We start from the raw sequence: 70,837 nt of genomic DNA on the forward strand, positions 1-70,837 counted from the left end.
TAATCCTTCGAAAATCTGCTCGCAGAGACGCTTTTCGCTTGCGAAAAGCACCCGAACGCAAAGCTTGGCAGCGCGAATCCACTTCCCGATCTTGGCATTCAACGCCTCCCATTCCATCCGTTGGATATCACCGATGCTTAACTTCTCGATACCTAATTTTTTAAAACTCGCGTCCACCGTAGACTTCCGTACACCGCCGTACACCTGAACACACTCACGGAAGTAACCGTTAGCAATCATACGCTCAGCGATTGAGCGTAGATCCGATATGCTGTCTGACGTCATCAGATCTATTTCACGAATACTGCTCATAGATCTGTAGCTAGATATCGCTCTACTGCTCTCACCGGAAACTGTAACATCACCGTCACCGTCTTCGGAGACTGAGAACTCGGAGAACGAGTTGCTGTTACGCGGAGTCAACTGGATGGACTCAGTGAGTGAGTCGGTGTCGATTGAGTTCGAGATAAGGATGTGACGGAACTCGTCTTCGAGCCTGGACATGGCAATCCGAATGGCTTCGGTGTTGACTTTGTTTGACTCGGAGTCTGATGATAGGGTGGTTGACTGTAACGAGAGGTGGATTCGATCGACGGCTTGTAGGTATAGATCGATCTCGTGACGGTCGGAATCGAAGATCATACGAGTCCTGGCGTCTTCGGAAGCTGTGGTGTCCCACCGGAGAATGGTTTGTTCGGCGGCTTCGTAATCGTACTCCGGCAGCTCCATGTAAATTAATTAAGGGTTTGAATTGAATATGAATATGAATATGAATATGAATATGAATATGAATAATATGAAGGATGAAGAGATGATGGAAGAAGGTAATAAACTAATAACAAACAGGTTTGATTGATTTGTAATTGTATGAACAAGTTTAGTTTGATAGCCCAATCAACTTTCTTCAATCATTTTATTACTATTTATGACATCAAAATACAACGACTTTTGTATTTTCAAACTTGCTTATTTTAATACTTAAGATTATGTTTTTTACTAAACATAAAATTTTGGTATAATTAACAACTTTACAACATTTTCATCCCTTCGTTCATTCTCATCTCCGTAATCATACTAATAAACAAGATGTAAAAATAAACCAAATAATTTTTTTTTTGTGTGAAATCAACGATACAGTTATTGAGTGAAATGTCATCTATGTTCAAGAAATGGTTGTGTCAATTGAGGTGTAACTATTAACTTTTTGAATATATCATAAAATTACTTATTGTTCAATTATTATGAGAGGTATAAATACAATACAGTTACTAATATCTAGTGTTACTATTAAATACAAATTATATATAAGCTAACTGTGTGGGGACAATAACTCCAACATACTGACCAAACGTGATTTGCTCTTTCATAATCAATTGATTTGATCACAATCCTTGATAGTAACCGTTGCATTACACCAGTAAGACCATCAGTAGCAACTGCTACCTAACTACCTAAGTGCAGAGTTGCTACCGTATTTAAAAGTTGCTCTCGTCATTCAAGGTTTGTTACCACTACACAAACCTATTACTTCTGTATAAGTTTACCATTTTTGTACATGTTTGCTACGTACTTATGCACACGTTTGCTACTTGTGTATAATAACTTTGAAGATCATTTGTTTGTGTATCATCCACATACGTCTTTTTCTTAATAATAAGTTTATAACCTAAAGGTTTACATTTGAGAGGTAAATCCATCAATTTCCAAGTATCATTGTGAATAATAGAATCCATCGATCTCATCACCTATGGCTTTTTTCTAGAAACCAGCATCACAAGATGACCAATGAGCAAGACATGTATAAGTTAGCTGGAGAGCTTTGAATAATGCATTTTTTTTTTCCTTACAAATTGACTGGAAAGATACTTGGAGTTGGACATTGATGGCTTTGAATGACTTAGAAATAGTTGAAAGTCAAAGAGATGGAAGTAGTGATGGTCCCAAAAAAATGTTATGTTTGTTGTTTTGGCATGACAATTTAGTTGCAGCCACAATGAGGTAGCCTAAACCTTTTAAAACTTTCTTTGATTGAATTACAATTTACGTCCGCCGCAACTCAAAGGATCTTAATACTAGTTGGTAGTTAGCTTTAAAATTGCATGTTTTACTAGTTTCCTTAGTTCTTTTATTAATGCTTAGTTTTATCATATATGTTAGGCTCTTTAACCATTGTTGTAGCTCCCCATATGTATGCTATGCCCCTTATTCATATCTAGCTACTGACTATGGTACGCAATTGTCATTGTTCACACATCATATGTAGATTGGTGGATTTCTCATAGTTGATGTTGTTGCGCATGCAACCATTTTTATGGTAAGAGACTATGATCCAAGTACTCGATATAATGATCTATTAGATCATGTTCTTAGGCATCGCGATGCAGTCTTATCACATCTCAACTGGGTGTGTATATTTCTAGGTTTTCACAGTTTTTGTTTGTATATTCATAATGATACCATGAGCGTTGTAGGGCGCCATCAAGATATGTTTTTAGATATCGCTATCCAGTTACAACCCATCTTTGCTTAATGTATACAAAACACCCACGCTTTAGCACCTAGTGCAACAACAAGCACCAATTTAACTTGGGGGGGGGGGGGGGGGGTTCACGATTTTATCAACAAAATTAGCATTAATATGAAATATAATAGAATTTTTAAACAATGTTATTTAAATAATTATGGTGGTCCTAATTAGGTTAAGTGTGGTGGAGGAAAAATTAATTTATATATATATATATATATTAGTTCATTTTTTTATCATTGTACCTTTGTGTATTTTTATTAATGGTCATTCATAAAGTTTACTAATATGTAATTTTTTTAGTTTTAATTTTTTCCAGCTCGTATCAACATGATGAAAATTCATGAATCAAAGAATTACTAATGGAATCATGACAAGAGAACACAGACAATGGATTGAAGACAAAAGTACATTATGTCCCGATAATTTCAACATATTGTTTATCACCGACAACCACTTCTTTATGCTTATATTATATTACAATAAAGTGGTTTAATTATCGAATACATAAATGTCACATATATCTAGACCCATCTTAGGATAAAACAACAAAACGATGATGCCTGCAACAAACTTAACTAGCCGTTTACCCGTCCTGTGGACGGGAATATCAGCGCGGTAATGTGATACTAACATTAAGCCAATAACACATGTGACGGTTTCAACATTAAGCCAATAACACATGTTTCAGATTAAGAGATTCATTTAAATACTCATAAATATATTTTACATTAATATATGACACGAAATTAACATAGTCATTTAACTACTCGTAAATATCACTTCTGGCAAGATTCATCCCCTATATATATATATATATATATATCAAAACAATTGTAACACTCATTTAGATAAAAACTTGAAATAACAAACTTAAAAACCGTAACATAGACTTGGAATACCAAACTCAAAAAGCATAACATAGACTTAATCAAAACATGCATGCGTTCTACGAATCTTATTATAAAAACCAGTCAAAATCGAACAGCCCGGTTGCGGCTCAGGATCCTAATTCTTCGAATCTTAGAATTTGGCGGAGAACTTGAATATGAGTCTCCAGTATCACCTTTTCATTCTCCTCTTCATCGCTAGAAACTTCAATTACCTCATGTCGGTTTTCATCCTCGGAACTCGAAACATCAATTACCTCATCTCATTTCCAATGAATAAGTGCTCTTCCCTTTTTGCTTTGTTTTTCAAGTTCGTGATCCTATTAAAAATTAAGTTAGTCTATGAAGAGCATTAAATTTAAGACAAAAATACGAACGTACCTCTTCATTGAATTCACGTTGAAGTTGAGATTTGTACGGACTAAAGTGTGAACTGAAGTCAATAATCTGAACACTATCACTATTACTATTACATGATATTAACAAATGTAATAGGATTAATGTATTTTAAATTAATAAACAATTAATTTGATTGAAATTGACTTAAATTATAAATACCTTGGTGTCATTAGGAGAAGGTGGTGTTTTCTCATACTCAACTTCATCATGTTTGGTATTTAAGTTCATCATTTAAGTTGTAAGTACGAAATTTATAATCTTAGCTATGATTTATTAGAATTACAAATAAAAGTTTGTAGTAAGTAGTTGGCATAATGTAATAGATGAAAAACCCTATGTTTTATTAGTAGTTGGCATAATTTTCGGCACAATATGTCATATAATTAAAAATATTGATCTCTCTTAATAAGAATGGTAGTATAGAAAATATAAGGAAAAATGAAACATTCATACATTTACATTGACATGCAGAAAATCTCTTGAGATTAAGCTATCTTTCATGATTTTCTGTTTGTGTGTGAAAGTATGTTTAATTGAATAGTTTACCATATAATATATACGTATAATATAAATGAAAATATAGCAGTTATAAAGTGATATACATTTTTAAAAATGTTGTTTAAAAACATGTTCCCTCTCATAAACTACAACCCTCATTCTGTGAGAGATCATGGGTTATATATAAAATGGGGTTAGTGGGTGTTAGGATAATAGAAAGATTTATTACTTTGAATGTTGAGTATATATATTTATAACCGTCACTTGGTATGCATGCTTACATAAATATCAATGCAAATAATAACTTGTGATTAGTGAATTACTTTAAAATCCAGAAAAGTTAACTGCTACATATAACAGTGTTAGTTAGCATAATTAATAGGACAATGGAGTTAATTGGCGTTTCATATATTGTTAACCAAATTCCTAGCAAATTGGAAGTTTATCAATTTGTGTGTGTTGAGTGTGTATAAGTAAACGAAAAACTAAGTTAGAAAATGGGCCGAATGTATCTAAATAATAATAACCTAAAATATCTAGTAACTCTCCACTAACACAACCACTATTCAATTCGGTTACATTACAAATTACAAAAACATGTGATTAAAACTTGCATTGAGAAACAAAACCAAATTCTAGCAACTCGACTATCACAAATCTATTTATATAGCACTAATAATTACACCCGTTAAACTGCTGATTTCGACAATGTCATTCCATTTCCATTCTAGCAAGGCTTCGGTTCCTTTTCTTTTCTTCTCTATACCACAGATTTAGTCTCCGCCGTGTAGCTCAGTTGGTTAAGGGGGCGTAAGACTTGGAACTATATACCACGGATCTATAAAACATAAATAATTTGTTTGTTGGAAGTTCATAAACTCAATAAGACATAAATACATTAAAAGTCGAATAGAAGAACTTCATGCAAACTACCTCGTCGTTGAACTCACGAGAAAGTTATGATTTGTACGGACTGTAGGGTCCAAATGACACAATTTCAACACCCTCACATCGTGTCTATAAATAAGCAAGACTACAAAGCAACAAAAGAAAACATTAAGTGTACATTATCATTACAACCTATTATATTAATTGCATACCTAGGAATGAGAACGTTATGTTTCTTTTCATTTTGGTAAAAATCGATAAATAGCTTCTAGGTTCTAGGGTTGTAAATTAATTGAAAATATATATTCAACAAAATATTGAAAAAACGTGTTTATAAAGCTCGTGTATTTGTTAAAAGAGGTGAACACTAACATAACTTTTTTGTCTGTTTAGAGAAAAAATAAAGACATATCACATTCTTTCATTTAGTGTGTTCATTTAATTAATTACTTCTGTTATGGCTAGAATGGTCTCTCGGTTTAGAGACTTTCTTGCGAACCGTTTCTTCATTTTGTGCTTGATTTCATTTAGAGTGTTTGTAGTATAAAAATATATAAATATGGTAGAAATATAAGAGAATAAATTGTATGTTTGGAGTAAAAATTTAGAGAAAAACGGGTTAATTTATGGTGTTTAAAAATTAATTTATTAATTTTTTTTAGTATATTGGATTTTAATAATCATAACTAAAGGCTATTGGTCGATAATAATCTCAACCGAGTTTATCCCCACTAGTGGTCCTATATTTTATATAAATTTATTCTCAGTGGTCCTCCGTTATCAAAAAAAAAAAAAAAAAACTTAACGACGTTAAGATTTTTCGAATTTCAAGCTGATTCTTTAGGGCTTTTGATCGGAAGTAAATACGAGTCAATTGGTGTAAAATTTAGTTCTAATTAACGATGTCTCTTGGCTTCGCAAACACAAAATTCCAATTGAACCATCGGTGATGGTTTTCCCAATGAACCCAAGGTACCCGATGCTCCAACCCGAGAACGCCCTGGACACCCTTAGCTAGAACTTAGAACACTATCTACAAATGCTAATAGATTTTGTTGTTGGTTGAGAACATTTACATTGTTTCCATTATTTATTACTATATGTCTTTGAATGTTGCGTAACATTAAACTAGTTTCTGTCTTTATGACTAATGTTAAACATAATATAAATAAAAATATATAAAGTTTAAGGAACAAAAACCAAAAATTTATTAACTCCTAACTCATTGTTGTTTTATTAACTCATATATTTTTAGAAAAACTAATATTCTACTCTAAATCCACCTAACTAGTCTACCCGATAGCTGTCTTGGGTCGACTGCTAGTCTTGGTGTCTCGTAAGACCATGCATACCGTTTGGGATGTTCGGGATTCATTTGTTGGATCATCACATTTGCTTCTTCGGTTCTTCGCTTATCACCTTCGATCCGAATTCCCTTGAAAATTCGTTGTTTGCGTCCGCACTTAGCTATTGATCCATCTAAACATTAATCTCTTCTATTCTTCTAATCGCCTCACTAATGTCTATCCGAATATCTGGATCACTCTCCGTGCATTCTGCACCGATTTGCAACATCTTCCGCATTTCACCTAACGAATGCGTGCTCCCTGTGATCTCCGGATCCAACAATTCCATCTCGTGTTGCTCCAACATAGCCGATTTTACCCACTCGACAACATCCGCCTCGCCTTTGCCTTTATTATGGTACTGAGATGGAAACTTCCCGGTTACAATCTCTAGTATCATGATTCCTAGACTATAGACGTCACATTTGGGCGATATCGACTGATTCTGTACTGCTTCGGGCGCTTTGAAGCCTGTTAACACGCTTGCTGCATGATTTGCATCCATGATACTAATTAAACCGTAATCTACTACTAATGGATCGTTATTAGGACCAAGAAGCACATTGCTCGATTTCAAGTTTCCGTGAGGTAACGCTAGTGTAGCGAGTTCTCTATGAATGTAACCCATTCCTAGCGCGACACCCTTTATTATTTTTAATCGTGTCGGCCAGTTAAGCTCAGCGTGACTCTCCCCGCGGTCACCTAAAAGATTTGCATCCTCCTAAATCAATTAAAGTTTTAAAATGTAACATTTAAGTTAACATAAGGTATAACTTTAGAACTTACCATGTAACAAATAAAGTAAACTGCCTTTAGGAATGTATTCGTATATCGCGAGTTTTTCTTTTTTCTGAAAATGACACGCGAGTGGTGCCAAGACGTTTGGGTGCTCGAGTCTTCCTAGTCGACTCATCTCGACTTGAAACTCGTCTTTACTAATCTTATTCATTTCCTTTAACCTTTTAACCACCAAAACCAAACCGTTTGACAATTTAGCTTTATACGAAGACCCTAACGAGCCGTTCCCAAGGACCTCTGCACCGGATTTCATCAAATCCGACAACCCAAACGCAACGCTACCTTTGTTCAAAAGCATTAGATCACCACCTCCCTTAGTCTTTTTAGAAGACCCCTTTTCCAAGTTTCCTCGGGTTGAACCATTTTCCTTCGGGCTAGCATTATCTATACCAAGCCCGAAAGAATCATCATCATCTCTCGTCTCAACACGCATTTGATCCGCTTCTTCTTTCTTCCTCTTTTGAACCAACACATAGATTCCAATTAGCATTGCCACAAGGATGAATCCGGAGAGGCCCATGAGCATATAAGCCATTTTTAACGACTCGGGAGGTGGCTTTGATGGTTGTTTCGGTCCTTTAGGAGTCTGTCTCACGTTTAAACATAACTTACGAAGTTTCGGCCCACAAAGCCCCGGGTTTCCATCAAATAAGGCCACATCAAATCTTGATAAGCTAGAAGGAATGTCTCCTATTAGATGATTATTTGAAAGGTTAAGTGACTCCAAAGTTTGTTGTCCTAGTAACGGAATTAAACCCGAAAACTTGTTATCATTAAGATGCAATTCCAATAGCCGGGGAAGTTGCGCTAACGAAGAAGGAATATGACCCGAAAAATTGTTATTGTCAAACCAAATTTTCTTCAAGGACACCATTTTCGTGAAGTAATCCGACAGGATCTCACCCGAAAATTGATTCATTGACAAATAAATAGCTTTCAAAGCCCCAAGTTTATTGAATTCAGGAATTGGGCCAGAAAATGAATTGTTTACAAGGTTAATGACTCGTAAACCTTGCATTTGCGAAAGGGCAAACATGTCGATTTCACCGGATAGATTGAGTGACCTTAAATGAAGCGTGGTAACGATCCCATTGCCGCAAATAAGGCCGACCCATTGTATGACTTCATCACAAGGATTTGTTCCTGGCTTCCAGGAATCGAGAGAAACGGGGTTGTTTAAAGATTGCTTCATTTGTAACAAGGCTTCGGCGTCGTTCATGGCGGATTTGGACATCATTGGTATTGTAATCAAGATCATGGACAATAGAAAAGGAGGTCCAAGGTGACCAAGAAAGGCCATTTTAATTTACATTTGAAATGGAGAGAAATAGAAGAGCAAAAAATGGGGAAAAAAGAAACTCAATGAATGGTGATTGTTTGGGTTTATCATAGCCGGTAGCAACTATTATTTAAAATTGTGGTTTAGAATAAAAGAAAGTAAGAGTTCATGCAGAAGAAATTGGATCAATGAACTTATGATCAATTAACTAACAATTTGTTATTTAGCTTGTTATTCATATACTACATGCCCTTGAAAGTATAACATATAGTGAATAGACCCTCCATTTATTAGACCATAATAATAATAGTAATAATACATTCTCCAATTCTTGGCTTCCATATCAAAAGTTGGAAAACATAGTTGAAGACTTGAAGTTCTTCCATGTACCAAATTCGAGTGTTCTTTGTGACCGATATCTATTTGCGTATCGTCTCATGTGGTTTGCATTCGATTCGAAATTTGATTGCTAAATTAAAATTTGAATATCAAAGAAACCGAAATAGAATCTTGAGTTAGAATTCAAATTGAATTTCCAAGTCTTTCAACTACGATTCAAATATTGAACACATGTACGTGTCCCATACGCCATCATTAGCTAATTCTCCACCCTTTTATGCTCCTTTGGAAATGGTGTCTTGACTCTTGAGTGTACTCCACTGTTTTCAGTATGATCGGTTTTGTCATTCAAAATGGGGTGGCGGCCAAGTAATAATGAAGTTCAATCACTTTTAACTAAAAAAATATAAGATTTTTTTTTTTGAATTACCCCTAACTGTTGCAAGTAAAGTTCTAATGAGATACCATGAGCCAATATATCAAAGAAAGAAAAATACTAAAACACCCTTAACTAGAGGTGCATAATTCGGGTTTTTTCTAATACCGGGTTCGGGTATGGAACCGGTTTCGGGTATGATCGGGTATAGAAAAATCGGGTATTGAGAGAAATCAGGTAGGGTTCGGGTAGGGTATTGAGGAGAAAAACTCAACCCTATGTACCCGGGTAGGGTATGATAGGGTTCGGGTATTGGAACCGGGTACGACCGGGTATTAATACCCGTTTTTGAATTTGTAATTTTTTTATACATTTTTTAATTTGTTTAAAATTTAAATTTGCTTTGTAATTTATAAAAATAATTAAACTATATTACAAAAACCATATCTCCACTTAATTACAAAGTATTTACTTAATAATATGCATTTTACAAAAACTTAAACATAAAAGTTGTGAAATAAATATAAAAATATACTATAAAAACTCAAGTATTATTTGGGTATTAGAAAATTGGTATCGGGTATGACCGGGTCCGGGTATTTACGGGTATAAATCGTGTACGGTTCCGGGTACGGGTATTGACCTCAAAATGCATACCCTATCCATACCCTACGGGTAGGGTCGGTTCCGGTTTCAGGTATAGAATACCCGTGTATAAAAAAAACCGGTTCTGTGTATTTTTTCAGGTCAGGTTCTGGGTACGGGTTTTTTTTCACCTCTACCCTTAACATGTTTTAAATGTATGGTCCATTAAGGAATGAATCATAGCAGGGCATTAGTGAGCCCAAATGCATAATTGGAAATGACTTTCATGAATTTAAAAGGTTATTTCATGTACATCTTTAAAATGTAATCCAATTGGATGGTACCCTGATCTAAGATCCAATTGTAAAAAAGAATATATGAAAACACATCTTGGCTTTTCTAAGAGTCACCTATTGGTGGAATAGGAAGGTTATTTTAAATTGTCACTACATGTAGCTAGTTTGTTGATCTCAAGTAACTCATCCTTATGAAATCCTTTTTGACTGCTTGGTAGCGGTAAGGTGTTTGGTTTATCGTCATATTTCCATTCTTTAACAATATCTTATAATCATACTCACAGCAGGTGGTAGTGTTTTGGGTGTCTAAAAGATGGCTTCGAATTCTTATAATATTTAAGTCGTATCATTCATCTAAAATAACCTCTAGCATATGTGTAAATATATTTATTTCCGGTATAAATTTGTGTACGTCTAAAATAACCTTTTTTTATCAGAATAACTAAAACATTCTTAGAAAATACTAGTAATTTCCTAGATTTTGTCACATGATAAATATGCATTAAGGCTCTTTGTTGTGGTTGTATAAAACAAGTGTTATAAGCTTAGTCCGCATCAAATGGTGCCTTTCAAACAAGCGTTATAAGCTTAGTCCGCATCAAAGGCTCTTCGTCTTGATGTCGTTTTTCGGTTAGGTACCACAAAGGGTGGTTGGGAACCTTTGTATACGAATGACCTCGTGTCCGCTAGTAATTTTAGCCAAAAACAATACTAACACAAGCACATGTGAAGTGTTAGAGATTTATGTGTGTGTTAAATGAAATAAATAATATATAAAATAAAATAAAAATTAAGATTGCACAATTATTAACTAATTTTTGATGAAGTTGTTAAAAAGGTGTTTGTTTTAATACTAGATTGACAATTATGTTTTGTAACAGACAAATTTTATATCACTTTGTTATTTCACCTTAAATATTATCAACATATTTAGACGCGTTGACTCTTGATAAAACGTTATGTTGTTACGGTTAATTGTGTTTGGATGAGAGCAACATCAGAAGATGTAACCTTATAGGAGGTTTTCAACCCGAAAAGAAAAAAAAATGTCTGTAATATTTTCAAGAACAAGCAAACAATATGTAAAAATAAAGAGAGATTTAAAATAAAAAAATTTGGTAGTAGCAGAAAGAAAATGTTACCGACTAGAAAGTAGAAAGCAAGGAAGGATATTCACGTGAAGAAAAACGTGAAATGTGCCGAATGCCAAACCCTATCCACTTGTGTCGGCAATCAAAAGCGAATATTAATTTCTTTTCCACACTCAACCTTTTACTTTCTTTGTTTCTTTATATTAATCACTAAAGTGAGATTTTCTTTCTTTATTTAAATAAATCTTTTGATTGGTTCATCATATCAAAATACATTTATCTTTTTGATCTAAAAAAAACCCTCACTTAAGGCCAATACATGTGAACAATCGTCCAAAGGCACAACCGTGCGGTAAGATGAAACTTATTGTGTTTAAGGATCCATCATTTACTCGATTTATCCCTTATCATCATCCTGGTCACGAGTGAAATGAACACAAATAATCATTTATAACATTTATTATTATTATTATGTGTTTCCTACTTTTCTTTTATTTAGTTTTCAAAGAAAGAAGCGCTTTTAGATATTTTCTCTCATTAATGTGTAGATTATCTTCCGCACATTAGTTTGAAACGAAGGGCGTCAAATCAAACATATCATAGGCCTTGGTCAAGACTATTTTCACCTTAAGCCTCGTTCTTTTCAGGATCTTTGTTATAATTTATGCTACGAATTTAAAAAATCATGATTTGTCTAATATGAATTTGTTTCGGTTATTAAAATACATGGTCATTGCTTGATTACTAGTTTGTCTTTTAAAAGTCCTGACCGGTGTTAAATATGTTGTATGAGTTGAGCTACATCTTTGATACTATAAAAAAACTAGGTTCTTCGTATGTTTTTGTATTATATTTGATCGATTTTATAAAGAGGCTAGCAAAGAAATCCTTATATATAGATCGAGATGACTAAAAGATATTAAAGGATAACAAAGAGCAATAACAAAATAACTAGGAATTTATAATAGACATGAAACAGTGAGTGAAGTGATGAATGGTGAATCTGAAGTCTATTGCAACGTAAACCAAAGTTAAGTATATAAAGCCATTAACAAGAATCTTAAAGGGTAGAAAAAAAGAAACCATTAGAATAACAAAAACAAATGTTGCATTATAAACTTCCAGTACGTACCTGTCCTTGTCCTTTGTTCATACTGCAACTAATGCTTTCATGTCTTTTGCTTGTTAAAGTTTACTTGATAGGTTTTTTTTAATCCAAATGACCGAACCTATCGTTTAAATTTAAGATTTAAGAATTATGTTTTCATAGTGGCCCACGAATACCGAAGGGTTTTGTCCTGGTGTTATTGATGATGGCCCATGCATCTAGTATAAAGACGAGGGTTTGATTCTATAAAAATGAGATATTAAATGGATTTAATAGATGTAGTTTATGAGACATCACTTTATAACTAGTCTTTTCAAATAGAAAATTGTGACCCGCTATCAAAATTCAACCTCGTATTATTTACAAAACTTCTTAGTTCAATTTTGATTTTTTATTAATAGTTACTAAGTTTTTTCAATCCTGATTATCGTTGAATTATTATTAATTTATCTTGCTCTTAAAATAATCTAAAATAATAAGGCTTGCGTGTCAATCTCACTTTCATTCTAACATAATTTTCTATCATAATATTCTAATCTCTTATCACATTCATTCTAGTCCTCGATTGATCATAAAAACCATTTTGCTAATTTAATTATAAAATAGTTAATTTTGCCTCCTAATTTTTTAATATCTCATTTCATTCATCCAAATTATTCATGGGTTATGGGTGAAAACCATTTTAGCAATTGGATTATAAAATAGTTAAGAATTTAAAAGTAAAATATTGATTGAAGATCAAATACGTAGAAATATGAAAGTTAAACAAGTAGAAAATAGCCAAGAGCAATATTTTTCTAAGGGTGGTTTGTTCCTTTGATGTCCGGTTTTTTCCCGTGAACACTATATGCTGCATTATCAGGATAATTAGAATATGCGATATAAAGTTATTAATATTGGATGGCGATGAGAGTTTTTGTGATAAAACAACAAAAGGTTATATATAAAGAAACTATATCAAATTTGTAAATTTGAGATTATATACTTTTTATTGTTTGTACTATATATTTCATTGTTTTTTACCTTTAATTTTGTTTTTTTTATTTCAATACACGGGCTCAAAAACTAGTTTAATATGTATTATCTAATTTATAATTGTTGTTCTTAACTTCTTTTATGTATGATTAAACATGTTTTTTTTCAGAATGAATTCAATAAAGCAATCTAAACATATGAAGTTCATCAAATTCGTTAAATGCAAAAGAAAAAAAAAGGTCGGGAAGAAGTTGATTATTGGAAGAAAGTGTTGGTGACTCGCCCTTATATAAACAAGTTTTTAATTATTCAGTTAGTATTCAAAAGGAAGTAATGAGACGATAAAAGACCTTTCTCAACCGAATTGTCAGATTTTTTACCAAAAGATAAATATGTTTATGTTGTAAGTGTTGTGGTTATGGTTACCAACTTCTAGTAACAAAAAAGTAACTGATGTACATTCACGAATTGCGAGTTCAAAATAATACTATTACAACTCCCTACTAAAAGTTTATGGTCCCGTCATTACATATCAAATTATAAATTGCGAAGCGTATGGTCATAACACCTTGATGAATAATTTTGAGTCAATAACTATTATAACTTACGATCATGTCATCTTTGTCAAGAAATTTGTGGCCTCTTAAAAATAAAGGCGGTCCTCATATTTTCCTTACTTTTAGGAAAATAGTTTCGTAACACAATATATCTCTCTTTTTCATCGGAAAACAAGGGGGCCAAGACCCCTCACCGCCGTTGTTTGTAAAATGCTCATATTTTAGTTAACTTAATTTATTATAAAAAGACAAATCTAACGTGAAAAAGATGTAAAACGTTCGGAGCAGTAAAAATGAAATAGCCTACCATTGATGACTTTTTTTCTTATAAGTTTCTTTATTTTTTAAACATTGTTAATTTTTTTATACGATATTACTTTCTAAAAAAATTTAAACCGTAAAATTTGGCATTTTTAAACGACTTTGTTTTAAAAAAAACACATATGTTATACGTTTAATTACGTAACTACCATATAAGTTGGGCCATTATTTATAAGCGTAATTATATATATAACTCGAGTACTTATCATATAAGTTGTGTAATTATTATGGTGCAAACAATTATCTGGTTCTTTCTTATCCTTCGTTTAATAACTATTTTGTACAGTACCACTCTTGTACCCGTAAATAATATAATAGCACAATACTTTTGATAATAAAAAACATATCAAGACATAAGATATGACACAACAACATTATGTAAATAAACTATGATAACATCACTAGCTCATCACGTAAAAATGTATAATACATTCGAGTTTGTTTATCTATATCGGGACATATAGTATTTGATTTAAAAAAGTGTTTATATATTAAATTTGCTAAAGTAATAGTTTTGTGCATAAAGCTAGCTTGTTGCCGAAGTCTATGAATAACTACGGTATAAAACTATTATTATACCAACAATGACAATGAGATGATATCATCAATTATCTTATATTCTGGCACATCCTTTTAGTAAAGTTAAATATATTATGCCTGTAAAAACAAATATGAAGAAGTATTATTTTATAGGGAAAACAATAAACACGTGCTGGTGAATTAAAATACAAGGATGTCGTCCCTACCTTTGACAGTTGTTTCCAAACAAACCACTTTTAATAATATTATTATTATTATTTTATTTATAAAAGTAAAACGCAAACCATTCCTTTGTTTTCAATTTCATATATACCACTATAATATAGATAATAATAATATTCCACCACGCGGTAGGCAGTTTTAATTACACACACTACACATGTCGCCACACAACCATCATCTCTCCGCCACCGGCAAGCCACCGCCTGAGAAGTCAAAGTCAAGGTTTTTGCATACTTGTAATCGCTTGAGTCTCTTTCTCAAAGAAAAAGGCAATATCCGAGATCTTAATCTCGAAATTCATGCAAAATTTGATGATATTGCTAAAGGTATATTATTTATATTAATTGTTACATCCTTTAATTGTTTTAGTTAGATTTATGAAATTACTAATTGACGTAGTAGGGTGTGCATCAGTCGGTTCGGTTCTGGATTAAAACCGAACCAAAAACAATTTAGTTGTGAGTTTTTTAAAACTGTTCTGTTTCGGTTTTGAATGAAAATTTTGAGTCCAAAACATAATGAATTTGCATCTAAATTTTTTTGTTAGCTAATAATTAAATCAATTATTATATAACTAAAATATTTGGGTTATATTAATATATTAAACTACTACAAATTACTTAGAATTAAAAATAAAAATCTATTTGTTCATCCTTTGGTTCGGTTTTTACATGCAAAACTGAATCTGAACCGAAAGTTTAGTTTTTACGAAAAACATAAACCAAACCGGCGGTTTTTGTTCTGGTTTTGCTATTTGGGTTCGTTTTTTTTGTTTTGTTTTGTTTTTCTTTTTGGGTTTTAAGGCTTTGAATCAGTTTTTTCGGTTTTATGCACACTCTAATCCGATGATGTATCAATTCGATACAGGTGTACCAGAGGCTTCTCCAGCGAAAGCTACGACTGTTGATTTGTTAAGCAACATAGATGAAAAAACACCGCAAGTGGAGAAACCAGCTAGTATTGATCTTCCTCAGTATGTTATATTAGATTCCTCCTGTGAACCGGTTACGAATGCTAAAACCGAACAGATGACTTTCTTCTACGAAGGCCAAGTATTGGTTTTAGATGATGTGTCGGCAGATAGAGCGAGAGATCTGATGTTAATGGCGAAGAACGGTGGGAAAATCGAGAACCCAATTGAATCGGAAGCTCGTGTTGATGTTTCCGGATCAAAAGAGGCGAGTAAAGCAGTGGTCCAGGGGAAGGATTCGGATTTGCCAATTGCGAGAAGAGCATCTTTGCATAAGTTTTTGGCGAAAAGGAAAGATAGGGCGACTGCAAGGGCACCTGCGCCCTTTCAGGAGCACGACCAGTCTCCTGGAGGTTCGTCCTCCGGGAACGAACATAGTCTTGACTTAAATATGTAAGTCATAACTATGAGTTTACTTTTTAATGGTTGAATCTAGTCAAGTGAGAGATTTTGAATACACAAGCATACCATGTTCACATGACTTTGATAGTTTGATGTATATGTTAGTTTGTACTTGGTAGTAGGGTGTGTAAGAGACAGTTTAGTACGGTTTTAAAGCTCCATTTGGAACCGAAATATTTGATCATTGGACAACCTTGTGTTTTTTGCATAGTTTATGTCCCAGTTAATTCATTATGATGAATTTGGACTTTAAATATTTTGGCTTGACTAAAGGGACCAAAATGTCATTTGGGGCTTCTATTTTTGTGCTTTAGTTGCCACATGATAGTTGATATTATGTTGGAGTTGATATTTTAACATTAATTATTTATATTGGAGTTGGGAAAAAAAAGGTGTAATTGGAAACAAAATTACACACGTGCTACATGTAATCATAAGAATATATATTTTTTTATTTTTAACGGTAATGATCATTCAAGTCGTTTACATAAGAAAAGTTTGAATCTAAAACCTTTTGGATATAATTTAGGAGTCTTACCAGTAAGTCTTCTTGTAACGATTGTAATCATACGAATATTGAATTACAAATTAGTGAAGTTCCTACAACCGTGGGGGCATAGGGAGCAGAGTTAGATGGATGACCATCATGATGGTCATGAAATTTGTAGGATCGAGATCTGTGAAGAGCAGTATGCGAATTAGGATAGACGGAGACACCACCCTCACCTCCTGATTGGGTTTTTCAAACGCACTTTGTCCTCCCTTGTCCTCTCTAAAACTATACAAGTACCAAATTACAAGACAAAAAAAACTTAAGTTTATCAAACATATATTAATCAAAATAGTTAGCACACAAAAACTTAAGTTGTATGGTTTCAAACTTCACATCACAAGAGTATTGAACCCTTACAAAACATGTGGTTATGAGCTAGGAGTCATTGTCAACTATGGTGGCTCATCCGTGATTCGTCATAGGATCAACATAGACCAAAAAAATTGGTTGTAGCTTTTAGTATACACTACTTATGTTAATAAAGATAAGATCGAAAACATTAATCTCTCATACATGTATCTTTCATTTTTCTAGTATACATCTCTTGATACTTCAGCATGATCGCTATTTAATTAATTAATTAAATTATTATTATTATTACTGTCTCTGTTTTAATTATTTCTTGTGAGGTTATCACGTCTAGAAATCTCTTCAACGATTGAAAGATGATGTTAAACCAATAATATCGAAACTTTTTTTGTTTTTTGTTTAAATGAATCTATTAATAAGAATTAATATAAAAAAGTAGTGCTTACATTGAAATGTATGACATGCTCATGTTTTAACAGAAACGTAAACGATTTGATTAGGCATGTAAATGAATCGGACGAACACAAACAAGAGCATGTTCGTATACGTTCATTTACCTTAAACGGACACGAACACATAATTTGTGTTCGTGTTAGCTGAATGTTTGGTTCGTTTACAGGCCTGCCTAGATTTGATTAAATTAAGGGATGAAATATTAGTATAATGAAAGTACAAGGGTTGATTCTATATTTAGTCCGTGGTCATATTTATTAGTCAGGCTTTCAATTAGTCGTTCTCTTTTTCTCCCACGAGGAGCGGGTATTTGAAAGAAACCCTAGATTACTCTCATTTCATTACACGATCCACTCCACTCCACTCCACTCCACTCCACCTGAGAATATGCAACACCAGCAGAGACTGAAGCAGCAGCAGCAGCAGCAGCAGCAACAAGCTCTCCTTCAACAGCAGTCTCTCTATCACCCTGGCCTATTAGCTCCACCACCGGTTCGTACCTCATTTCTCTTATTATCATGTTTTTTTTTTTTTTTTTTAATTCATCGGTCATTTGTGGTTTAGGATATTGATTTCGTTTGTGTAATTTGATTGAATTACTATTGTTTTCTTACGCTGTTAGCTATGAATTCATCCTTTAGTTCCTTAATTAATAATGCTGTCATTTGGACCTCTATGAATAAAGTCATTATTTGCTTATTTGATTGCTTAAGGATCTATCTTAGCTGTTACTGGAGCTTATCACGGTTTTCATTTTGTTTTTAACCAAATTATTATGCTCCTTTTCTCTATGCTGCCTAGTCAAATATATATAACATTTTGTGTTTAACCAAATTATTAATCATCAATGTTAAAGTGTATACGATGATTGGAAATTGGAAAACTAGAAAATGAACTTCACTTGACCTTGAAATTCGCCAATATGATAGCCTTAAATAGAGAATGAGCTTCACATACGGATAGAATGAACTTCACATAACCTTAACTTTGCTCCAGCCATGTCTTCTTTCTGTCTATCTCTTCTCAGGTTTATTTGTTATGGTAGAAGTTTTTAGACTCTGATTCCATGGAGTCATATAACATTTAGAATATATAGGGTTAGTCGGTTAGTTTCCATATAATTGTTGACATGTATCTAGTTTTGTTTACTATTATAACAACAAGACTTATCTTGTTAAATTACCTTATATATGTAAGTGAACATATTATTTTGCTACGCTTCTTTAGTTCATAAATCATAATTATATATTCTAGGCTTCTAGTATTCTACTAATGTGATTTTTACATACCGGATTTCAATGCACATAAAAGAATCAGAACGAACAATGCTTTCTGGTATCAGTGTATCACTACCATTTTGTATGAGTTAATACTGATTAATACATACTGCGACATACCTTTGGCTACTTTAGGAATATATATTTATTAGGCACAAGGGAGGCTAACATGTGATTCCTTTATCTCAGATATGTTTTGTTAGTATGTTTAAAAGGAAAAAAAAATATACGTTACTTATTTGAATGTGATTGGGGAATTATGGAAATTATATTCTTATATTTGTGATTGGTTATTGTATTTTCCCCTTCTAGCCATTTTTTTGGGTCTTAATTAGTGTATTTTGAAAATGCATTATTTTGGTATTAACTTATATGTGTTTGTGCATTTATTTGGTTTTGTTTTAAGTTCTCATTTTTTTTTTCATTTTGCAGATTGAGCCAATACCAAGTGGAAATTTGCCTCCTGGGTTTGATCCGAACACATGCCGTAGTGTGTAAGTGGTTACAGACGGCTTTTTATTTTAATTTGCATGTTTGAACACCATGATAGCTCTACTTTCTTAAACTGCCACTTATTGTTAGCAACCTCATTTATTTGATTAGAAACTGATTACTATATTAAGCATTCAGCGTTTCTATATATTAAGCAAAATCAATCAAACGATGTTGGCCATGTGGAAAAATGCAGGTATGTGGGGAATGTTCATACACAGGTGACTGAACCACTTCTTCAAGAGGTGTTCGCAAGCACTGGTCCTGTCGAAGGCTGCAAACTTATAAGAAAAGATAAGGTAAGCTTCTTGCGTATGGTTCAAGTAAATACACCTAGGATATATGTCAATACACTCAAGATTCCTGATTTTCTTTTGTATATACAGTCATCATATGGATTCATTCACTACTTTGATAGAAGATCTGCTGCACTTGCTATACTCTCTTTAAATGGAAGGCATCTGTAAGTAATGTTTGTGCGATTTTACTTCCAAGACATTTCTCTTATTGAATAATTTGCAGGTTTGGACAACCTATCAAAGTCAACTGGGCATATACCAGTGGACAGAGGGAGGACACATCAGGTAGACCTTGTCATTATTTTTGGAAAATAGTAGTAAGGCCATTGATATGCTGCCTGCTTTAAGATAAATGGTAACATGCTTCCCAGTGACATTTTTACTTTCTTACTTTGCAGGTCATTATAACATCTTTGTTGGTGATCTTAGCCCTGAGGTTACTGATGCTATGTTATACACATGCTTTTCTGTGTATAGTAGCTGCTCGTGAGTACTTTGTCTCTCTCTCTCTCTCTCTCTCTCTCTCTCTTACATACACATGTTACTGGATACTTTTTTCACATGATCTATGTGTTTGCTTTATTATAGAGATGCAAGGGTTATGTGGGACCAGAAAACTGGACGTTCGCGTGGTTTTGGGTTCGTTTCTTTTCGAAACCAGCAGGTTATATTTTCTTTGTGGAACTATGCAAGGAAATGGTTTACTCAGCTTCCATTTTATATTAGAATACAGGAGCAGATAGTTGCAGAGAATAGGTTTATTGCATCATCTGCCCTTGTAGATAGGGTTGGCGGGTTGGGTAATCGGTCAAGCTGGTACCTCTTTTGCAAGTCAAAATGGGTTAGGTTGACCAAACCATTTCTTATTCAATAGTCAAGTTCTTAAATAAATAGTTATAGTGTCAATATGATACAAAAGTAAAATGATTTAGGAGTTTAATGCATTAAATATACACTTTGGGTGACTTTTGATCCCTGTTTTAACTAGAAAACTTTACTTGTTGACCTCTCAAAGATAAAATATGACCCATATGAACTCATTTTGGGGGACTCTGCACCTGTTTTAGAAGAAAATATTTGGAAGGCTTTATTTGTCATTAATCTCTTCATGTCTAAAAGATATCTATATTTAGTTAGCATATGTCTTGTTCAGGATGCACAAAGTGCCATAAATGACCTAACTGGAAAGTGGCTTGGAAGTAGGCAGATACGCTGCAATTGGGCCACAAAAGGTGCTGGTATTGGTGATGAAAAACAGGCTTTGGATTCAAAAAGTGTTGTGGAGCTAACAAACGGGTCTTCAGGTGATTGATATTAGAATTTTAGCCTTTAGGCATAACAACCAACCATTAAAAGTTATCATCTAAGAGTATGGTAAAAATAGTAATCCATGTGATGTTCTTGATTTTACAGAGGACGGTAAAGAGCCAACCAATAGCAGCGATGCTCCTGAGAATAATCCACAGTACACAACCGTGTATGTTGGCAACCTTGCCCCAGAAGTAAGTAAAACTATCTATATGCGTGTATGTGTGTGTGTTGAGAAGCTAGTGTAAATGTTAAAAGTGGTTCTTAAATAATTTTCGTTTTTTAACCCTCTTACAAAATAAAGGGATTAAATTATATTTGTCACAAAATTGCAGGTCACACAGCTCGAGCTTCATCGTCACTTTCATTCCCTTGGTGCTGGGGTGATTGAGGAAGTTAGGGTGCAACGTGACAAAGGTTTTGGCTTCGTCAGATACAATAATCACACGGAGGCTGCTCTTGCTATTCAAATGGGCAACACTCAATCTATTCTTTATGGCAAACAAATTAAGGTGCTTATATTGTACCACCTTCTTTAAGTTGGTTATTTATTTTTACAAGCTAGCGATTACTGAATCATATTTAAATAATGATGTGGTTGTAGAGCTAAATCCTGTTTTGTATGTAATGTAGTGTTCATGGGGCAGCAAGCCCACGCCTCCTGGAATGAGCTCAAACCCACTACCTCCACCGGTGCCTGCACCAATGCTGTCAGCCGCTGATTTGTTGGCATATGAACGCCAACTAGCCATGAGCAAGATGGCTCTCATGCACCCTCAAGCTCAGCACCCTTTCAAACAACCCACAATGGATATGGCAGCAGCAGCTGGAGCCAGCCAAGCTATATATGACGGTGGTTTCCAGAGTGTTGCAGCTGCTCAACAACTCATGTACTATCAGTGAGCGTATGTGGGTTAACCCTGTTTTTTTGTTCTTTTCTTTTTTCGGTTGTTTTCTTCCTTGTTTCCTTTTCCTGTTGTAACTTGCATTTGCCTCCCAATTGGGAGATTGTTGTCATACTCCTATACATTGCCATGAGTATGGATATTTATGGTGTATGTTCAATGATATATGTTAATCGGTGATGGCATGTTGGCTTGTTTCTAGTGAACACTCATGTTTATTGCCTTCAGCTGAACTTTGACATATTATAGTAGTTTATTGTTTACAAAAGCCTGAATCTCTAGTTAGCATGACGTTAAAGGTGCAAAATCCTGCCACGACATTACTAGAAAAAAAAAAACTAAAACCGATTCCTGAGGCGTTAAAGAAAGAAGCCTATCAATCTGCTTGTAATCTAACAATGCATTGATCATAGAAAGTAGCTGCTTTCTCTAGATCACCAAGCTCAGTGTAGCAATCAGCTATTGCACCAAATGCTTCCGTGTTTCCTGAATCTTCGCCTTCTCTTTCTGAAATCGATAGAACCATTGAATGGTACCTAATGGTTTCTTTATGCTTGCCTTGCCTCTGCAATGATGCACCTGCATTGGATTGTATGGTGTGGAAAACGAGTCATATGATGAAACCTATTCACAATGAAATAAAAACCAAAGCAAACCTAGTCCTCTTGCTGCTTTCTTTTCTTCAATGGGATCTTTAAGGTTCTGTGCAAGCTCAAGTGCGGTCTTGAACTCGAAATACGCATTCTTGGGATTTTGATTTCTGAGAAAGGTTTTCCCATTTTTGGGACGAGATATCAACTCTTGCTTCCTCGGATCAACAACAACTGGAACTCTAGTAGCAACGGGAGCATAACTTAAAGCCGGTGCATATGATTCTATCTTCGCTTGCCGTTTAAGCGCGGCATTGATCTGGAGAAGTTGTTCGTTTAGCCGTTGCAGTTCCGCTTTTCTTTGTCCAGCAAGCAGTCCTGTAACATATGCAAACCTTTATTCAAGTTTGCAGATACAAACCGGTCGGGTAATAACTTAATAAGTCGAAAACGTTACCTCCGACTGTAAATTTGTAATTGTGGATAGACACTAGTGTCGTCTCGAAGTTGATGATCTGGGATTCTGGAAATCTAGACTTGTATGGTGAGTTTTGTTTTGTTATCCCTACAAAATGTGCTCATTTAAACTAATCGAACCGAACTGAATTAAACTGAAACGAACAAAGCCTTGCTTGAGTTTGTTTGACACTAGACACACGAACGCTTCATGAGCAGTAACTGAACGGAATATCTTTTTTGTGTTTGTTCGTTGAAAAATTGAACTTGTTCACGAACACAAACAAACATGTAATATTTAAGAAAAAAAAGAGCACAATAGACAAGTACAAAGTGAAACTCATTATGTATACAGACATTGATATTTGGATATATATATAAACTATGGTGACTTCAATAAATATTTATTACGTTACATTTTACTATGATTTCTGGATAGTTAGGAAATCAAAGTAACATTTGCTAAAAATTGTAGTAAATATACATTATAAAAATGAGGAAAATAAAGAAGGTAAAATATAACTAACATGGAATGGTGTATAAAAAACTATGATCCAACTGAAAAATGATTAAATAAACTAGAAAATGTAACACAAACCCTTATAGGTGTTTATAACTATGAAAAAAAAGTCCAAAAACCAACACCACGTTATGCCACGACTACGAGTAAGGCAAACAAAAATATATGTAAAGCTAATGCCTCAAGACAACAATTAAGCCAAATCTACACACCCCTTAAATAACGTTAATCCAACATCTCCAAAAACTCCATCTTAAATGATGTCTTTAGAGAGGTGCAAGTATCAAAATCCATGTCTAATTCAGTCATTCCATGTTAGTGACCACACTTTTTGTTGATGGACATTTATTGTATTTGATGAATAGTTTAGGGACTAGTTTAATAAATATTCATCTTAAAACTAGGACTGTTCACGCAGGGCCGGCTCCGAGAAGACAGAATTTTTTTGGACGAAATTTTTTTTGGGCCTTAAGTAAAAGAAACATTTTGTTGGGTTTAAACAATTTAATTTTAAGTGGGCTTACTTGGTTATGATTTGAGTTGTATAACAATACTTTTGTATAAAAATCAACTTACAATATGTTTCAAATAAGATTAGAACCAACAACCTCTTGGTTATTTGTCATACATATTTGCCACTAGACCAAGCTATTGTTTATGTAATTATGTTAAAACATTGATTATACATATTTTGTTTCATAAAAATACATATAACTTTAAAAAAAAAAAATTCGGGCCCAGCGGGGTGTCGGGCCTACGGCTGTCGACCACCCTGCCACACCCTTGGCCCGGGCCTGTGTTCACGAGTTGAGCCAGCATGGTTTCGAGCTCGAAATGAAACGAGGCAGCTCAGCTAGGCTTGAGCTTGATTTTAATGCTAAACGAGCCTAAGATCGAGATAACGAGTTGAACCATGACCTGAACCAAGCTTGGGACGAGTTTGGCTATGCTATTTTAAATTAGGGTTGTTCACGAGTCAAGTCAGTATGGTCATAAGCTCAAGCTCGAAATTAAACGATGCAGCTCAGCTAGGCTTGAGGCTAAGATCGAGTATATGACTCGTTTACAGATATGAGTCAATTTAGCACATGTTTAAATTCAAGCTTTTTAAGTTAATTTTATTCAAGCTTTTATTAAGCGAGCCATAGCTCTTTGAATAACCCTATTTCAAGTACATTTTTTAGCTAAATTTATTAAAGTTTGTTTTTTTTATCGAGCAGTAACGAGGCCGTGATTAAAACACCAGCAGCACAAATCTTTCTTTCTTTGTTTCCGCGCTCAAATAAAATCGGCGTTTCGTCTAGGGTTTAAAGCTCAACAAAAGCCTCACCGGAGAAGCTGTAGTGAGCATGAACACGGACATGGACATGGACATGGATATGGATACTTCTTCTCCCGGTTACTTCGATCCACTTGATTCAGCTCACAGAGAACGCTACCGCCGCTACGGGTATCTAATTATGCTTCCAATTCTCAATTCAATCATTCAAACTCTCTATTCATTATTAATATTATCAGTTAAGATTATTACATAACATACATACATACATTTAGGAAACGGTCTTCGCCTTCACCGCACCAAGAGACTTACCAATCCAAGTTCAGCAATGCTGCTTTATACCTCGACAATATTAAACGAGAAGTTGACCACTATGATGCTGCCGATCAGTTAGAAGCCACTCCTTTCAAACGTAGGTCACCTTCGCTCGATAGCCGTGGAGGAGTTTCCGATATCGATCGATCGAGAACACAGTCGTTAAAGGTTTTCAAGCACGAGGAAGATGCGTCAGCAGTGGATACTGCAGATGCTACGTTTTCTTTGTTTGCGTCTCTTTTTGATTCTGCTCTTCAAGGTGCATACATTGTGAAGAGTATAGACATTAGGTTTTAACTTTTAACGGAAGGATAGTTGGTTTAACTGTTTATGTAATGTGTTGCAGGATTGATGTCTATTCCTGATTTGATACTAAGACTTGAAGGAGCTTGCCGCAATGTTTCCGAGTCGATTAAGTATGTTGCATATCCCTAATTAGTTTCTGTTTAGTGTTACCTGCTTCGATTGTTTTTGTTTGATTAAATGCATGTTAGTGAAAATACATGATCTCCATCATCCATTAAGTAGAATAAAGTAGGAGAGAAACTTATCAAGCATACATGATCAAGTATCTCTGAAAGTCTAAACAAATACGAGTTTTATTTTCCTTTCACGCTTTGGAAACATTATCTTAAAATGATGTTCAAATATTTGTTAGGCTTTTAAAAGTGAAATTTGGGCACTTAGGGGAAGATGGAATCTTGTGATTCTATCTCTACGGAGTTGTAGTTGAAATCAAATTTGGGCTTACATTATTTAAGCAAAATCATGGTAAATGTAACCATAGTCTTTAGGTCATGCTGACAACTCATTTTTCTTGGTGGTCTACAGTAACAGTTGTAGTGAGAGACACAGAATCGTTGAGGACAAACTGATGAGACAAAAGGCTAGGGTGTTGCTTGATGAGGCTGCTTCTTGGTCCCTTTTGTGGTATTTATATGGGAAAGGCATGATTCACACACTTTATCTCCTTATCATTTTGTTATCATTGTTAATGTTAATAATTTTTTTGACTATTTAATTTATGTCTTCTTTATCTTTCCAATTTTGTGCAGGAAATGAAGAGGTTCCTGAGGATTGGATAGTGGTATGAAACTTTTATGTTTAATCACTAGTCCAGAATTTTGTATCGTTTACTTTTTCTATTGGAGCTAATGTATTTATTTTCCCTTTTACTAAAGTTACCGCCAACTTCACATCTGGAGGCTTGCCAATTTGCTGCTGAAGATCATACAGCACAGTTATGCCTTAGACTTCTTCAGTGGCTTGAAGGGTTAGCCTCGAAGGCCCTTGATTTGGAGAACAAGGTGAACCTTTTGTTTTGTAAGTACCATCATCTACAAGTGTGGAGGCTTTATTTAATTTTGTTTTTATTTTCCTTTTCAGATACGAGGGTCTCATGTCGGCACACATCTGCCTACCTCTGGAGTTTGGAATCATACACAAAGGTTTCTAAAGAAAGGCTCCATAAGTGAGAAGATTGTTCAGCATTTGGATTTTGATGCTCCAACCCGTGAACATGCTCAACCACTCCCTGATGACAAAGTATTCCTTTTCTGTTACTGATCTTTTAGCTAATTGGGTGATACTAGTAAAACCAGGCAGCCAGTGACTTGTTTTCTTGCTCTCTTAGATGTTAGTTTCAAATCAGCTGAATCTGTTACTAGCAATGTGACATTGGCTGTTAAGAGTTTTAGATGTAGCATGCCTTTTTTATCTTATTGGTCAGTTGTAAGCTTTACCTTTTCCATTCAAACAGAAACAAGATGAGTCTCTTTTGGAGGATGTCTGGATTCTATTAAAGGCTGGAAGGTTGGAAGAAGCATGCAATCTTTGTCGTGCTGCAGGACAGGTTTGTATCTCAGTTTGTAGGTGTAATTATTGTTTTCATCTTTCTTATTTTGTTAATTTTTACTGTTGTGTGGATAGTCATGGAGGGCTGCAACCTTGTGCCCTTTTGGAGGGTTGGACCATTCTCCTTCTGTTGAAGCCTTAATAAGAAATGGGAAGAACAGATCTCTGCAAGCCCTGGAACTGGAAAGTGGTAAAAATAATCAGAGGCGTCTGTGGAAATGGGCATCTTACTGTGCATCAGAGGTAGGCGAGAATAGTTGACTTTTTACTTTGTTATATTAGTGAAGAGGCGATATTACAGAAAACACCCAAGTTAGGCACAACATATCAACCAACTTACAGTTTATTACTAATTTTTGCGAGTAATCTCATATTTAACTGGTTTTACCTGTAAATATATGACGTGGCATCGGTTGATGACTTGATGCCGTGCCTGCTGCCGCAGCTGATGTCATGCATATTGAAAACATGCTCATGTATAAAAGTTATTCACATGTTTGAAAAAATTGTTCAATTTCTTTAAATTTAATTTTATATTTAAAAATATTTGTAAATGTTACATAAAGTGTCATCTTGCGTATGCATCATATACACTAAACTACTAAATTGCAAATAAGATGCCACGTCATCAGTTTTTGAAAAAAAAATCAGCAAAAAAATGGACTACCAGGTGAACATGTCAGTTGTTGCTAAAATAGGCAACAAAGCATAAACAGGTTTCTATTTTGCACCTAATTTAAAGTTGGTTGCTAAAATTGAGAAAAACGGTAAAGCGCGTTTGAGTTATGCAGTTTGCCCATAATTCATATTCGTGATCAGCATCCCAGATGCTTTGGTTCTTTTTCAGTATTTCATTTTTGTACTGTCGTTATTATTGTTAATTATTCTTCATGTACTAAAGAAAATTGCAGAGCAAGAGAGTGGTAAATATTAAGCAGCAATATATGCTGTTAATTGCAGTAATGTGAAGCGCATTCTACCCTTGTGTACTGACTGGGAGGTATTGTTTTTGGCAAGGAATGCCCCTCTTTTGGCTTTTCATTGCTTGCTACTTTTTTCTACAGTGCAGTAACCTTTGCTTTTTCATCATCTATTTGAAGTTATTTGGGTTAATACATACATAGGACATCGAAGTATTCAGATGTTTTTACGAAGACCAACTACATATTAAAGCAGCTATATATAGATGCCACTCAAGTATCAGTTTGGTTTCATTTACGCCAATTCTGGCAATAACAAAACGTTTCTAATGTTAAATCTGTTGTCAATACTAGGGCTGTAAAACGTAAAAAAATATCCCTGAATCAACTCAAATATGTTTTGACCACTCATCTGGAAGCTTTTTGTCACTTTTGTCATTTTTCACAACCTTTTAATGTGACAGAAGCTTTATACGTGAAAGGCTTTTTTGCTGGAATTGTATAATGGAAGTCAAGTTGATGCTTGGATGGTCTCTAAAAGTGTTTTAATAGTTAGGTGGTCTACATTTTATAGCAAGTTATTCTTATTAAGTCTTGAAAGCTGGTAATTGCAGTCTGCTTGCTGGGCTTTAACCAAGTCATGGCTTGATGTTCAAGTTGATGTGGAATTATCCGCCGGGCTCGATAAGCTCAATTCTGATGGTGCAACTGAAAGAAGCCCTGGACAGGATCTTAGCTCTCAATCTTTACATGTGTTGGGTTATGAAGGCCTTTGGGCCGGTTTTATTAGAAGGCCCGGTTTTGGCTCCTAATTATGTTTAACCCTAATCTTGTTTATTATATATATCCCATCATGTAATTGTAATCTTGGTTCTGAGCTAATAAGAAAACCTAGTTGCAGCCCGTGGACGTAGGTCCCCTCGCGGGGACCGAACCACGTTAAATTCTTGTGTCGTTTATATTTTCGTTTATGTGTGTTTATCGTTGTGCATGTGTGTGCTGTTTCGCTTCCGCGCGCCGCTTTGTTCCTAACAAGTGGCATCAGAGCTTTGGCTCGTTGTTTACACACGGTTTTGCACGGGTATCGATCGAAAAAAAAAAAAAAAAGTAGAAGAGGCTGGTTTGAGAAGGGCTGCTACAGTGCCGCCGCTACAGTGCCGCGGTGAACAGTATCCGGCATGAACAGTGTTTCCGCCGTGAACAGTGATTCCGGCGGTGAACAGTATTGTCAGAGATCTTCGTTTTTCTGGTTAACAGGGCTGTTCGGGGCTGTTTTTCAGGGCTGTTTGGGACGGTTTTCCGGGTGATTTTGCAATTAGAATTCCTGTTTTGGACTTCTTGGAGTTGCAGGTTTCACTCGGGCGTTGCAGGTGAAGCACCGGGTCGGGTGTTTCGGGTTTTAGGGTTTTTCTTTGGAGGTTGCTCGGCTTCAGGGAACCGGGTTTTGTGAAGACCATTTAGGTTCGGGTTCAGATTTGTTTGCAAGAGATTAGTCTGAGTACTGGTGATGGATAAACTTGGAGAAAATGGAACCAGCGGGTGTGCTGGTGACGGCATAAGTGAAAAAAAAAAACGAGGTTAGTGGCAAGTCATGTTAACTATTGCTCGTTTGGATGATCTTTCGGTTAGGGTTTGAGTTAACTGATCGTGTGTACGGTCATAGAACCCTTGGTACCGCTTGATTTCATGAAAGTTCTACTGTTGTTATAGCTGTTTGCGTGTTAGCTGGTTCGAAACTGTGATTATTACTTCTTGTTCGTTTGGAATTGTGAAGTTATATCTTGTTTGGTGGTGATCAGTGGTACACCATTTGAGAGGTTCATAATCTCGTGTTGGGTAAAGTTATTTGCCGGGATAGTACGAGTGGGGTTCATCTCATGGAGTGTTGGTGTGGCATGGTTTGGGATAACAGGAACAGTGGGAGCTGGGCATAGTCGACTTGGTAGGTTGCGTAGAGGTGAGACATTTTAAGAGTCGATGTCGAAAGGTTTGGAATTCTGCTTTTGAGAATGTATCTGGGGTTGATGCATTGAGACTCAGTGAAGGCGGTGAAGACTCTTGGGTTCAAGATTCTAGTTTGCTTTATTTCTTGTTACTCACTTCAATGAAGCATTTGTTGAATCTTTTAGTTAAAGACTTTTGGAAGATACGGTCTCTGTATCGTCGGAAGAAGTGAACCAACTTCCGAGTTATAAGGTCTTGGCTCGCTGAATCGGGTAGAGCTAAGGGGTTTCAGTTTGCAGACATGAAGCCTGGAGCCACAGTGATGTTAGCTTGAGCGTATTCGGAGGTCTGAACATGTTCGGGGTTTTGGTAACAGTGGGAGCACGCGGTGTGTTCTAGGTTTGTTTCCAAAGGGACGTTGAGTTCGGAAGACTGGGAAATCCGAATGTGAAAATCTCTCCTGGTATAGTCTGCTGATTTTTGGAGAGTGATTATCCTCTGGAAGTCTTTGGAGCCGGTAGTGTGAGTAAGTGAGGGCCGGTTAAGATTGAGGATGAGCCATTGGCGGGTTTTGTCATGGCTGGGTCTGTGATGACCGGATTGGAGCTCTCGGGAGCTTCAATGGGCCTTTCAGGTAACTGATGGGAAGGGGCGCTGCAACTGGTGTGGATTGGTAGAAATCTTAGTTTGTTCCTAGAGAACTGGAGGCTTGGAGAACTTCTTTTGTTGAAGTTTTAGCTTGTTCTTGGAACTGGAGGCTTGGTTGATTTCTATTACTGAAGATTACTAGAGTTACTGGATGAATGAGATTGTTATATTTACTTGGATGGCAGGCTGGAATTTATCGCAAGGCCTTCAAGTGGGAGATTGTTGGGTTATGAAGGCCTTTGGGCCGGTTTTATTAGAAGGCCCGGTTTTGGCTCCTAATTATGTTTAACCCTAATCTTGTTTATTATATATATCCCATCATGTAATTGTAATCTTGGTTCTGAGCTAATAAGAAAACCTAGTTGCAGCCCGTGGACGTAGGTCCCCTCGCGGGGACCGAACCACGTTAAATTCTTGTGTCGTTTATATTTTCGTTTATGTGTGTTTATCGTTGTGCATGTGTGTGCTGTTTCGCTTCCGCGCGCCGCTTTGTTCCTAACAAGTGGCATCAGAGCTTTGGCTCGTTGTTTACACACGGTTTTGCACGGGTATCGATCGAAAAAAAAAAAAAAAAGTAGAAGAGGCTGGTTTGAGAAGGGCTGCTACAGTGCCGCCGCTACAGTGCCGCGGTGAACAGTATCCGGCATGAACAGTGTTTCCGCCGTGAACAGTGATTCCGGCGGTGAACAGTATTGTCAGAGATCTTCGTTTTTCTGGTTAACAGGGCTGTTCGGGGCTGTTTTTCAGGGCTGTTTGGGACGGTTTTCCGGGTGATTTTGCAATTAGAATTCCTGTTTTGGACTTCTTGGAGTTGCAGGTTTCACTCGGGCGTTGCAGGTGAAGCACCGGGTCGGGTGTTTCGGGTTTTAGGGTTTTTCTTTGGAGGTTGCTCGGCTTCAGGGAACCGGGTTTTGTGAAGACCATTTAGGTTCGGGTTCAGATTTGTTTGCAAGAGATTAGTCTGAGTACTGGTGATGGATAAACTTGGAGAAAATGGAACCAGCGGGTGTGCTGGTGACGGCATAAGTGAAAAAAAAAAACGAGGTTAGTGGCAAGTCATGTTAACTATTGCTCGTTTGGATGATCTTTCGGTTAGGGTTTGAGTTAACTGATCGTGTGTACGGTCATAGAACCCTTGGTACCGCTTGATTTCATGAAAGTTCTACTGTTGTTATAGCTGTTTGCGTGTTAGCTGGTTCGAAACTGTGATTATTACTTCTTGTTCGTTTGGAATTGTGAAGTTATATCTTGTTTGGTGGTGATCAGTGGTACACCATTTGAGAGGTTCATAATCTCGTGTTGGGTAAAGTTATTTGCCGGGATAGTACGAGTGGGGTTCATCTCATGGAGTGTTGGTGTGGCATGGTTTGGGATAACAGGAACAGTGGGAGCTGGGCATAGTCGACTTGGTAGGTTGCGTAGAGGTGAGACATTTTAAGAGTCGATGTCGAAAGGTTTGGAATTCTGCTTTTGAGAATGTATCTGGGGTTGATGCATTGAGACTCAGTGAAGGCGGTGAAGACTCTTGGGTTCAAGATTCTAGTTTGCTTTATTTCTTGTTACTCACTTCAATGAAGCATTTGTTGAATCTTTTAGTTAAAGACTTTTGGAAGATACGGTCTCTGTATCGTCGGAAGAAGTGAACCAACTTCCGAGTTATAAGGTCTTGGCTCGCTGAATCGGGTAGAGCTAAGGGGTTTCAGTTTGCAGACATGAAGCCTGGAGCCACAGTGATGTTAGCTTGAGCGTATTCGGAGGTCTGAACATGTTCGGGGTTTTGGTAACAGTGGGAGCACGCGGTGTGTTCTAGGTTTGTTTCCAAAGGGACGTTGAGTTCGGAAGACTGGGAAATCCGAATGTGAAAATCTCTCCTGGTATAGTCTGCTGATTTTTGGAGAGTGATTATCCTCTGGAAGTCTTTGGAGCCGGTAGTGTGAGTAAGTGAGGGCCGGTTAAGATTGAGGATGAGCCATTGGCGGGTTTTGTCATGGCTGGGTCTGTGATGACCGGATTGGAGCTCTCGGGAGCTTCAATGGGCCTTTCAGGTAACTGATGGGAAGGGGCGCTGCAACTGGTGTGGATTGGTAGAAATCTTAGTTTGTTCCTAGAGAACTGGAGGCTTGGAGAACTTCTTTTGTTGAAGTTTTAGCTTGTTCTTGGAACTGGAGGCTTGGTTGATTTCTATTACTGAAGATTACTAGAGTTACTGGATGAATGAGATTGTTATATTTACTTGGATGGCAGGCTGGAATTTATCGCAAGGCCTTCAAGTGGGAGATTGTTGGGTTATGAAGGCCTTTGGGCCGGTTTTATTAGAAGGCCCGGTTTTGGCTCCTAATTATGTTTAACCCTAATCTTGTTTATTATATATATCCCATCATGTAATTGTAATCTTGGTTCTGAGCTAATAAGAAAACCTAGTTGCAGCCCGTGGACGTAGGTCCCCTCGCGGGGACCGAACCACGTTAAATTCTTGTGTCGTTTATATTTTCGTTTATGTGTGTTTATCGTTGTGCATGTGTGTGCTGTTTCGCTTCCGCGCGCCGCTTTGTTCCTAACAACATGGACCTGAAAATTGGCCACTTCAAGTCTTAAAACAACAACCACTTGACCTTTATGCCCTTCTTCAAAAGCTTCATTCAAGGTAGATGTGCTGAGATCTTGTTTTAGTATCAGATGTTTGGTGTTTTTATCTAGTTTTTAATCACCAGTAACTCTTATCTTTTTCTTGATGGTTTAGTGAGTCTGTACATGAAGCTGTAAGCCGGGGATGCAAGGAACAACACCGTCAAATTGAGGTCAGCACATTATCCACCTCTTTTATATATTTTATTTGAGAAAATTGCCAAGAAAAGTAACCTAAGATCCCAAATATGACAATGTAGCAAAATTTTCTTTCTTGTCACTAGGTGAGAGATGAGTTTCTGACTAGTTTAGGTGGCTTGTGGTTTGTATATGGGTATAGGTTTTAAAGAAAGGAGGAGAGAGATTGTATTATTATTTCAAAATAAAATAAAATTCTATGTATATGGATTAATGTTTAAATTATTATTCTAAGCCTATAAGGGGGGATAGAGGGGTCTACAGTTTTATTGTCTGTGGGTTTTATAGCCTTACTATAATACTAATACAACCAAACAATTTATACCACTTTCAATCCCATTCCATCATTCTATGATTCTATCCCAGTAAATAAACACACTCCTAAATTTGTTGTTTGTCAAAATATTGATTTTGGACTTTTCCAAATAAGTCAAACATCAAACTTTCATTCCTGTCGATGAGAGATATTTTGTTACTTGCATTTTGATGGGAATAACAATAGATCTCCTTTGTTATTGTGTGTTCATATATAGAATGATAATTGATAATTTAAGAAGTTGGATTATTTTCTAAGTATATCACCAACTTTAAGTTCATGCCTACTTATAAAGCACATATTGGGTTATGTGTATGAATTTATGTGAAATTGTGAATACTTTGTAAAACGTTTTGAATTTCGTTTTGAACAGATGAATCTAATGACGGGGGATGTTCCTGGTTTACTTGATCTTATCTGGTCATGGATATCTCCTTCTGGAGGCAATGAAGATATCTTCCGGTAACTTTACTACTTTCTTTTCTTTACTTTTTTTTTTTGTTAAAGAAGTGATATGGCTGGATTCAATATAGATACTTGGGGCAGTTTCAGATATATCCTTCTAAAAGTTCAAATTATTATGAGTAATATTCAGTTCTCATAAAATCATATTTACTCTTTTAAAACCCTCAAAGTATCATATTGATTCATATCAAAGAAACTAAATAAGATCAGTTACCTACACTAATTTGTTTCCCTGTTTAAAGGGTAGATCTAATGTGTGTTATTTTAAACTTTATAACGATATATGTGAAATCAATTCTATATTTTATGCCTGATTTCTGTACTACTTTTAAGGTTGATAAAATAAATTAAGCAGCTTTTTTTTTTCCAACTATAACAATTTTCAGTTTACATGACAAAATTGTTATTTCTGGCAGGCCTTATGGTGATCCTCAGATGATACGCTTTGGGGCACATTTAGTTCTCGTGCTTCGTCTATTACATGCTGATGAAATGAAGGACACTTTCAAGGAGAAGATAATGAATCTTGGTGACCTCATTCTTCACATGTGAGTATTTTTGCATAATGGCTGATGTTTGATTTATGTATCTAGAGCCTTTACATGTTTCATAGTTTAGTTCTTTACTTCTTTTATTTAGTAACAATTAATCGTTTTTATTTTGTGCTAATTTCAACACAAGAGCCTTGTTCTGAATCGTGGACCGGTTTTTCTTTTAATATGTGGTTTTACGTTTCTATAATTTCTGCAAATATCTGACTTGGACAGACCTTGGCAGGTACGTGATGTTTCTCTTTTCAAAACAACACGAGGAGTTGGTTGGAATCTATGCATCCCAGCTTGCACGCCACCGTTGCATTGATCTGTTTGTACATATGATGGAATTACGGTTGAATAGTAGGTAAATTATCTTCAGAATTCAAACTCTTCTTTGATCTCGATGTTTATTAGAAACTCTATGTAATCGCGTCATCGTAGAAATGAAGTGTTTTCTTTACTAATAACTGTAGTAAGATACTTTTCCAAGTTAACCTATTTTTCTCATTACAAATCATCAAAAAATGTTGATTTTGGTTCACTAGTTATACTTATTTCAGTTTTCTTCTGTTATGGGGCACTCGATTATCAGGCATAGGGGTTTAGTCATACCTTTCTCTGTTTTCCGTTGAGAGTATTATGTACCAGTAACTATTTTATATTAATTACAAATATCAAATAGGTCTACCGATAAATCATTTGTATTTTAACAATATATTTACTGGTTAGCTTGAAGCAGTAGGTTTACGTGCTATCTATGTCCATTGATACACCGTTTAATGCTTTTCTAATGTTTTATGTTGACAGTGTTCATGTCAGATATAAAATTTTTCTCTCTGCTATAGAATACCTACCGTTTTCTCCCGGGGATGATGTAGATAGCGGTTCTGAAAAGGGAAGCTTTGAGGAAATTGTTGAGAGGTTTTTAACTGTCATTCTCAAACTAATTCTGACATAGTGGCATGTGCATTGTTGACATTTTTTTTTTGCTATCAAGTCATTCTATTGCTGGTCTCAGTTTGATGTTTTCAACTACTTCAACAGGGTTTTATCAAGGTCACGAGAAGTTAAAGCTGGAAAAGCTGACGTGTCATCTGACGTGGCAGAGCAATGCAGGTTGAAAAGTCTTGAAAAAGCTATGGTCGTTCAGTGGCTTTGCTTTACACCCCCCTCCACCATTACTGACGCTACAAGAGTTAGCTCAGAACTTCTTCATCGAGCCTTGATGCACAGGTAATTATTTATATTCTGTAGCTGCTGTCAAGTAAAATCAAGCTTCATAAAATGTGTCCATGATTTATAGTTGCTGTATTTATGTTTTCCACTTTCAGCAATGTACTGTTCCGGGAATTTGCTTTAATTTCTATGTGGAGAGTTCCAGCAATGCCAATCGGGGCCCATACATTGCTTAGTTTACTTGCTGAGCCTTTAAAACATCCATCAGAAACATTGATTTCTGCTGAGGATCATGAAATTTCTGATAGTTTGAGAGAGTTCCATGACTGGGTATGCTTCTAAATAAACATCACTTTATATATCTACTTTCCATATCTATATATGTTTATGTTACTTTCACTTAGTACATAATATATAATGCGAAGAATTTATATTTGAAAACTCAGCGTATTAAAATTTAAAGTTACTTCTACTTAACAGAATGAGTACTATTCATGCGATGCAACCTACCGTAACTGGCTGCAAATAGAGATAGAAAATGCTGGAGATGATGTTTCAAAAGAAGAAAAAGTGAGAGCAAATATGGTAGCCGTGGAAACATTATCCTCATCATTGGCATTGCTACTGAGTGAGTTTATTCTGTTTTTATATTTATTATTCAATTTTTTTGTACCTTAGTAATTATTGATAACTTAACAGGAGAAGAAAACCCATGGTTGGTACCTACTGAGGATAACATCTATGATTTAATGGAACCTACAAACATTGAATTGCATGCCACTGCAATGCTTTCCTTACCTTCTGGTGAATGTATGTACCCGGACCCCACCTTGTGCACAGCTCTCACAAGTGCCTTTTATTCTTCAATAAGTGAAGTTGTATCAGACCGTCAGTTACAGGTATGTAAATTTCCATTTCTGAATACAGAAGATGCATAAATGTACATACATACATATGTATTATTATATCTTATGTTTCAGGTTAATGTATCTGTTTCTGCAAAGGACAGTTCCTCTGTTGAGATTGCACTTCGATGTTGTGCAACAGAAAATGATGGGTTTGGCCCAAATAAACTTGCTGATGGTGGTGTTCTTGCTGCAGTCATTGCAGCTGCTGTTAAAGGTAAACGTAAATCAACGAGTGTAGCCCTACTAGACATTATTGACAAGTTTGGTCTTGCATTGCAGGTGAACTAGCAGGATTTCAAGTTGGTGTAACAATGGAGATCTTGAGACTAGATGCTTGGTATTGTGGAATTGATGGTTCTCTCGGGAATCCTGCAACATATATTCTGCGTGGTTTGTGTCGCAGGTGCTGCATTCCAGAAATTATTCTTCGGTGCATGCAGGTACATACGTCTTTTCATTTGATGTGTGGTAGGTAGATAGGTAAAACTTGCTATCATTGTCTTTACTTCTCTTTGTTAAATTTGTAGGTTTCTGTTTCTCTTATGGAGTCTGGTAAGGCACATGAAAGACATGACGAGTTGATTGAATTAGTTGCTGGATCTGAAACTGGGATCCTTCACTTGTTTAGCCAGAATCAATTGCAGGTGATTTTTGCTTATTTTTGTATATTTTAGGCCTGTGATTGGGCATGACTTTTTACTTGATTTGATTTTATTTGATTTAGGAATTCTTGTTATTTGAGAGGGAATACTGTATAGCGAAGATGGAGATTTCTTGAGGGCTCGGCTGCTTGAGTTTTTTTTGTATTATTCTATGACTAATTGTAACAATATTTGATACTAAGGTAATGTAGTATCATGTTATAGTGCATTTTGCTAGCAACTCCTCACTAGATTGTAATGTGTTATTCCTTTTGTGCATTTTATAATTTGCATTTGTCGTTCTTTTTCTATCTCAGCTTTAGGATAAAACTGATAGATTCTTCTCCAAATTGATAATCATGTTTTGTGTTTGTTGACTGCAACATAGTAACTACTGGCGTATATAAGGAAATTTGTCTAAAAAGATACAATGAATCGACACAAAGTCTATCTTCCTAACACCTGGAATACAATGATAAATGTTCTCAAACCGAAAGTATGTATACAAAGTGCACACACGTTTATAGTTTATGGTTCTTGTAACCCAAGGGGTGTATGTTGAGATCCATATTTGATCTCTCAATGAATGCTGCTTCACTCTAAGCAAAAGCATTTGCTTCTGTTTCAGCACGAACAAGGTTAGCGTAAACACCATCATGATGGGAAGTCATGAGCCTGTCATGGCTTCCATACTCTGTCAGCTTTCCATCTTGGACCACCGCTATCACAGTGGCTTCTCTGATGGTTGAGAGGCGGTGAGCCACCACAATGGTGGTTGTGCGTTTTGTTATCTTCCTGAACGCTTCTTGAACATTCTTCTCTGATTCTAAATCGAGTGCGCTACTTGCTTCATCTAGCAGCAGCACTTTTGATCTCTTCACAATTGCTCTTGCTATTGCTATTCTTTGTTTTTGACCTCCAGATAGCTGAACTCCACTCTGACCTACCTGTATGTGGTGACAGATCGAAGGTTAAAATTTATACATTTTCAATGTATGTGACTTGTTGAATATGTTATACTTATACCTCAGTTTCATAGCCTTCTGGGAGACTACATATGAAGTTATGAATGTAAGCTTCTTTAGCAGCTTCTTCAATCTCTGCAAATGAAGCATTAGAATTTCCAAATCCTATGTTTTCTCGAATGGTACCGGCAAACAACGCGGGTTCTTGACCGACTAAAGCTGTTTGAGATCTCAACCATACCAAATCAAGCTCCCTCAAGTCAATTCCTCCCATTAAAACCTTACCTTTAACAGGATCATAAAACCTTTGTGTCAACCATATTAACGTCGATTTTCCGGACCCACTACCTCCGACCACTGCCACCATGGTCCCGCCTTTCACCTTTAAGCTGAAATCCTTCAACACTATCACATTAGGCCTAGAGGGATATGAAAAAGTAATCATCTTGAACTCCACATCAAACGGTTTAGAACCTTCAATCTTTCTTCCTTTTCCACGAATCAACTGAATCCGGTTAATAATATCAAAAACCGCAGGAATAGCGGTTGAAGCTGTGGAAGTATCAGGGGCAAGCCCCGCAAGTTGACCAACCGAAAACGAGCTCAAAACAAGAATCAAGAAGATCTTGTAAACATCACCGAAGGACGCATGGCCTTGTTTCACAAGGTAAGCCCCGAACAACAGAATTACAGTATACGCTGCATACATCGCACCTTGTGAAAATCCTAATGCAATCCCAGTGATCTGAGATCGTTTTACAGCCGTTGATTTCGGGCTCGATAAGGATTGTTCAAAAGATTTAACAATCTTTTCTTGAGTTGCGAAAGTCGCTACTGTTCGAATGTTTGAAACTGCACCCGAAGCTATTGTAGTTGCTTTATCATAAGCAGCATTATCTAACTTTGGTCCGATGTTGATTAGCAGATTAAAGTAGCTAGCCCCGAGTGTAAAAGGAGTTACTAGAGTTACCAAAATGGCTAACCGCCATTGGAGACAGAATGACACGCCTAAACCCACACCAGCCGAGCTCAAACCCATGAACAAAACCGAGTATCTATCTGCCAAAACTGATCTAAAACATATACAATCATTTGATAGCCTGGAAACAAGTATTCCAGTTGAGTTTTGATCACTATCGAACCACCCTGGCTCTTGTTTCATTATGGACCGAAAGAGTAAACTGCGAACCCGTTTGGTGAGGTTCGAACCAGCCCAACCACAGAACCCTTGTTGACCAGTCATGGCTAGAATAATCACAACACCAAGTCCAACCAAAACCAAACAAAGGTTCCTAATATCTCTTTTCAACGTACGAGTATCAGGAATAAAGTAGACTTTGAGTCCTTCACCTAAAACCAAGGGAAAGATTGAGAGAATAGCGCCTGCAACCATACCCAAAAGTATGCCTATAAACAGCATCCCCGCCTCGGGTTTCTGTAGTCTCCATACCTCTGAAATCATGTATGATCTTGGTTTGGTTACTTTTATTGTTTCCACTTGCTCATCCTCTTGAACTGATTTCATGTACTCTGATCTCGAAATCTCGTACACGTGGTTTGATTTTAAAAGATCTTGAGCACTAGATGCTTCAAGTTTAGACTGTCTTCTTTCCATTTCAGCATTCTCGGATTTAGAGTTTGATGATACCGCTTCGGATGCAAGCTTAATGAGGGAAAAATAAGCTCCTTTCATTTCCATAAGTTTTTGATGGGTCCCGCTTTCGATAACGGATCCTTGTTCCATAACAACGATCCGATCAGCATTCCTTACGGTTGCCAGCCTATGAGCAATGACCATGGTGGTTCTATTTCTTGAGATTTTATCAATAGCTTGTTGGACGAGAATCTCTGACTCGGGGTCTAGTGCACTTGTGGGCTCGTCTAGTAAAAGGATCTTAGGGTCTTGGATCATGGCTCGGGCCAATGCAATGCGTTGTTTTTGGCCTCCTGAGAGTTGGGTTCCTCTGTCTCCTACTTGTGTGTCATAACTTTGTGGTAAATTCGCTATGAATCTATGTGCATTCGCAGCAACACTAGCGGTAATAGCTTCTTTCTTGGTGGCATTCTCTTTGCCCATCATAATGTTTTCGAGAATAGTGTTTGCAAAGAGAACCGGCTCTTGACCCACCATGCTCATTTGACTTCTTAACCACTTCACTTGCAGAGTTCTTATGTCATGACCATCTAACCTTACAATACCTACATGCACATATATTCATGTTACTTTGGTTATTTAACATGTTAAGATAGTAAAAACTTACCCTGAAGAGGGTCGTAGAACCTCTCTAACAGAGTAAAAACAGTTGATTTGCCCGCACCGCTAGCACCAACTAGTGCTAAAGTTCGTTGCGATGGAACCACTAAATTGAGCATGTTGAGAATTGGAACAGTCGGACGAGATGGATACGCAAAACAAACATTCTCAAACTCGATTTTTCCTTTTCCATTCGAGAGCCTTCTCCCCATAGGAGAATAAGGATCAATGGATGGGATTCGCTCTATAACTTCAAACACTCGGCTAGCTGCCACGGTCCCTTGTGCAAATTGAGCAAAGTATGATAGAGATAGCGCCAAACCCCTGGAAAACCGACAATGTTTGTGCTTATTTTATTACTCGTAAATAGTTGGATAATCAGTTTTAGTGGTTAATTAGTTACCTGCCACCAACATTGACTCCAAAGAAGCAGGCTATGGCTGTACCACCAGATATTTCATTTTTTGAAATCAAGATGGATCCATACCAGAAAGCCAAAGCCCAAGTGGAATATGTAACCAAATATATAACACCAATCCCAATACCCTTTGCAAAACCAAGTTTCTTTCCCACAGGAACCGACTCTTGCAATAATGCGTCGTATTTATCAGCTAGTTTTTGCTCTGCTACAAACGAAAAAACAGTCCTGATTGAACTTATGGCTTGTTCTGCTATGCCACCAGCTTTCTTGTAAGAGTTCTGCAAGTAAGACGATACATATTTGAGTGATAAAAATGTATGCTTGTTTCTTGAATAGGAATGTTGTTTTGGAAATCGTTAAGTATAGTACCACTTCTTTTGTAGCTAGGCCGACGTAAATTGCCTTATACGCTATGCCACAGAACATTGTTACTGGAGTAACGGCAAGTACTGCCAAAGAGACCTTCCATGACTTTATGAACCCAACTATGTAGCCGCATATGAATGTACACAAGTGATGAACAAAGTGTGCCATCTGTATTGTACAAACACAAGCCAAAGTTTATTAATTATAAGCACATAATCAGTTGAAAAATTAATCTTTGTGAAACTTGAAAGTTGTACCTTCTCCCCTATAACTTCTTGGATTTGAGCAACATCACTTGAGATCCCATGCATGATATCACTGGTGCTGATTTCGGTGTCGAAGAATGTGACGTCCTGTCGTAAAATCGACCTTAGGTACGCAGTTCTGATTCTATGCGCTGATCTCTCTCCCACCAGTCGCCAACAAGAAATTTCTGTAAATAATAACGCGCACGTGTAGCATTTGTATGAAGTATACATTTATAGAATTGACGAGTATGATCTAGGCTTACGTAAGTATGCTCCAACAACGACTAGCGCGGACAACCCCACCATGTATAGACATATCTGAAGTTCATATCCCACATTCAGGAAGTGACTAAACATGAATATATTTTATAAACAGAATAATACAAGTAACACTTTATAGTTATTAGTTATTACCCTTTTGACATCTTTCATCATCTCATCATTGTTATCATCCAAAGCAATTTTGTTAACAAACAGTCCAAAAAGTAAAGAATACCAAGGTAGAGATCCTCCATTGATCAAAGCACCCACACTCCCTATCATAACAAGCAAAACATCCAACTTCGTTGCAAATTTAAACAAACCGAGAACCCCTATTTGTTTCGGTGGTGCAACTTCTTCTTCTTCGTCGTCATCAGCATCATCAAGCTCTTCGCCATCTCCATACTTTTGAGTATCATAAATGTATTTATGACTACCATCGTGTTTCGTTTTTGATTCATTCTTTAAATCATCATCAGTCACACTAACCTCATCATCAGTAGCCAAATGACCTTTTTTTCTATCGGTACTTGTAACCATGTCTGCGAAAGTAGCAGACTTGTTGAGGGTAGTTTTGGCAACATAACTTTGTAGCTCAATTCTACCCAATGAGACATGACTAAAGTTATTGGATTGGTCATAGGATTGATTAGTAAAGATGCTAAAGTTACCACCACCTACTCCGCCTGTAGCAGCGTTAGTACGTGACAAGTAATAGTCATTAGCTGACCGTTGAAACCCACGGCTGCCATGATTAGGTGAGGGTTCAGCCCACGGTGTTAAGGCGGCACCAAGGCTGCTGCCATGGGTGTCTCGAGAGGCTGTTGGTTCATACCGCCACGAGATCTCAGCCTGCCAAGACTGGTCAGTGTCTGAGGTGAAAGGAGTGGCAGGTGGGACACGCGTACCTCTAGTCCTACGTCGTGTAGTAGCGTGTGAGGATGCATGGGAGCTGGAGAACGAGAAGGCGGGAGACTGATGAGACAGTGTTGGAGATGTGTGGTGGGGCTTGCGTTGACAGCGGTTAGCGGCACAGGATGACTCTATCTCAAAGGAGGAATCAGCCATTGAATTAGAAAGTGGTGGTTGGCATGCATAATGTTTAGTTAGTTGGGCTGAAATTAAACTAATTAATCATGTTTGGAGAAGACACCTATGTTTCTCCGAAGTCCCAACACTAAACTCAAATGTGCATAGTATTTACCTAAACAACTTTTTTGTTTTTATGTTTGATTTATCCTTATGCTTATTAAATATTTTAACTGCCAATGTTGTGTACAAGCTGGTGTTTGTTTCTATGTTTTATATATATGTACGTTTGTTTACATTATTACTATTGGTATCGTCTTATAGTTGTTTGGATGCTTTTTAATCTGCCCTATATTAACTATAACAGCTTGTTATTAACAATGATGATTATATTTTTTTGTTTGATACCATACCAAGGGTAATAATATGTTAAACTGTGTAGTACATAAATAGCCATAAATTCCAAACTGCATGAACTAAATCATCTTAACTATAATTCATATCTTTTAGGAGTTAACTTGATTACATATATACTCATGTTAAAAGTTTCAGTTATGGATTTAAATACAATGATTTTAAGTATACATATAAAAAGAATAGATAAAAGAATTGAAGTTGTAGTTGATGTTTTGATCCTAGAATAAGTACCAAGTCAAACCGCATATGCAGGCTTCACTTCTCAATTATAACGCAAAGTTGAAAGGAATTTAAGGATATACATATATTTGATGTTCAGATCTTAGAATAAGTACCAAGTCAAACAGCATATGCAGGCTTCGCCTCAGTAATAACGCAAAGTTGAAAGGAATTTAAGAATATACATATAGGATGCATCGAAGAATTATCTTACACGCCTACATAAGTTAACAACATTACACCAACTGGAGATCTTTTCATCCAAATAATTGTTTGAGTCATCAAAAGATATACAAAATAATAGTGTACATCCCAACCTCAAAACATTAATTAAACTATACATACCTATGATCCGAAACAGTACCTTCAAAGCATAAAACTCATCTTGGTTTTGACTCGCTAGCTTCCCTTGCTTCGGAATGTTGACAACGAAAAGAATGACCGAGGAGCTGTTTAATATAAAATCGCAACACAGGATTATTACAATTCAAAACCAACCACTTAAGCTTAAAAGTTAAAATGAAAGTTTCACATTTTCGCAAACCACTTAATATACACATCTGTTATAGAATGTACCTTTTAAAGAGCTTCCAGACAAATGATCTTCCCTTAAACGGAAGTTTGCAGGAGGTGTTGGGATCGAACTCTGCAATCTATGCACTGCAATTCAAAAACAGAACAAGGAACAAAATATTATTACAAAATGCAATGTTTTTAAAGACTTCGTTAAACTGTTTGAAGAAAGTCGTTATACCGACTTATACCTTCACCACTATGAAAATCGCTCTCGGTGAGACCTTGCGAGTAAGCCATTCTTGACTTTCTCACATCCTCCGAAGATCGGTTGGCGGGATCTCTTCCATCTTCAGTGTCATCATCTCCCTCAGAAGTTGTGGCCGAAATATAGTCAGCCGAATTCTCAGTGTACCGGCTTTTCCTTCCAAATTTCAGCAAGCGTTTGAATCGTTTAGTCATATCCTTACGAGATTGAACATCTGAAGAGCTGGGAAACAGGTTTGGTTTTTGAGTGATCTCCCATTTTTTCCTCATTCGAGCAGCATTAACCTCTGCCGCATGTGGATTCCATGAGGCAGGGCTCGCTATTGGAGATTCAACTTCAGACGCTTCCTGAGTATAAGAAAACGCATAATCAGTACATGAAATCCATGACACCGGGCTTTCCAAGGGCACTTGTGACGTGTTGTGGTATTCTGATTCAGAATCCAACAATTTCGCTGACTCATGACTCATTCTTGGCTCACTCTCATCTACAACTTGATCTTCGGTTTCGATTTTATCAATCTCTTCCTCAAAATCATTTTTAGCCACACTTGGTGGTTCATCCTCTTCCTCCTTGTTCATAGCTTCAGGCGGCGCCATTGAAGCTTTCAACTTAGCAGTATTCTTTCTCAAAAACCGCTTCGGCTCCATGTTTTTTGATCGTGTCAAAGCGACACCTTCTGAGCTCTCAAATGAAGTAACAGAACTCTTTCTCAATGACTGAGACCTCCTTGACTTATCTTCCTTGACAGGAGGGGTCTCTTCATTGGTGCTTCTGCTGCGCGTATAGTTTCTTAACCGAGACCGAGCTTCTGTTGCTGCTGCTGATGATGATTTGGTAGGTATTGAATAAGGCTTTGTGTTTTCTTTGCGCAGTTTAGAAAAACTAGGGACAGACTGTGCAACAGGATTATTATCGGGCTGCTGCCGCCTTCTACCGGAAGTAGAGGCCAGTTTTGTAGTGGATCTAGGAATTGCAGCAGCTGGAGTGCGAGGTTGCGGTAGTTTACCTTGAAGTGACCCAAAATCTAGAGGCTGCCATCACAGTTAAATAATAATAAAAATCATGTGTTAAGTAATGAAGATTATAAAGCATATGAAACTAATGATGATAATTGATAACATTACCTCTTGTCTGTTTAAAGCAGACTGAGCGGTAAATGATGTGAGCCTTTCTGCACGTCGACTTGCACTAGATGCAGATTTATGCTTATCAGCAGACCACGAAAGTCTGGCTTTCATTTCATAACTCTGGCGTTCAAGGACATCATGCATTTCTTTCATCTTAGCTTCTTTTTCGACTCCATTAGAATCCCATAGTTCCGTAAGCCTTGCATATCTTTTCTTCATGTAACTATCATACGACTTCCCTCTTGAATCATCATCAAGAATCTGCTGGGCCGGAGAACCAGTTGGTGTTTCAACCTGTTTGCGGAAAGATGACAATTTTGTTATCTGATCGGATTCCACGACAAAGGCCTTGTTTTGACCCGAAGGCTCTCTAGGAAGTCGAAGCTTATGCTGTTCAAAAAGCTTTTCAAGCTCGTTTGCTTTCGTTTGAAGATCGTCGTTGAGTTCTTGATTCCCTTTTAATCTCCTTGATCCAGATCCTCCTTGACCAAACTTCCCGGATGGCGGTGTACTACTATTATCCTTATCCTTTTGTAACAAACCAACCTCTAATCTTGTGTCTTGTGTAGCAAGAGCTTCCTGAATACTCTTCTTTGGAGGAGTATTCAAAGTCATGGTTGATCAGAATTGAATCATCATCATCATCATCGGACTCATTCTTTTAAGGAAGTGGTCAACTGATTTGACCTGACTAATTAATGTGACCAAACAAGAAGACCTTTGAAAGAGCAGGCTTGGCATTCCTATGCTATAAGCAATTTTAGATTCAGCGACCAAAAGAATAAAAAAAACCAGCACCTATCAGAAAAACGAATGATAATAATAATTCAGTTCTAAGTAGGACGTGTTGTTTAACTTTTCTCTAATTTAATATTTTGAAAATATATATTTAAATTTAAAAGATTAAACAAATGTAATGTTTGGGTGCTGCAAATATTAGAAAATGATGTAGTAAAGATTAAATATAGACACTCTCATTTGTGGTTTTATTTTATTTTATTTATAATTTAGTGTAGCCACTTTTTCAAGCATCAAGTGTATAAATAACCATTTATTTGAAAAGGAAGGAGTACCACATAAATATTAAAAGGTTTCCATATTTGAAACATATGAAATAGTAAGTTTCAACTATAAAATGGACCAAAAAGACTGGCTAAAGCTAAAAAAACAAATATATCTTAAAATGTATTGCTGTATTCTAGCGTCTTGCTCGTTTAGTGTTTTAATAAAATTTCCGCCAATGGGAAAATATATATATATATGTACACTAAAACTTGGTCATGATCTAGCTAAGCAGAATTGTGTAAATTAGTATTTGATTAACGTACAGTAATAATATGTTTAAAAAGGCAAAATAAAAACTAGGTAGGTTGATGACAAATGATCCGTGAGGGGCGTGATCGATAATGCACATGGGCCATACATGCACCAGTGTTTGTTGTCAAGAACAAATTAAAGGATCCAATGCTACAAAACAAAACAAAACAAAACAAAACAAAACAAAACACTTTGAGATTTAGAGGCCCTCTCAATCTCTTAATCAAGGTGACCCACCATTGTCAGTACTGTTTCAATCACTATGATTAAACATAAATCATATATACATTCAAAATAAAATCCCAAAATTAATATTAATATTATTAATAAACAAACCAAAATGAAAAGTGCTGCCTTACTTTAGGCGGGTGGTACGTACCAAACCTCTCGTTAAATAATTGAAGGTCTGCCAACGAGTCATGGTTAAATCCAACAGCCATAGCTCGAGCACACGCTCTAGCTAAGTTTCATATATAGTAGTCACGTACTCATTTAGAGGCTAAATGAACCACCTGGATTACAGTAAAGGTATCTGTTAGCAAGAACTTATGCAAAATTTAGAGAATACAATCGCAATGCTGAAGTGGAAGGCTAGTAGTAAGAAAGAATAGTTTTATATATATAATATGGCAAAAGAAAGAAGATGGAATCATACATTCATATGTTTTATATGCAATACATTACATGATCAAGAGAGCATCCCTATAAATACATTTGTACAAGGGAGCTAAAAACAGAAGACCTTCAATTAAGGCCAAACAACCAGGACAGGACAGGGGGAGATGATGAAGGTAATTAAGAAATAAATCATCCAAAAATATACAAGTAAATTAATTATCATCCCTAAATTAATAAGTCAAAATTATATCCGTTAAGTGAATGGTATTGACTTTACTCCATTTGAAAACTGCAAGTTAAGGAAATATAGAGGGATTAGCGGGCACTGGAGTTCATACAAAACTATTATTATTATTATTATTATTATTATTCATAACCGTTAATTTATTATGTATTTCATTCACAGGCACATATAGTGTCACGAAAAGCAAATGATTTATTTCGCTTTTAGATTTAGACTAATAAAAAAAGGTCAATTAGTCATCTAAATCAGTTAAACTATATACTCAACTATATATTAATATCCATATAGTTATTATGTTGAAACCTTAAAACAAAGTTACAAACACTTATGAATCAGTAATACACATATGATCCAGACCAATTATTGTAATCCAATATTAGACCGACCAACCTTTAACGAAGTTACAAACAGTACGTTACACCAACAAAAGTTTTAAACACACCGCCAGACAAATGTTAAGGTCCTCGGTCAACCAAGATATATTAGGCTATGCGTAGTGGAGGGGCTACAAAATGGGGTGTTTTGCGCCGTGTGATGCCCAGTCAGCAAAGGGTAGGAATTTGTTTTTGGGGTGTAATGGTGTAAGGGCTACAAATAGTTTTATATATATGTATATATGTATGTATATATATAACACATAACACACACACACGCATAAAATAATAATATATCCACCCTGCTTCCGGCGACAAAAACATCCCGCCTGCGCCCCAATTCGCCCAGGGAGCGGTGTTTGCGCCGATTGTCGCCCAAGCCCCAGCCCTAGCCCCACTGGGTCAATCTTCCATGTAATAAAACAATAATAAACAAAGATCAAACCTGCCATTGAACGCCTAAGCTATGTATAATAAGCAAAATAGTAATTAAGTCACAAACATCAATAATATTGGCAAAATAATAAATGGAGATGCCGGGTATCGAACCTGGTACCTCTCACATGCAAAGCAAGCGCTCTACCATGTGAGCTACATCCCCACACTTGTTATCTTAGCTTTAGTTTCAATCCAGTCTATTTCTTGTGAAGAACAACTTCAAAATTTGACAAAACTTGTACATTGTTTTCATCACCTAAAATGACTATAGTAGCAAGGCTATCATCTTGTAACTTTCGCCTTCTATCATACCCAACCTTCTATAAATTAACCACAAAAAAATTATTTGTACATACAAATTAAGAATTGAATTCATTCTTTGGTTTTCCTATTTTAATTCTCATGGCTTCCTTTGTTTCAACTTCGGCCGTTGCATCACCCGCCCTTCTCCTTCGCACAACTCCCAAAATCCAATGCACCCAACTCGTTAGCGTCTCTATGATCTCCGTAAGTTAAGAGTTCTAGTCATGTTTTCTAAATTTTGTTGAATGTGCTTTAAAACTTTTTACACTTTTTGTTGTAGGGTGCACCAAGATTTGTACCCTTGAAGTCAGAGAAAAGATCATTACCATTTTCTCATTGCTTCAAGACCAACATTTCATGTTCACTTGTAAGTAACTAAATAAATATTATTAAAAGTTAGAAAGCATATAATATTTAATATATGCGCGTGCATGCAGGCTCAACCGGAGACTCTGAAAATAGTGCAGGCCACCATTGCGAATCAGTTGTCGATTGACGAGTGCACAGTCGTCCCTGCAACCAAGTTTGTGGATCTTGGTGCTGATTCTCTTGACACGGTAACTAGCTTAATTCTTTTTCAACCGCCTTTTAAAAGTTGATTATGATGGCTCTAAACACATTTAAACATGCAGGTTGAGATTATGATGGCCTTGGAAGAAAAGTTTGGAGTATCTATAGGCGAAAGTGGAGCTGAGAACATTTCAACTGTTCAAGACGCTGCGGATTTGATCGAAAAAGTGAAGGCAGAAGCTTGAATAATGAATATGATCATCAAAATATACCAAAATTTTGCTTGCTTTATTTTCCTTCTCATGATATGTTTTTTGCTGGTTTATAAGTCGTTTTAAACGATGTTCGAAAAAATGCAAATCATATTATTATTATTATTATTATTATCATTATTAACCTTAAGCATATATAATACTTTTGGATTACAATGAAGGCCTATTATAGATTATGCCCAATTAGAAGATGGCCCAATACAGTTAAATTTATTGGGTTGCTTATAGAAAAAATCTTAACGCATTTTGAAAGTAATTATCCATATTATAATTATTGTTCATACAAATTTTATAAATTTTCTTTTCTAGTCACATCTATTTTATAATTTTTTAAAACTGAAAAGTAGTGATTACATTGAAACAAAAGGTACCCGTTAATTTTAAATCTCAACAGAAAGTATAAATCTCTTTTATTATGCTTTTCCAATTTATATGTTTCACCGACCGTTTTAAAATTTTGTAAACCCAACTAATTGGTTCATCAATTTTAAGATTAGTTAGGCATGCATGTGCATTTATGAAATAGTCTACTTATCAAGTCAACGTGCATAAAACCAAACATATACCTACCGGCATATGTAACACAACCATCAAGTTAGTGTTGGCCTAATATGTCAATCTATAAGCAAGTCGTCACTCGTCACAATGGATAATCAAACGCTTTTGATGTAAGCTTAACACAAGTCATCGAATTAATGTCCCTCCTTCCTTTTGACGTTGGCAGTGAGGAGTCGGTCCGCATTGGATGCAATAAGGAGATTAGGGTCTGTTTTATTAGGCTTTGATGCCATAAACGTTTTTATGACATAAAATTTTGATGTATTATTCCAATAATGATACTCTATTTATGGATATATATAGACATCCCACTACATTGTGTTATTTTAAATTCCAATTGATAAATTAAACTTTATTTTATATCAACTTGTTAAATTATTTCTAATGCAACCTGTTTAATTTACTTTTATGTTATTCCAACTTGCCACACTCTTCCTAATATTATTTGTGAACTATATCTACTTAAAATCATGATAAGCTTTAGAATTTGATGAATATTATGGGTGTAAACAAGTCAAGTCATGAGCTACTCGAGATGGATCATTGAAGACTCGAATATGGGTAAGTTTAAATGAGACTGAGCCCAAAATTTAGCTTGTATGATAAACAAGTCAAAGCTTAAACTTCACTAACCGAGCTTGAACTGACTCACGAGCCTAAACGAACCTCTTATTTACATATACAATATTAACTTAATATATTATATATATAATTGTATAATGGTTCGTGGAGAAGTAGAATTAAAGTTAAGGATTTTTAGAGAGAATTGAATACCTTAAGGCTTAGACTTAACTTATTTAGGTCACATACCATAATGGCATTTTTCCTTACATATATTATTATTATTATTATAATTATTATTAGCTTTTATATAGTTGTTAAACTGTGATCTTATTATTAATATTATTATAATTAGTAGTAGTTTTTATATAACTGTTAAACTTTGATTTCTTTTATTTTACTTCATACACATGTACTTAGAGCCGAGGGTCTCTCTGGAAGCCACATCTTTATTCCTTTGGATAGAGGTACGGTGTGCCTACATCCCACCCTCCCCAGACCCTACTTATAGCTTTGCTGTCGGTGAGATTTTACTGGGCATGATTGATTGATTGATTGAATTGTATAATGGTTATTATTGTGTATATAAAAACATAGACAAATAATTAAATAACATATATTATATGATGTATAGAAGTTATGATTATAATATGTGTATATATATTAATTACTAAGTAATAAACAAGCCGAGACAGAAATTGAAAAATTACTCACGTAAGCTCGAGTTTTGGAAATAAAGCTTGAAATGAACCGAACTCGAGCTCCTATAAATTAAACATATATTATTTATTTTAGGTCACGTGTTTATGCTATTAGTACATTTTACAACTGAATGTGAAAAGGACACTTATTTTTTCGGTCTCGATAAACATAAAAGCATATGCATGGAAGGTGAGGATGAGATTCGTAAGAACCGACAACACAACTTTGCCATACCTTTGAATCGTATTTTTAACATTATCATTAGAGAAAACCTACGGTAAAAGAAAATCGAGCCAAGTCCTATATCAATTACTTTTTCCTTGATGATGTGATATCTCCTCTCGAAATGCCAAAATCTTTTATAATTTTAAATAAGCCTAAAACACATGACGATCATAATATCTAAGTCGAGATCCGTGAAGCCGACTATTATAAAATAGTAACAAAAAGCACGAATTCTTAATTCTCTAATAATATATGGGTCCTCTTTAGCTTAATTAAAAAATTATACACATACATATTCGGTCATATCTACTATTTTAACAAAAGAAAATAACTGTGACACGTGTCGCTTTTTATTAAACTACATATCTTTTTTCCCTACAAAATTAAAATATTAATTGACCATGATATATGTCATAAATAAATAATTATTCACTTTTCTTTTACATCATATGTATATTATGTTTATACACTTTTATAAAAATAAATATTGATATATTATGTATGTTACTATATATTTCAAAATACTTGGTGATATCAAAGAATTCAACAAACCATATTTGTTAAAGATTGAAAAAAAATATAATTTCAAATGCTATCATTAACATGTAATACTATATTGTTAAATATTGTAAAAAAACAAGACTTGAATATGATTTCATTTTACAAAACACTTTTTTTAATCATTAACTTATAAATATATGTTTAAAATTCGATCCATTTTTATAAAATCAATCAATCTATTATTATTATTATTATTATTATTATCGTAAATTGTCATATAAATTTATAAATTATAATATATGCTTTAAATCTATTTATTTATATTTTTTTCGGTTAATTTAATAACCCTGATGCCCAGGAATCGAATCCTGATTCCGACAAGAATTTACCAGAGCATTAAAACATGTTGTGCGGGGTGAACCAACTGGGTTGTATCGGGAATGCCAAGCCAAACTCGGATGCCAACGTGGATCCCGATCATGTCAACATAGTTGGCCTGAGTGGGGTGGCCGGGCGCAACGTGTTCGCGCAGTGGGATAACTTAACTGTGAAAGTCACCGTTCGCAAATAAATTATATATATGTTAGATTGTATGGATAATATATATTATGGTCTCATGTGATGATTAAGGGGTTGAGTTCCCCATTCAAGTCTCATTTACTCGTCGTGGTCATCATTTGTTCGTTAGGGCATTCATTTGTTCGTTGGAAAAGTGTCGCTTCTGTTTTCACTGAACGGGGCTCGCAACGACTCATGGGCCTTTGTTTTCACTAAACGGGGATATTATGGTCTCGTGGGATGATTAATGGGTTGAGTTCCCCATTCAAGTATTCATTTACTCGTCGTGGTCATCATATGTTCGTTAGGACATTCATTTGTTCGTTGGAAAAGTGTCGCTTCTGTTTTCACTGAACGGGGCTCGCAACGACTCATGGGCCTTTGTTTTCACTAAACGGGGATACTATGGTCTCGTGGGATGATTAAGGGGTTGAGAGTTCCCCACTCAAGTCTTCATTTACTCGCCGTGGCCATCATATGTTCGTTAGGGCATTCGTTTGTTCGTTGGAAAAGTGTCGCTTCTGTTTTCACTGAACGGGGCTCGCAACGACTCAGGGGCCTTTGTTTTCACTAAATGGGGATATTATGGTATCGTGGGATGATTAAGGGGTTAAGTTCCAAATCCGAGTCTTCATTTACTCGTCGTGGTCATCATTTGTTCGTTAGGGCATTCATTTGTTCGTTGGAAAAGTGTCGCTTTTGTTTTCAATGAACGAGGCTCGCAACGAATCAGGGGCCTTTGTTATCACTAAACGGGGATATTATGGTCTCGTGGGATGATTAATGGGTTGAGTTCCCCATTCAAGTCTTCATTTACTCGTCGTGGTCATCATATGTTCGTTAGGACATTCATTTGTTCGTTGGAAAAGTGTCGCTTCTGTTTTCACTGAACGAGGCTCGCAACGACTCATGGGCCTTTGTTTTCACTAAACAGGGATACTATGGTCTCGTGGGATGATTAAGGGGTTGAGTTCCCCACTCAAGTCTTCATTTACTCGCTGTGGTCATCATATGTTCGTTAGGGCATTCGTTTGTTTGTTGGAAAAGTGCCGCTTCTGTTTTCATTGAACGGGGATCGCAACGACTCAGGGGCCTTTGTTTTCACTAAATGGGGATATTATGGTCTCGTGGGATGATTAAGGGGTTAAGTTCCAAATCCGAGTCTTCATTTACTCGCCGTGGTCATCATTTGTTCGTTAGGGCATTCATTTGTTCGTTGGAAAAGTGTCGCTTATGTTTTCAATGAACGAGGCTCGCAACGACTCAGGGGCCTTTGTTATCACTAAACGGGGATATTATGGTATGGTGGGATGATTAAGGGGTTGAGTTCCCTATCCAAGTCTTCATTACTCGTCGTGGTCATCATTTGCTCGTTAGGGCATTCATTTGTTCGTCGGAAAAGTGTTGCTTCTGTTTTCACTGAATGGGGCTCGCAACGACTCAGGGGCCTTTGTTTTCACTATGAGGGATATTATTGTCTCGTGGGATGATTAAGGGGTTGAGTTCCCCATCCAAGTCTTCTTTTATTCGCCATGGTCATCATTTGTTCCTTAGGGCATTCATTTGTTCGTTGGAAAAGTGTCGCTTCTGTTTTCACTAAACAGGGCTAGCAACGACTCATGGGCCATTTTTTTTCACTAAACGAGGATATTATGTGTAACATTCATTACTTTTCAAACCCGAAAACCCAACCCGTTTTAAATTTTCGGTTTATATATATATGTATGTATATTTCAATTTTCGTCAAGTTATATATTAATCGTTTTCTATTCGTTTCGTTTAAATAATAAAATCCTGGAAGTTAATGTTGTACTTAAACGAGACCCGAACTATCCGGGTAATATACGAAAAATATCTAAGTTTATAAACTTTTATATCATTTTTTATAACATTCAAAACTTCAAGGTTCAACTTGTAATTATAATTTAAAAACAAATTATAAAGATATTGAAAGTCCAGAGGCTGAAAGTGTAAATTTAATTTAAATTATAATTTATAATAATAATATTAACTACCCAGCCCATTCCCCCGTCCCTTTATTCATGTTTTTTGGCGGCGAAGCCGACGACGGCGCGAAGAATTCCGGCGACAAATGAATGCCCTAATAAACAAATAAGTATGGGTCGAACCACTGAATCGGACCAAAAATTCGGTTTTCGAGACTTCCATACAATATGTTATACACATACGAAAGAATCAAATCAATAATTATGCCCTGACTCCACCCCGTGGCCCGTTCGAAATTTTGACAGTATTTACAAAGAGGTATGTTCACCGATCCGGAGAAAAAACTGAGTATGGTTCGAACCACTGAATCAAATCAGAATTTCGGTCTTGGAGACTTCCATACAATATTTTATACACATATGAAAGAATCGGATCAACAATTATGCCCTGACGCCACCCCGTAACCTGTTCGAAATTTTGCGAGTATTGCCAAAGGGGTATGTTCACCGATTCAGAGAAAAAACAGAGTATGGGTCGAACCACTAAATCGAATCAGAAATTCGGTCTTGGAGACTTCCATACAAGATTTTATACACATACGAAAGAATCGGATCAATAATTATGTCCTGACGCTACCCCACGACCCGTTCAAAATTTTGCCAATATTGCCAAAGGGGTATGTTCACTGATCTGGGGAAAAAACTGAGTATGGGTCGAACTACTGAATTGGATCAGAAATTCAGTCTTGGAAACTTATATACAATATTTTATACACATACGAAAGAATCAGATCGTAATTATGCCCTGAAGCCACCCCGTGGCCCGTTCAAAATTTTGCCTGTATTGCCAAAGGGTTATGTTCACCGAGCCGGAGAAAAAACGTAGTATGGGTCGAACCACTGAATTGGATCAGAAATTCAGGCTTCGAGACTTCCATACTTATACACATACGAAAGAATCAGATCAATAATTATGCCCTGACGCCACCCCGGGGCCAGTTCGAAAATTTTCCAGTATTGCCAAAGGGGTTTGTTCACCGAGCTGGAGAATAAACTGAGTATGGGTAGAACCACTGAATCGGATCAGAAATTCGGGCTTGGAGACTTCCATACAATATTTTATACCATACGAAAGAATTGGATCAATAATTATGCCCTGACGCCACCCCGAGGACCGTTCGAATTTTTGCCAGTATTGCCAAAGAGGTATGTTCACCGTACCGGAGAAAAAACTGAGTATGGTAGAACCACTGTATCGGATCAGAAATTCGGTCTTAGAGACATCCATACAATATTTTATACACATACGAAAGAATCGGATCAATAATATGACCTGATGCCACCCCGGGGCCCGTTCGGAATTTTGCTAGTATTGCCAAAGGGGTATGTTCACCGATCCGGAGAAACAACTGAGTATGAGTCGAACCACTGAATCGGATCAGAAATTCGGTCTTGGAGACTTCCATACAATATTTATACACATACGAAAGAATTGGTTCAATAATTATGCCCTGACGTCACTCCGTGGCCCGTTCGAAATTTTGCCAGTATTGCCAAAGGGGTATGTTCACCGATCCGGAGAAAAAAACTGAGTATGGGTCGAATCACTGAACCGGATCAGAAATTCGGTCTTGGAGACTTCCATACAGTATTTTATAAACATACAAAAGAATCAGATCAATTATTATGCCCTAACGCCACCCCGCGGCACGTTCGAAATTTTGCCAGCATAGCCAAAGGGGTATGTTCACCGATCCGGAGAAACAACTGAGTATGGGTCGAATCACTGAACCGGATCAGAAATTCGGTCTTGGAGACTTCCATACAGTATTTTATACACATACAAAAGAATCGGATCAATTATTATGCCCTAACGCCACCCCGCGGCACGTTCGAAATTTTGCCAGCATAGCCAAAGGGGTATGTTCACCGATCCGGAGAAACAACTGAGTATGAGTCGAACCACTGAATCGGATCAGAAATTCGGTCTTGGAGTCTTCCATACAGTATTTAATACACATACGAAAGAATCGGATCAATGATTATGCCCTGACGCCACCCCACGGACCGTTCGAAATTTTGCCAGTATAGCCAAAGGGGTATGTTCACCGATCTGGAGAAACAACTGAGTATGAGTCGATCCACTGAATCGAATCAGAAATTCGGTCTTGGAGACTTCCAAACAGTATTTTATCCACATACGAAAGAATCGGATCAATAACTATGCCCTGACGCCACCCCGCGACCCGTTCGAAATTTTGCCAGTATTGTCAAAAGGGTATGTTCACCGATCCGGAGAAAAAACTGAGTATGGGTCGAACCACCGAATCGGATCTAAAATTCGGTCTTAGAGACTTTTATACAATATTTTATACACATACGAAAGAATCGGATCAATAATTATGCCATGACGCCACCCCGCGGCCCATTCGAAATTTTCCAATATTGCCAAAGGGGTATGTTCACCGAGCCGGAGAAAAAACTGAGTATGGGTCGAACCACTAAATCGGATCAGAAATTCGGTCATGCGGACTTTCGTAAAATATTTTATACACATACGAAATAATCGGATCAATAATTATTCCGTGACGCCACCCCGTAACCCGTTCGGAATTTTTCCAGTATTGCCAAAGGAGTATGTTCACAGATCTGAAGAAAAAATTGAGTATGGGTTAAACCACTGAATCGGATTAGAAATTCGGTCTTGTAAACTTCCATACAATATTTTATAAACATACAAAAGAACCGGATCAATAATTATGCTCTGACTCCACCCCGTGGCCCGTTCAAAATTTTGCCAGTATTTACAAAGAGGTATGTTCACCGATCCGGAGAAAAAACTGAGTATGGTTCGAACCACTGAATCGGATCAGAATTTCGGTCTTGGAGACTTCCATACAATATTTTATATACATACGAAAGAATCGGATCAATAATTATGCCCTGACGCCACCCCTTAACCCGTTCGAAATTTTGCGAGTATTGCCAAAGGGGTATCTTCACCGATTTAGAGAAAAAACTGAGTATGGGTCGAACCACTGAGTCGGATCAGAAATTCGATCTTGCAGACTTCCATACAATATTTTATACACACACGAAAGAACCGGATCAATAATTATGTCCTGAGGCCACCCCGCGGCCCGTTCGAAATTTTGCCAGTATTGACAAAGAGGTATGTTCACCGATCCGGAGAAAAAACTGAGTATGGTTCGAACCACTGAATCGGATCAGAAATTCGGTCTTGGAGACTTCCATACAATATTTTATACACATACGAAAGAATTGGATCAATAATTATGCCCTGACGCCACCCCACGGACCGTTTGAAATTTTGCCAGTATTGCCAAAGAGGTATATTGATCCGGAGAAAAAACAGAGTATGGGTCGAACCACTGAATCGAATCAGAAATTTGGTCTTGGAGACTTCCATACAAGATTTTATACACATACGAAAGAATCAGATCAATAATTATGTCCTGACGCCACCCCGCGACCCGTTCAAAATTTTGCCACTATTGCCAAAGGGGTATGTTCACTGATCCAGGGAAAAAACTGAGTATGGGTCGAACTACTGAATCGTTTCAGAAATTTAGTCTTGGAAACTTCTATACAATATTTTATACACATACGAAAGAATCAGATCGTAATTATGCCCTGACGCCACCCCGTGGCCCGTTCAAAATTTTGCCTGTATTGCCAAAGGGTTATGTTCACCGAGCCGGAGAAAAAACTTAGTATGGGTCGAACCACTGAATTGGATCAGAAATTCAGGCTTCGAGACTTCCATACTTATACACATACGAAAGAATCGGATCAATAATTATGCCCTGACGCCACCCCGGGGCCAGTTCGAAAATTTTCCAGTATTGCCAAAGGGGTTTGTTCACCGAGCTAGAGAATAAACTTTGTATGGGTAGAACCATTGAATCGGATTAGAAATTCGGGCTTGGAGACTTCCATACAATATTTTATACCATACGAAAGAATTGGATTAATAATTATGCCCTGACGCCACCCCGAGGACCGTTCGAATTTTTGCCAGTATTGCCAAAGAGGTATGTTCACCGTGCCGGAGAAAAAACTGAGTATGGTAGAACCACTGTATCGGATCAGAAATTCGGTCTTAGAGAAAAAACTTGTATGGCCCCGTTACCGGTAGCCCTACTTTCGTGTTGGATTTACTCATAAACGCAGTTCTTAATATCAGAGTTAATTAAAACATTCGCGGAATATAAAAGCTTTCATAAAACATTTCATAACAAAACACCTCTTGTCTTAAAACAACATCTTGTCTTTCAAAATAAACAAAACATTAAACTTAAACGTCTTGAGTCTTCCGATGCCAGCCCCTTATTCAGTGCCACGTGTCTCCTCAAGCGAGCTGCCTCATCCTACTCACCTGCGTGCATACTAAAAGTCAGCTACACTGAGTGAGTTCTAGTTAATCACATAATCATACAATACCTTCTTACATTTCATACTTAACCTCTTAACTTTCTTACATACACACGTAAGTGCATATACTTTCATTCCTACCTTCATACTTCCTTTACATACATAATCATACGTTTTAAAGAGCCTTTCGCCCTATAACCTCACAGATATTATAAGGGTCTGGTCCCTAACATCACAGATATTATAAGGGTCTGGTCCCTAACATTACAGATATTATTAGAGTCTGGTCCCTAACATCACAGATATTATTAGGGTTTGGTCCCTAACATCACAGATATTATTAGGGTCTGGTCTCTAACATCACAGATATTATAAGGGTCTGGTCCCTTTGTTTCGTGTAACTGTACCGTACCTGTTCATACATACTTTCCTTGACAATACATGCAATCTCCGAAGAGCGTTCATGTACCATCATCATAACATACATACATTATGCATACATCATATATTCATACATACATCATATCTTTCACCATACTTATCAATCATATCTTAACTACCACCTGACGGTACATGCAATATCCGAAGATCGTTCACGCACTATCAAACAATCATCATACATAAATCATACAAGGCATACACTTACCACTTAAGATAAGTGTATTAACTATCACATCGAGTATGCACATAGCCCCGAAAACATAACAAGGAAGTGGGGCTAGAAACTCACCTCAATGCGGTTGCGTTCACCGTTTACGGTTATTCCCTTCTTGAGCTGTGCACGACTAACTGTATAATAATTATACGTTTCAGTAAACTATCACTACACATATCGCCTTTCTAGTTTAATCATTACCCTTAACGAACGGGGGTCCGGGGGCAGCGCCCCTGGCAGCGGGGTTCTAGGGGCTGCAGCCCCTAGCGGGGTCCAAGGGGCAGAGCCCCTGGCTGGGGTTAAGCTGCCAGGTCAGCTTGGAAAAATTTTATTTTCATTAACTGTCTTATCACATTTTCCATTAGCATTTTGAATCATTGAATAATATGCTACTTAAAAGTTCAAGGGTTTATTTGTAATTAAATCATTCTTTTCTAAGTCCAGGGACTGTTCTGTCATTCTTTCAAAGTTATAATTCGTCACTCAGTTCTTAACGAATGGGAATTTATAACGAATTAGCCATTATAGCGTTATCTGCCTTTGTAACGAATCAGGCATCTTAACGAACTGGTCCTTATAGCGAATTGGACCTTAACGAACTGATCTGGTCAACGAATGAACCCTATAACGAAGGGGGTTCATTCGTCCCTCTCTTAGAGAATGGCCTTAGCGAATGGCCTAGTTCGCCCTTATTTCCGTAACGAATGACATGCTAGTTCGCTAATCTTTCCTTAACGTATTAGTACACGAATCAAAGCTAGTTCGTTATATTCCCTTAGACGAATCAGCTAGCGAATCGCTTCTAATTCGTCAATTACTCCCTAGCGAACTAGGGTTAGGTCAGGGGATGTCAGAACATTCCCTGACATTCCTTATCCTCGTACCACTATTCCGGCACCGCCTTTGCCGGAAAGCCGCCGGAAAAACGCGATTTCGCCGGAAAAACGGGTTTTAGCTCGTTTTTCACCGTTTTTCGTCCCGTTCAATCCAGATCTGAGCTAGGGTGACTCCTAAGCTCATCATAGGTTCGGTTTATACCCGAATCCACCCGGATCTCGTGACTTAAACGGTTTAACGGTGTCGGCTCGTCGTTTAGTGACCATAACTAACGGATTTAAGCTCATACAATAAAATACTATCATACCTTGGGTCGGGATCCGATTCTTCTTCTATATTTCGGCTAGAGAGGCTAGAGAGAGAGAGAGAGCTTAAGTGTGTGTGTTTGAGAGGTGTAAGAGATATGTGTAAATGAATTAAATGGAGGATTAAGGGTATATATATTTTTGATCATGGGCTTTCGCCCATGGTCTTTCCTTCATTCCTCCATAACCCAAGTCAATAACCCATATCCATTTACCCAACACAAGTCCATCTCGTATTCTATTCAACTAAACCGATAATCACCCGCTATAAAATAAACGAACTTTATTTTATTAATATAACCGAAAGTAGGATGTTACAAGTCTTCCCTCCTTAAAGAGGTTTCGTACCTGAAACCTACTATTACATAAACAGATTCGGATAAAACTTGCGCATCTCATCCTCAGCTTCCCATGTAGCGTCCGATCCCTTGCGATGCTTCCATATCACTTTCACTAGAGGTATAACTTTGCATATCCCTTGCGATTCTGAGAAAAAACTGAGTATGAGTCGAACCACTGAATCTGATCAGAAATTCGGTCTTGGAGACTTCCATACAGTATTTTATACACATACGAAATAATCAGATCAATAATTATGCCATGACGCCACCCCGCAACCCGTTCAAAATTTCGCCAGTATTGCCAAAGGGGTATGTTCACCGATCCGGAGAAAAAACTGAGTATGAGTCGAACCACTGAATCGGATCAGAAATTCGGTTTTGGAGACTTCCATACAGTATTTTATACACATACGAAAGAATCGGATCAATAATTATGCCCTGAGGCCACCCCGCGGCCTGTTCGAAATTTTTCCAGTATTGACAAAGAGGTATGTTCATCGATCCGGAGAAAAAACTGAGTAAGGTTCGAACCACTGAATCAGATCAGAAACTCGGTCTTGGAGACTTCCATACAATATTTTATACACATACGAAAGAATCGGATAAATAATTATGCCTTAAAGCCACCCCGCGCCCCGTTCGAAATTTCGCCAGTATAATCAACCGATTCTGAGAAAAAACTGAGTATGAGTCGAACCACTGAATCTGATCAGAAATTCGTTTTTGGAGACTTCCATACAGTATTTTATACACATACGAAATAATCAGATCAATAATTATGCCATGACGCCACCCCGCGACCCGCTCAAAATTTTGCCAGTATTGCCAAAGGGGTATGTTTACCGATCCGGAGAAAAAACTAAGTATGAGTCGAACCACTGAATCGGATCAGAAATTCGGTTTTGGAGACTTCCATACAGTATTTTATACACATACGAAAGAATCGGATCAATAATTATGCCGCGGCCTGTTCGAAATTTTTCCAGTATTGACAAAGAGGTATGTTCACCGATCCGGAGAAAAAACTGTGTAAGGTTCGAACCACTGAATCGGATCAGAAATTCGGTCTTGGAGACTTCCATACAATATTTTTTTACACATACGAAAGAATCGGATCAATAATTATGCCCTGACGCTACCCCCGCGGCCCGTTCGAAATTTTGCCAGTATAGCCAACCGATTCGGAGAAAAAACTGAGTATGAGTCGAACCACTGAATCGGATCAGAAATTCAGTCTTGGTGACTTCCATGCAGTATTTTATACACATATGAAATAATCAGATCAATAATTATGCCATGATGCCACCCCGCGACCCGTTTAAAATTTTGCTAGTATTGCCAAAGGGGTATATTCACCGATCCGGAGAAAAAACTGAGTATGAGTCGAACCACTGAATCGGATCAGAAATTCGGTGTTGGAGACTTCCATACAGTATTTTACACACATACGAAAGAATCGGATCAATAATTATGCCCTGACGCCACCCCGCGGCCTGTTCGAAATTTTGCCAGTATAGCCAACCAATCCTGAGAAAAAACTGAGTATGAGTCGAACCACTGAATCGGATCAGAAATTCGGTCTTGGAGACTTCCATGCAATATTTTACACACATACGAAATAATCGGATCAATAATTAAGCCCTGACGCAACCTCGCGGCCCGTTCAAAATTTCACCAGTATAGCCAAAGGGGTAGTATCATCGATCCGGAGAAAAAACTGAGCATGGGTCGAACCATTGAATCGGATGATAAATTCGGTTTTGGAGACTTCCATACAATATTTTATACACATACGAAAGAATCGGATCAATAATTATGCCCTGACGCCACCTCGCGGCCCGTTCGAAATTTCGCCAGTATAACCAAAGGGGTATGTTCACCGATCCGGAGAGAAAACTGAGTATGAGTCGACCCACTGAATCGGATCAGAAATTCGGTCTTGGAGACTTCCATACTGTATTTTATACACATACGAAAGAATCGGATCAATAATAATGCCCTGACGCCACCCCCGCAGCCCGTTCGAAATTTTGCCAGTATAGGCAAAGGGGTATGTTCACCGATCCGGAGAAAAAACTCAGTTTGAGTCGACCTACTGAATCGGATCAGAAATTCGCTTTTAAAGACTTCCATGCAGTATTTTAAACACATAAGAAAGATTCGGATCAATAATTATGCACTGAAGCCACCCCGCGGCTCGTTCGAAATTTTGCCAGTATTGACAAAGAGGTATGTTCACCGATCCGGAGAAAAAAACTGAGTATGGTTCGAACCACTGAATCGGATCAGAAATTCGGTCTTGGAGACTTCCATATAATATTTTATACACATACGAAAGAATCAAATCAATAATTATGCACTGACACTACCCCGCGGCCCGTTCGAAATTTTGCCAGTATTGTCAAAGAAGTATGTCGGAGAAAAAACTGAGTATAGGGTCGAACCACTGAATCGGATCATAAATTCGGTCTTGGAGACTTCCATACAATATTTTATACACATACGAAAGAATCAGATCAATAATTATGCCCTGACATCACCTCGCGGCCCGTTCGAAATTTTGCGAGTATTGCCAAAGGGGTATGTTCACCGATCCGGAGAAAAAACAAGTATGGGTCTAACCACTGAATCGGATTGTAAATTCGGTCTTGTAAACTTTCATACAATATTTTATACATATATGAAAGAACCGGATCAATAATTATGCTCTGACTCCACCACGTGGCCCGTTCGAAATTTTGCCAGTATTGACAAAGAGGTATGTTCACCAATCCGGAGAAAAAACTGTGTATGGTTTGAACCACATAATCGGTTCAGACATTCGGTCTTGGAGACTCCCATACAATATTTTATACACATACAAAAGAATCGGATCAATAATTATGCCCTGCCGCCACCCCCGCAGCCCGTTCGAAATTTGGCCAATATTGCCAAAGGGATATGTTCACCGATCCGGATAAAAAACTGTGTATGGGTCGAACCACTGAATCGGATCAGAAATTCGGTCTTGGAGACTTTCATACAATATTATACACATACGAACGAACCGGATCAATAATTTTACCCTGAATCCACCCCGCGGCCCGTTCGAAATTTTGCCGGTATTACCAAAGGGGTATGTTCACCGATCCGGAGAAAAAAAAGAGTATGGGTCGAACAATTGAATCGGGTCATAAATTCGGCCTTGGAGACTTCCATACAATATTTTATACACATACGAAAGAACCGAATCAATAATTATGCCCTGACGCCACCCCACGGCTCGGTCGAAATTTTACCAGTATTTCCAAAGAGGTATGTTCACCGATCTAGAGAAAAAACTGAGTGTGGGTCGAACCACTGAATCGTATCAGAAATTCGGTTTTGGAGACTTCCATTCAATATTTTCTACATATACGAAAGAATTTGATAAATGATTATGCCCTGACAACATTCCGTGGACCGTTCGAAATTTTGCCAAAATGGACAAAGGGGTGTGTTAACCGATCCAGAGAAAAAATGAGTGTGGTTCGAACCACTGAATCGGATCAGAAATTCGGTCTTGGAGACTTCCATACAATATATTATACACATACAAAAGAATCGGATCAATAATTATGCCCTGACGCCACCCCCGCGGGAAGTTCGAAATTTTGCCAGTATTGCCAAAAGGGTATATTCACCGATCTGCTGGGTGGCGTCAGGGCATAATTATTGATTATGGGTCGAACCACTGAATCGGATCAGAAATTCAGTCTTGGAGACTTCCATTCAATATTTTCTACACATACGAAAGAATCGGATCAATGATTATGCCCTGACAACATCCCGTGGACCGTTCGAAATTTTGCCAAACTGGACAAAGGGGTATGTTCACCGATCCAGATAAAAAAATGAGTATGGTTCGAACCACTGAATCGGATCAGAAATTCGGTCTTGGAGACTTCCATACAATATATTATACACAAACAAAAGAATCGGATCAATAATTATGCCCTGACGCCACCCCGCGGGAAGTTCGAAATTTTGTATACACATACGATAGAATGAGTGCGGGTCGAACCACTGAATTGGATCAAAAATTCGATCATGGAGACTTCCATACAATATTGTATACACATACGATAGAATCGGATCAATAATTATGCCTTGACGCCACCTCACGGCCCGTTCGAAATTTATCCGGTATTGACAAAGGGGTATGTTCACCGATCCGGAGAAAAAAATGAGTATGGGACGAACCATTGAATCGGATCAGAAATTTGGTATTGGAGACTTCCATACAATATTTTATACACATTCGAAATAATTAGATCAATAATTATGCCCTGACCCCACCTCGCGGCCCGTTCGAAATTTTGCCAGTATTGCCAAAGGGGTATGTTCACCGATCCGGAGAAAAAAATGAGTATGGGTCGAACCACTGAATCGGATCAGAAATTCGGCCTTGGAGACTTCCATACAATATTTTATACACATACGAAATAATCGGATCAATAATTATGCCCTAACAACACCTCGCGGCCCGTTCGAAATTTTGCTAGTATTGCCAAGGGGGTATGTTCACCGATCCGCAGAAAAAACTGAGTGTGGCTCGCACCGCTGAATCGGATCAGAAATTCTGTCTTGGAGACTTCCATTCAATATTTTCTACACATACGAATGATTTGGATAAATAATTATGCCCTGACGCCACCCCCGCGGCCCGTTCGAAATTTTGCCTGTATTGCCAAAGAGGTATGTTCACCGATCCGAAGAAAAAAATGAGTATGGGTCGAACCACTGAATCGGATCATAAATTCGGTCTTGGAGACTTCCATACAATATTTCATACACAAACGAAAGATTCGGATAAAAAATTATGCCCTGAATCCACCCCCGTGGCCCGTTCGAAAATTTTCTTGTATTGACAAGTGGGTACGTTCATAGATTCGGAGAAAAAACTGAGTGTGGGTCGAACCACTGAATTGGATCAGAAATTCGTTCTTGGAGACTTCCATACAATATTTTATACATTTCGAAAGAATCGGATCAATAATTATGCCCTGACGCCACACTTGCGACTCGTTCGAAATTATGAAAGTATTGACAAACGGGTATGTTCACCGATCCGGAGAAAAAATGAGTATGGGTCGAACCACTTAATCGGATCAGAAATTCGGTCTTGGAGACTTCTATACAATATTTTATACACATACGAAAGAATCACATCAAAAATTATGCCCTGACTCTACCCAGTGGCCCGTTCGAAATTTTGCTTGTATTGACAAAGGGGTATGTTCATCGATCCGGAGAAAAAACTGAGTGTGGGTTGAACCACTGAATCGTATCAGAAATTTGGTTTTGGAGACTTCCATTCAATATTTTCTACATATACGAAAGAACTGGATCAAAGATTATGCCCTGACAACACCCCGTGGACCGTTCGAAATTTTGCCGGTATTACCAAAGGGGTATGTTCACCGATCCGGAGAAAAAAAAGAGTATGGGTCGAACCATTGAATCGGATCATAAATTCGGCCGTGGAGACTTCTATACAATATTTTATACACATACGAAAGAACCGAATCAATAATTATGCCCTGACGCCACCCCACGGCTCGGTCGAAATTTTGCCCGTATTTCCAAAGTTGTATGTTCACCGATCCGGAGAAAAAACTGAGTGTGGGTCGAACCACTGAATCGTATCAGAAATTCGGTTTTAGAGACTTCCATTCAATATTTTCTACATATACGAAAGATTTTGATAAATGATTATGCCCTGACAACATTCCGTGGATCGTTCGAAATTTTGCCAGAATGGACAAAGGGATGTATTCACCGATCCAGTGAAAAAATGAGTGTGGTTCGAACCACTGAATCGGATCAGAAATTCGGTCTTGGAGACTTCCATACAATATATTATACACATACAAAAGAATCGGATCAATAATTATGCCCTGACGCCACCCCGCGGGAAGTTCGAAATTTTGCAAGTATTGCCAAAAGGGTATATTCACCGATCTGCCGGGTGGCGTCAGGGCATAATTATTGATTATGGGTCGAACCACTGAATCGGATCAGAAATTCAGTCTTGGAGACTTCCATCAAATCTTTTCTACACATACGAAAGAATCGGATCAATGATTATGCCCTGACAACATCCCGTGGACCGTTCGAAATTTTGCCAAACTGGACAAAGGGGTATGTTCACCGATCCAGATAAAAAAATGAGTATGGTTCGAACCACTGAATCGGATCAGAAATTCGGTCTTGGAGACTTCCATACAATATATTATACACATACAAAAGAATCGGATCAATAATTATGCCCTGACGCCACCCCGCGGGAAGTTCGAAATTTTGTATACACATACGATAAAATGAGTGCGGGTCGAACCACTGAATTGGATCAGAAATTCGATCATGGAGACTTCCATACAATATTGTATACACATACGATAGAATCGGATCAATAATTATGCCTTGACGCCACCTCTCGGCCCGTTCGAAATTTATCCGGTATTGACAAAGGGGTATGTTCACCGATCCGGAGAAAAAAATGAGTATGGGACGAACCATTGAATCGGATCAGAAATTCGGTCTTGGAGACTTCCATACAATATTTTATACACATACGAAATAATTAGATCAATAATTATGCCCTGACCCCACCTCGCGGCCCGTTCGAAATTTTGCCAGTATTGCCAAAGGGGTATGTTCACCGATCCGGAGAAAAAAATGAGTATGGGTCGAACCACTGAATCGGATCAGAAATTCGGCCTTGGAGACTTACATACAATATTTTATACACATACGAAATAATCGGATCAATAATTATGCCCTAACACCACCTCGCGGCCCGTTCGAAATTTTGCTAGTATTGCCAAGGGGGTATGTTCACCGATCCGCAGAAAAAACTGAGTGTGGCTCGAACCACTGAATCGGATCAGAAATTCTGTCTTGGAGACTTCCATTCAATATTTTCTACACATACGAATGATTTGGATCAATAATTATGCCCTGACGCCACCCCCGCGGCCCGTTCGAAATTTTGCCTGTATTGCCAAAGAGGTACGTTCACCGATCCGAAGAAAAAAATGAGTATGGGTCGAACCACTGAATCGGATCATAAATTCGGTCTTGAAGACTTCCATACAATATTTCATACACAAACGAAAGAATCGAATAAAAAATTATGCCCTGAATCCACCCCCGTGGCCCGTTCGAAAATTTTCTTGTATTGACAAATGGGTACGTTCATAGATCCGGAGAAAAAACTGAGTGTGGGTCGAACCACTGAATTGGATCAGAAATTCGTTCTTGGAGACTTCCATACAATATTTTATACATTATGAAAGAATCGGATCAATAATTATGCCCTGACGCCACACTTGCGACTCGTTCGAAATTATGCAAGTATTGACAAACGGGTATGTTCACCGATCCGGAGAAAAAAATGAGTATGGGTCGAACCACTTAATCGGATCAGAAATTCGGTCTTGGAGACTTCTATACAATATTTTATACACATACGAAAGAATCACATCAAAAATTATGCCCTGACTCTACCCCAGTGGCCCGTTCGAAACTTTGCTTGTATTGACAAAGGGGTATGTTCACCGATCCGGAGAAAAAACTGAGTGTGGGTTGAACCACTGAATCGTATCAGAAATTTGGTTTTGGAGACTTCCATTCAATATTTTCTACATATACGAAAGAACTTTATCAAAGATTATGCCCTGACAACACCCCGTGGACCGTTCGAAATTTTGCCGGTATTACCAAAGGGGTATGTTCACCGATCCGGAGAAAAAAAAGAGTATGGGTCGAACCATTGAATCGGATCATAAATTCGGCCGTGGAGACTTCTATACAATATTTTATACACATACGAAAGAACCGAATCAATAATTATGCCCTGACGCCACCCCACGGCTCGGTCGAAATTTTGCCAGTATTGCCAAAGGGGTATGTTCACCGATCCGGAGAAAAAACTGAGTGTGGGTCGAACCACTGAATCGTATCAGAAATTCGGTTTTGGAGACTTCCATTCAATATTTTCTACATATACGAAAGAATTTGATAAATGATTATGCCCTGACAACATTCCGTGGACCGTTCGAAATTTTGCCAGTATAGACAAAGAGGTGTGTTCACCGATCCAGTGAAAAAATGAGTGTGGTACGAACCACTGAATCGGATCAGAAATTCGGTCTTGGAGACTTCCATACAATATATTATACACATATAAAAGAATCGGATCAATAATTATGCCCTGACGCCACCCCCGCGGGAAGTTCGAAATTTTGCCAGTATTGCCAAAAGGGTATATTCACCGATCTGCTGGGTGGCGTCAGGGCATAATTATTGATTATGGGTCGAATCACTGAATCGGATCAGAAATTCAGTCTTGGAGACTTCCATTCAATATTTTCTACACATACGAAAGAATCGGATCAATGATTATGCCCTGACAACATCCCGTGGACCGTTCGAAATTTTGCCAAACTGGACAAAGGGGTATGTTCACCGATCCAGATAAAAAAATGAGTATGGTTCGAACCACTGAATCGGATCAGAAATTCGGTCTTGGAGACTTCCATACAAAATATTATACAAATACAAAAGAATCGGATCAATAATTATGCCCTGACGCCACCCCCGCGGGAATTTCGAAATTTTGTATACACATACGATAGAATGAGTGCGGGTCGAACCACTGAATTGGATCAGAAATTCGATCATGGAGACATCCATACAATATTGTATACACATACGATAGAATCGGATCAATAATTACGCTTTGACGCCACCTCACGGCGCGTTCGAAATTTATCCGGTATTGACAAAAGGGTATGTTCACCGATCCGGAGAAAAAAATGAGTATGGGACGAACCATTGAATCGGATCAGAAATTCGGTCTTGGAGACTTCCATACAATATTTTATACACATACGAAATAATTAGATCAATAATTATGCCATGACCCCACCTCGCGGCCCGTTCGAAATTTTGCCAGTATTGTCAAAGGGGTATGTTCACCGATCCGGAGAAAAAAATGAGTATGGGTCGAACCACTGAATCGGATCAGAAATTCGGCCTTGGAGACTTCCATACACTATTTTATACACATACGAAATAATCGGATCAATAATTATGCCCTAACACCACCTCGCGGCCCGTTCGAAATTTTGCTAGTATTGCCAAGGGGGTATGTTCACCGATCCGCAGAAAAAACTGAGTGTGGCTCGAACCACTGAATCGAATCAGAAATTCTGTCTTGGAGACTTCCATTCAATATTTTCTACACATACGAATGATTTGGATCAATAATTATGCCCTGACGCCACCCCCGCGGCCCGTTCGAAATTTTGCCTGTATTGCCAAAGAGGTATGTTCACCGATCCGAAGAAAAAAATGAGTATGGGTCGAACCACTGAATCGGATCATAAATTCGGTCTTGGAGACTTTCATACAATATTTCATACACAAACGAAAGAATCGGATAAAAAATTATGCCCTGAATCCACCCCCGTGGCCCGTTCGAAAATTTTCCTGTATTGACAAATGGGTACGTTCATAGATTCGGAGAAAAAACTGAGTGTGGGTCGAACCACTGAATTGGATCAGAAATTCGTTCTTGGAGACTTCCATACAATATTTTATACATTACGAAAGAATCGGATCAATAATTATGCCCTGACGCCACACTTGCGACTCGTTCGAAATTATGC

At 37.2% G+C, this 70,837-nt stretch overlaps 7 protein-coding genes and 2 pseudogenes across 9 annotated transcripts in view; 4 read left to right on the forward strand and 5 right to left on the reverse strand.

Moving 5' to 3' along the window:
* LOC143536855 (exocyst complex component EXO70A1-like) overlaps positions 1-810 on the reverse strand; it is a 2,030-nt gene extending 1,220 nt beyond the window's left edge. Inside the window, exon 1 of the mRNA XM_077030758.1 lies at positions 1-810. This exon is cut by the window's left edge and continues 1,220 nt beyond it. Within this exon, the coding sequence (XP_076886873.1) occupies positions 1-729 (729 nt within the window). The 5' untranslated portion in view covers positions 730-810.
* A 5,650-nt stretch (positions 811-6,460) lies between these two features.
* Positions 6,461-9,047, reverse strand: LOC143536857 (pollen receptor-like kinase 3). Its single transcript, XM_077030760.1, has 2 exons — positions 7,332-9,047; positions 6,461-7,247 (listed from the first exon to the last, which is right to left on the reverse strand). Exons 1-2 carry the CDS (start codon positions 8,641-8,643, stop codon positions 6,679-6,681), a joined length of 1,881 nt encoding a protein of 626 aa, XP_076886875.1. The 5' UTR covers positions 8,644-9,047; the 3' UTR covers positions 6,461-6,678.
* Positions 9,048-15,121: 6,074 nt separating this feature from the next.
* On the forward strand, positions 15,122-16,786 carry LOC143536856 (protein TIFY 10A-like). Its single transcript, XM_077030759.1, has 2 exons — positions 15,122-15,358; positions 15,900-16,786. Exons 1-2 carry the CDS (start codon positions 15,190-15,192, stop codon positions 16,397-16,399), a joined length of 669 nt encoding a protein of 222 aa, XP_076886874.1. The 5' UTR covers positions 15,122-15,189; the 3' UTR covers positions 16,400-16,786.
* A 1,313-nt stretch (positions 16,787-18,099) lies between these two features.
* Positions 18,100-22,160, forward strand: LOC143536859 (oligouridylate-binding protein 1B-like). Its single transcript, XM_077030761.1, has 11 exons — positions 18,100-18,211; positions 19,429-19,490; positions 19,685-19,787; positions 19,875-19,951; positions 20,011-20,072; positions 20,186-20,273; positions 20,376-20,451; positions 20,941-21,091; positions 21,201-21,289; positions 21,431-21,607; positions 21,729-22,160. The coding sequence occupies exons 1-11, from the start codon at positions 18,107-18,109 to the stop codon at positions 21,996-21,998; spliced, it is 1,260 nt and encodes a 419-aa protein (XP_076886876.1). The 5' UTR covers positions 18,100-18,106; the 3' UTR covers positions 21,999-22,160.
* Positions 22,161-22,376: 216 nt separating this feature from the next.
* LOC143536821 (protein FLUORESCENT IN BLUE LIGHT, chloroplastic pseudogene) lies at positions 22,377-23,860 on the reverse strand (annotated as a pseudogene). Its single transcript, XR_013135941.1, has 3 exons — positions 23,802-23,860; positions 22,657-22,985; positions 22,377-22,579 (listed from the first exon to the last, which is right to left on the reverse strand). The product of XR_013135941.1 is annotated as a protein FLUORESCENT IN BLUE LIGHT, chloroplastic pseudogene (transcript).
* Positions 23,861-24,933: 1,073 nt separating this feature from the next.
* Positions 24,934-37,877, forward strand: LOC143536860 (nuclear pore complex protein NUP107-like; annotated as a pseudogene). Its single transcript, XR_013135948.1, has 25 exons — positions 24,934-25,016; positions 25,121-25,419; positions 25,507-25,576; positions 25,992-26,107; positions 26,216-26,247; positions 26,342-26,467; positions 26,547-26,705; positions 26,920-27,012; positions 27,090-27,257; positions 27,916-28,014; positions 28,549-28,684; positions 33,089-33,170; positions 33,267-33,324; positions 34,039-34,127; positions 34,547-34,678; positions 34,908-35,030; positions 35,474-35,587; positions 35,711-35,899; positions 35,998-36,172; positions 36,323-36,470; positions 36,542-36,741; positions 36,823-36,964; positions 37,030-37,190; positions 37,278-37,394; positions 37,475-37,877. The product of XR_013135948.1 is annotated as a nuclear pore complex protein NUP107-like (transcript).
* Positions 37,878-37,948: 71 nt separating this feature from the next.
* Positions 37,949-43,356, reverse strand: LOC143536861 (ABC transporter B family member 19-like). Its single transcript, XM_077030762.1, has 8 exons — positions 42,060-43,356; positions 41,909-41,963; positions 41,655-41,830; positions 41,401-41,565; positions 41,014-41,309; positions 40,618-40,934; positions 38,418-40,555; positions 37,949-38,338 (listed from the first exon to the last, which is right to left on the reverse strand). Exons 1-8 carry the CDS (start codon positions 42,972-42,974, stop codon positions 37,991-37,993), a joined length of 4,410 nt encoding a protein of 1,469 aa, XP_076886877.1. The 5' UTR covers positions 42,975-43,356; the 3' UTR covers positions 37,949-37,990.
* A 614-nt stretch (positions 43,357-43,970) lies between these two features.
* LOC143536822 (uncharacterized) lies at positions 43,971-46,097 on the reverse strand. The gene is made up of 4 exons (XM_077030734.1): positions 45,480-46,097; positions 44,336-45,386; positions 44,148-44,231; positions 43,971-44,020 (listed from the first exon to the last, which is right to left on the reverse strand). Exons 1-4 carry the CDS (start codon positions 46,095-46,097, stop codon positions 43,971-43,973), a joined length of 1,803 nt encoding a protein of 600 aa, XP_076886849.1.
* A 2,747-nt stretch (positions 46,098-48,844) lies between these two features.
* On the forward strand, positions 48,845-49,597 carry LOC143536833 (uncharacterized). Its single transcript, XM_077030742.1, has 4 exons — positions 48,845-48,980; positions 49,057-49,143; positions 49,214-49,333; positions 49,409-49,597. The coding sequence occupies exons 1-4, from the start codon at positions 48,876-48,878 to the stop codon at positions 49,529-49,531; spliced, it is 435 nt and encodes a 144-aa protein (XP_076886857.1). The 5' UTR covers positions 48,845-48,875; the 3' UTR covers positions 49,532-49,597.
* Positions 49,598-70,837: the final 21,240 nt, after the last annotated feature.

The sequence above is a fragment of the Bidens hawaiensis genome, unplaced genomic scaffold, assembly GCF_021521415.1.
Source record: "Bidens hawaiensis isolate Kalapana, Puna unplaced genomic scaffold, B.hawaiensis_p1.1 tig00010929_1, whole genome shotgun sequence".
Classification (NCBI taxonomy): domain Eukaryota; kingdom Viridiplantae; phylum Streptophyta; class Magnoliopsida; order Asterales; family Asteraceae; genus Bidens; species Bidens hawaiensis.

What these genes read in the sequence shown, in the direction of transcription:
- LOC143536857 (XM_077030760.1), bottom strand. Translation starts at nt 8,643, where the DNA reads ATGGCCTTTCTTGGTCACCTTGGACCTCCTTTTCTATTGTCCATGATC. An exon ending in TTTACTTTATTTGTTACATG is followed by an intron (nt 7,248 to 7,331) that starts GTAAGTTCTAAA and finishes CAAATCTTTTAG; the next exon opens with GTGACCGCGGGGAGAGTCAC.
- LOC143536856 (XM_077030759.1), top strand. Translation starts at nt 15,190, where the DNA reads ATGTCGCCACACAACCATCATCTCTCCGCCACCGGCAAGCCACCGCCT. An exon ending in ATTTGATGATATTGCTAAAG is followed by an intron (nt 15,359 to 15,899) that starts GTATATTATTTA and finishes AATTCGATACAG; the next exon opens with GTGTACCAGAGGCTTCTCCA.
- LOC143536859 (XM_077030761.1), top strand. Translation starts at nt 18,107, where the DNA reads ATGCAACACCAGCAGAGACTGAAGCAGCAGCAGCAGCAGCAGCAGCAA. An exon ending in ACAGAGGGAGGACACATCAG is followed by an intron (nt 20,073 to 20,185) that starts GTAGACCTTGTC and finishes CTTACTTTGCAG; the next exon opens with GTCATTATAACATCTTTGTT. An exon ending in TTTCTTTTCGAAACCAGCAG is followed by an intron (nt 20,452 to 20,940) that starts GTTATATTTTCT and finishes TGTCTTGTTCAG; the next exon opens with GATGCACAAAGTGCCATAAA.
- LOC143536861 (XM_077030762.1), bottom strand. Translation starts at nt 42,974, where the DNA reads ATGGCTGATTCCTCCTTTGAGATAGAGTCATCCTGTGCCGCTAACCGC. An exon ending in AAGAAGTTATAGGGGAGAAG is followed by an intron (nt 41,566 to 41,654) that starts GTACAACTTTCA and finishes TGTACAATACAG; the next exon opens with ATGGCACACTTTGTTCATCA. An exon ending in GCCTAGCTACAAAAGAAGTG is followed by an intron (nt 41,310 to 41,400) that starts GTACTATACTTA and finishes TCTTACTTGCAG; the next exon opens with AACTCTTACAAGAAAGCTGG.
- LOC143536822 (XM_077030734.1), bottom strand. Translation starts at nt 46,097, where the DNA reads ATGACTTTGAATACTCCTCCAAAGAAGAGTATTCAGGAAGCTCTTGCT. An exon ending in CGATTTTCATAGTGGTGAAG is followed by an intron (nt 44,232 to 44,335) that starts GTATAAGTCGGT and finishes TTTGAATTGCAG; the next exon opens with TGCATAGATTGCAGAGTTCG. An exon ending in GTCTGGAAGCTCTTTAAAAG is followed by an intron (nt 44,021 to 44,147) that starts GTACATTCTATA and finishes TATATTAAACAG; the next exon opens with CTCCTCGGTCATTCTTTTCG.
- LOC143536833 (XM_077030742.1), top strand. Translation starts at nt 48,876, where the DNA reads ATGGCTTCCTTTGTTTCAACTTCGGCCGTTGCATCACCCGCCCTTCTC. An exon ending in TTAGCGTCTCTATGATCTCC is followed by an intron (nt 48,981 to 49,056) that starts GTAAGTTAAGAG and finishes TTTTTGTTGTAG; the next exon opens with GGTGCACCAAGATTTGTACC. An exon ending in GTGCTGATTCTCTTGACACG is followed by an intron (nt 49,334 to 49,408) that starts GTAACTAGCTTA and finishes TTAAACATGCAG; the next exon opens with GTTGAGATTATGATGGCCTT.